The 53,785-nt window shown below is 37.8% G+C and overlaps 5 protein-coding genes, 1 long non-coding RNA gene and 4 pseudogenes across 10 annotated transcripts in view; 3 read left to right on the plus strand and 7 right to left on the minus strand.

Moving 5' to 3' along the window:
- The window catches only part of LOC118488039 (myosin-6-like), a 1,504-nt gene extending 407 nt beyond the window's left edge, over positions 1-1,097 (plus strand). The window contains exons 1-3 of the mRNA XM_035985087.1: positions 1-81; positions 150-440; positions 508-1,097. The exon at positions 1-81 is cut by the window's left edge and continues 407 nt beyond it. Of these exons, the coding sequence (XP_035840980.1) occupies positions 1-81; positions 150-440; positions 508-927 (792 nt within the window). The 3' untranslated portion in view covers positions 928-1,097. The remainder of the gene's footprint in view (positions 82-149; positions 441-507) is intronic.
- Positions 1,098-3,423: 2,326 nt separating this feature from the next.
- LOC110915176 (uncharacterized protein At4g22758) lies at positions 3,424-4,511 on the minus strand. The gene is made up of 2 exons (XM_022159830.2): positions 3,886-4,511; positions 3,424-3,793 (listed from the first exon to the last, which is right to left on the minus strand). The coding sequence occupies exons 1-2, from the start codon at positions 4,121-4,123 to the stop codon at positions 3,606-3,608; spliced, it is 426 nt and encodes a 141-aa protein (XP_022015522.1). The 5' UTR covers positions 4,124-4,511; the 3' UTR covers positions 3,424-3,605.
- Positions 4,512-8,426: 3,915 nt separating this feature from the next.
- Positions 8,427-11,525, plus strand: LOC110915170 (protein C2-DOMAIN ABA-RELATED 8). 3 transcript variants are annotated; one of them, XR_004883363.1, is made up of 4 exons: positions 8,427-8,725; positions 9,759-9,882; positions 10,073-10,172; positions 11,076-11,508. XR_004883363.1 is itself a non-coding variant. In XM_022159826.2 (4 exons), the coding sequence occupies exons 2-4, from the start codon at positions 9,766-9,768 to the stop codon at positions 11,400-11,402; spliced, it is 540 nt and encodes a 179-aa protein (XP_022015518.1). In that variant the 5' UTR covers positions 8,427-9,416; positions 9,759-9,765; the 3' UTR covers positions 11,403-11,525. The 3 variants fall into 3 exon arrangements, 2 of the variants coding, with proteins under 2 accessions (XP_022015518.1, XP_022015520.1); XM_022159826.2 differs by having other exon boundaries at positions 8,427-9,416; positions 10,077-10,172; positions 11,076-11,525; XM_022159828.2 differs by having other exon boundaries at positions 8,430-8,725; positions 10,077-10,172; positions 11,076-11,525.
- On the minus strand, positions 11,408-12,525 carry LOC110915174 (annotated as a pseudogene).
- Positions 12,526-15,166: 2,641 nt separating this feature from the next.
- On the minus strand, positions 15,167-15,913 carry LOC110915171 (annotated as a pseudogene).
- Positions 15,914-21,283: 5,370 nt separating this feature from the next.
- Positions 21,284-24,195, plus strand: LOC110915175. Of its 3 annotated transcripts, none has more exons than XR_002578792.2 (8): positions 21,284-21,662; positions 21,768-21,859; positions 21,963-22,080; positions 22,869-22,933; positions 23,290-23,336; positions 23,468-23,553; positions 23,635-23,736; positions 23,962-24,195. It is a non-coding gene; the product is annotated as an uncharacterized LOC110915175 (long non-coding RNA). The 3 variants fall into 3 exon arrangements; XR_002578791.2 differs by having other exon boundaries at positions 21,286-21,662; positions 21,946-22,080; positions 23,969-24,195; XR_002578789.2 differs by having other exon boundaries at positions 21,288-21,662; positions 21,946-22,080.
- A 2,628-nt stretch (positions 24,196-26,823) lies between these two features.
- On the minus strand, positions 26,824-27,813 carry LOC110915173 (annotated as a pseudogene).
- A 1,922-nt stretch (positions 27,814-29,735) lies between these two features.
- LOC110915169 (MLP-like protein 31) lies at positions 29,736-30,798 on the minus strand. The gene is made up of 2 exons (XM_022159825.2): positions 30,261-30,798; positions 29,736-30,177 (listed from the first exon to the last, which is right to left on the minus strand). The coding sequence occupies exons 1-2, from the start codon at positions 30,445-30,447 to the stop codon at positions 29,906-29,908; spliced, it is 459 nt and encodes a 152-aa protein (XP_022015517.1). The 5' UTR covers positions 30,448-30,798; the 3' UTR covers positions 29,736-29,905.
- A 10,540-nt stretch (positions 30,799-41,338) lies between these two features.
- LOC110915168 lies at positions 41,339-42,126 on the minus strand (annotated as a pseudogene).
- Positions 42,127-50,593: 8,467 nt separating this feature from the next.
- On the minus strand, positions 50,594-51,446 carry LOC110915167 (MLP-like protein 31). The gene is made up of 2 exons (XM_022159824.2): positions 51,213-51,446; positions 50,594-51,091 (listed from the first exon to the last, which is right to left on the minus strand). The coding sequence occupies exons 1-2, from the start codon at positions 51,397-51,399 to the stop codon at positions 50,826-50,828; spliced, it is 453 nt and encodes a 150-aa protein (XP_022015516.1). The 5' UTR covers positions 51,400-51,446; the 3' UTR covers positions 50,594-50,825.
- Positions 51,447-53,785: the final 2,339 nt, after the last annotated feature.

A 53,785-nucleotide genomic window follows, 5' to 3' on the forward strand; every position in this document is an offset into this window, starting at 1 on the left:
GATCTTGAGGCTAAAGTTGCGGACTTGACCTCAAAGGTGGAGGAAGCGCAGGGTGAAAAAGCTGCCAAGCAGCAGATGGAGGTTAGTTCTATTGACTTTCGCTCTTCCCTTTTTTGTTTATGAAATTTCTGGCATTTGCCAATTTTCAGGTTGAGCTGACTGAAGCCAAGGTGCAATTGTCCAACAAGGACAAGGATCTCCGAGCCAAGGACATTGAGATTGCGGAACTCAAACGTCGCTTGAATGAGCAAATCGACAGATGCGAGTCTTTGGAGATTGACCTTGAGGCTGAGAAGGTCAAGGCTGCTGATGCTGAGGAGGCGCGTGCTGTCAGCACTGCTGCGCTTAATGTGGCCCAGACAAACTACTCCGAGGCCCAAGGCATCGTTGATACGCTTGTCTCGGAGGCTGAATGGATGCGCACTCGCGGCGTAGTGCTGGTAAGTGCCTTTGTCTTATGCTTTTTCTTGTTGAGTTTTATTTTTAATGCTTTTGTTTTTTGTGAAGGTTGCCAACTCCATCCTGAATGCGAGCGAGCTAGACCGCGCCGTAGCGGCTCTGACAGATGCGGCGCGTGCGGTGGGTCATCGGGGAGGATACCTGGAGTGTGCCGATCACGTTGAGCAGATGCTTGGGCAGGAATTTGACATAAGTCATTGCTCAGTGACGGAACATGCTGATGCTGCACTGGCAAGTGCTGAAAACTCCTATGACAACCTTTCCTTGCCTATCATGGAGTTGGTTGTTGAATCGTTGAAGAAAGACGACTGGTGCCAGCGTCTTAAGGCAGTCCTCGATCCACCAGTTACCGTCGAGTTGTCCGACGAGGAGCCAGCTGGTGATGATGGCGGTGATGGTGATGATGATGGCAACGATGATGATGGTGAAGATGACGGAGATGATGGTGATGATCGACGCGATGAATAGGATAGTTTGTTGAATAGGTGGTTGATAGGCATTTGTGCCTTTGTAATTTCTTCGGACACTCTATGTACAATGCTGCGCATTTGCGCAAGTTTTAAATGAAATGAAACATTTTGGTTTTTTCCGTTGCAATTATTGCATTGCTATAAAAACTTTATGTTAAATTAGCTCGAATAAATGGAAGCATTTTTTAAGTATTAAGGTATCCACCCGGTCTCGCGCTTTGTTCGCGGAGGACCTTGGAGGTGGTTTGACCAACCCTGAAATGCTGGAGCGTTTTCGCGCTAATCAAAAGTTTAGCATGCATTTGTAACGAAAAAATGTAATAGAAAAACATGTCGTATGTTTTCATTCAAGTCAGAAATGGGCGCTTAGATCTTCATACATAATTGCTAATGGCTTGTAGCCGGCGTAGTGAATTGAAAGATGGCGCAAGGCCGAAATAGATTACATGTAACATTTGCGCAATTGTTGCGCATTCCAAGTTCTTGGTAAGATGTGGCCATCTAGGGTGCGCAATTTGTAGGCCCCTTTGCCCAGGACCTCATGAATCAGATATGGGCCTTCCCATTTAGGTGCCAATTTCCCTGGACGTTCCGCATTTGATGCTTCATTGTCGCGAAAGACGTATTCCCCTGGGTTGAAGGTACAAATGCGAACCCTTGTGTTGTAGTACCTTTCCAACTGGGTTTTGTATTTGGCCTCTCTGATTCTCGCGATTTCGCGTCTTTCTTCTAACAGGTCCAAGTCTAGGCGCCTTTCCGCTTCATTGTCAACTGCGTTGACCGTTGTCATGCGTGGCGAGGGCAGGCCAATCTCCGCCGGAATAACCGCTTCTGAGCCATAGACCAGGCTGAAAGGGGTCTCGCCGGTACTCGTCTTTGGCATGGTCCGATGAGCCCATAAAATGCTTGGGAGCTCATCAACCCATCCGCGCCGCCTTGTTCCTAATCTGGCCTTTATCCCTTCGACGATGCATTTGTTCACACTTTCCACTTGTGGTCGTGGGTTCGAGCCCCACGGTGGGCGCCAATGAAGAAACAGTGATCTAATTAGGGAGTTAATTAGGTTGGTTTATGTTCCTTTCATGGGGGTTAATCTTCTTAAGGATATTTGAGCTCCGACTTGGTGATCTAACCTACAAAACAGAACACCGTTACTCGTTAAGAGGGGAATGTGGGGGTTTCCCTCTTAACCAGGCTCCGGCGTGAGAATAAGCGACTGCTTTGAGAGTAATTAAGTGTAAAGAGTAAGAGCCGAGAGCATAGAATGTTTAACCTGTGGAATGAGGTCTCTGTTTATAGCCGGAGAGGTGTGAGGGGTTATGGGCTGATGGGCCTTGGGCCAGAAGCGGACAACAAAACGGATATGCTCTTTGTCTCACTAGCGTCGACCGCTTAGTGGCTTCTAGATGCTCGTTGGTGCTGGCGCACCTTGATTGGAGCCACGTGTCATTGTTGTCGGCCTTGTTGTCCTTCTGTCATCAGCAGACGAGTGGAGATCGTGGGACAGTTGTCTCCGTCCTCTGATTGGTGCCATGTAGGCGTCCTTGTGTACTTCTCGTCAGGCGATCGTGGCGCACGACTGACCAGAGCCTGCTAGACGCTCATTGGCTCCTTTTACTGCCACTTATACCTTATGTACCACTGTAGGTAGCCGCGCGCTTCCCTACTGAGTGGCTCATTTCTTCCATTGTTTTATGCTAAGTGCTGATATCTGGGTTTGTTGTGTGCATTCCCTCGCGCGGGATAAATCGTAGTGCGATGTAGGTCGCGCGAGGTTGTTGTTAACAAGTTGTTGTGTTAAGGAGTATGGTCTCACGCGCAACCTGATCTGAGGTTTGCGCGACTTTTTGGGACCATACCCCTTCAATATTTCAAGTAATGTGAACGTTCGTTTAAGTAGCATACTGTTTTTTACGGTTCTTTATTGGATTGACATCAATTTTTAGATAGAAACCAACCGTAAACGCAATTTACAACAGTCAAAATTGCTAATTTCGACACACCTTAAACACCATACCACCACCACCGTCGGAGTTTTCTCTACCATAAGGGTGTAAGGAGTGGTTAAACACTTTGGAGTGACAAACCAAAAAAACCGACCAATCAGAGCGTGCCATGTCAATCAATCAAAAGTATTTAAACTTTGATGAAAAGTGGTAAACTATTTAAAAAAAAAAGGAAAAAGTTGTGATTGGTTGAGATAGGAATAGACCTCACCCACAAAACCCTCTTCTCTCAATCACCTTCCCCTCCCCGCACCACAACCTTCGCCGCGTCGGCAAAACCTTGGCGGCGGTGTTTGCTGCTCGGCAAAACGGTTTGCCGAGTTTTGCCGACTACCGCTCCGCACACCCTAACGTTTTAACAAAAATAATTTCAATGGTTTTTGTCATATTGGTTAGTTAAGTGATTTGACAGAGAACAATTAACATTACATAGGACAGTACGAACACTAGTATTAGGAAACAGACAATTGATTTGAAAGCAAAGTAGCAAACAAAACCCTAACCACATACAACATCAAAACTCATCACTGTCTTATAATAACAATCAAGAATACTCCAAAAGTAAACACACTCAAATTCAAGAAATTACAAAAACCAGTTTGATGTACCAATGTACCATTCAACTTAAACTCATATTCAAAAATCATAAAAAAATCAGTTGATGTACCATTCAATGAGATGATACTTTAAGATTGATTGACTGGTTGAACCAAGCCCTCCAGCTTCCAGAACCCTTCCTTGTTACTCCCACAGCCACCGGTTTTCCATCGTCATCATTAACCACCTTCTGCTTCGGTTTCTTGCACAACATGAAATTCCTAACCCCCACCGATCCAATCGTTTCCCAAGTCTTCAAAGCTGTACAAAACCAATTCAATTCAATTCAATCCAATCCAATTCAAATCATACAGCAATCATACACAACATCAACGATTGAAAACAAACCCAACCTTCGGTCCCAGCAACAGGACAATACAAAACAAACTCATTATAATTAGATCCAAGCACAGGAAGCCGGCCTTCCCGAGCGTACAACTTAAGCGCGGTATCGATAACATCCGCCACAACTTCTCCCTCATTCACAACAAACCGAATCGGGCCGGCGCTTCCAACGACAGTAACATTGATCAAAATCCGGTTTCCGGAACCTTTCGAGGCCTGATTCTTCTTATTCTTAGTTAGCAACATGTTCTCAAAACAAACACTTCTTGTTTTTAACAATTTTTAACAAATATCCAAACAAGTAAACAATCAAACGAATGCGAATGATAATAACAAAACTACAACGGGTGTGATTAAAGTAAAAAAGAGATGTGTAATCAAATACGAGTCGGGTTTCACGGGTCGACACCGATGCAGCGGTAGTACCAGCCTTGTTTGCAAGATCCAAAAGAAGAGATCCCCCTGATCAAGGGAAAAGGGGAGATCATCCAACAATGAAATAAGGGTTCCACCATTCACAACTGGAATTACGAAGGGGTGAGATGATATGATAAACCAAGAATAAAGGATTAGAGGGAATTAGGGTTAGGGCTTGCTTGCGTGCGTGTTTGTTGGTTGCAATTTGAGCGTGCGTTTCTTTATATAACGAGTCTAGAAGATGGGAGAATATAGCCGACCCAACGGGCTTTTTCTTGTGCTCAAAGGGTTTATCTTTTTGAACAGTAAAGTAGTTATTTATTTACATTTATTTTCTAGAATTTAATTACTTTGTCTTTTTAACAGAAAATTTGAAACATTGATAGACCATCCGAGTATTATTGTGTATCATATCTATCTCTACTAGACTTAATGGTTATACACCAATTCAAATTCATTAGGAAACCCAATAAATATAAGAAAAAAACCTCAATGTAGGAATCAAACCCAGAATCTATTTGTCCCAAAATCTTATCCCATCCTCAAGATAACACTAGGTTATAAAGCCATGGACAATTTAATTAGTTTGTAAGGGTGGGGGGTATGATGTGCGGGGAGTTAAGCGGGGAGGGGGAGTCACCGAGCAGTGACCACACCGGGGTGAGGAATGGTTTCGGTGAGTGGGTATTCGGTGAGGGAAATGGGGGAATAGTCACCGATGTGGAGAAGAGTGATGGAGGAGAGAGAGAGAGGAGAGAGGAGAGAAGAACCAATAAAAAATATACAACTCAAACCACCTAGAGTGATTAACCATACACCCTAAGGCTATGAGGTGTGGATGGAGCCACATGGGCTTTGTCAAGTCCATCTAAGCTCCACGTCAGCGTCACCTAGGATCCAACTAAGTCATGGAGTCCCCTTTAAATTGCAGGGTGTGGATGGAGCCCCCTATTAACCAAAACTAAAAAAATAAAAATAAAAAAATCTTTGGTTTAGAACATGGTCCCCACCTGAAAACGCCCCTCTTCTCTCGTTAACATGTTGGCGACACCACCATGGCGCCACGGCATAGCGCCGGGGGTGTGGTCGATGGCGAAGGGGGGGGGGGGGTATAGGTGTCCAGTTGGCGAGGGTGGCGCCCCCACACCCTCCAGCTTAATTGAGTGCAAAATGGAGAGTTGACATGACATAATATTATTGATAGAGAATCACTCAATCACCCTAGAGTGATTAACCATACACCCCAGTCTAATAGTCTAGTTTTAATGGTTTTTATTCTCTATTATTACAAAACTACATAATTGAAAATTAAAACCTGATCAAGGATTCAAACCGAATCGTGATGAACGATTTGGGCTTTGTAAATTGTAATAGACCTAATTTAAAATACGGATTAAAATCTAGCAATACCTCTACTTGCTCATTAAAATTAAAATTGTTTCATAACAGAAACTAGGGGTGTGCAACAAACCGAATTAATCAACCTATAACCGAATTAATTAAAATCGAACCAAATAAAAATTGGTGGGTCGGTTAATGGTTTTCTAGAAAACCCAAAGTAACAGGTCGGTTATGGTTATCAATGTTTCCATACCTACCATAACTGAACCAAACCGACATGTAGTAAAATCTTTGTTAGATTTAGGACTTTTCACCATTTTTTTTAAATATTTAATGTTTTTGGTTAAATGTTTTTAAAGTTATGGGTCATTTCATATCGTTTTGTTAGAATGTTTATTTGAAATCATGAAATATATCATATCACTTTGTTTGAATATCCGGTAATAATCAATATTAATATTATAGATTATATGTATTTGTAATACTATGTAATATGCTAATATATGGAAATATGTAATACAATTTATTACATGTTCAAAAAAATTGAGCTATTTTATATAGGCCTAAATTAACAGTTAACTACCCATAACCGACCCATTATAACATTCAAAACTGATTAACAAAAACCACCATAACCGACCAGTTATGGTTTCCCATTAACCGACATCATGGTTATAGTTATGGTTTTGAGCTAAAACCTATCCACGAACATCCATAACCGAAAGTAACATTTTTCATTTTTTTTCCTAGATAAAAGATGGTTCAAATTCACAAAATTCGTTACTGATCTATGCTTATGTTTTTGTCAAAGAAAATATAAAACTTTACCTTTGGTTCAATACAATAACAACATATGTACAATATTATGACAAATAATATTAAACACTAGAGATTTTAAAAGAAAGACCAGGTTGGACTAAAAAAGGAAATGAAAAATGTTATAGTATCCTATTCTTTAAACTAAGCTCTATGAGATAAATAGTTTCTATTGTATACATATTATTTCTTATTTATAACTTCAACTTTATTTAACATTTGTGTATAGGTGGTACTTTTGTCTTTCAATGCTACAATATATGTTTATAGCATTGTAGTGAGTGTTTGTATAGGTGTGTCCTTGTGACAACTTGGTTTATGGATGTTATCCGGTTCTTGAGATTAGTTCAATTGAACCGAAAAGTGAACTAGAAATTGACGGGCGAAGGATGTTGATTGCATGTTGTTAAGGTGATTTTGTATGTGTGTATTTGTAGGTTTGGGAGACACTGGGGTTGTATGCGGGTATTTGCATGAATTGGTGAAGATGAGGTGGGGGGGGGGGGGTGTAGCTTCCTAGATCCGTAATTCTGTTCATGGGTGTTAGGGTTTGCGTTTTAATTTCATTTTTATATTCTATTTTTACTAGCAAACAACCCGACTTGCACCATTTGGGCGATAGCACTCTCAAAGTACGAATTGTACCACACCACTCCCAACTTTCAACTTATTTTCCTTGACCTTAACCCAACTAGCTGACGTCTGATGCCACATCACTAAACAAGTGCCGCATCAGATGCCACACCATCAAAATTAGTGCCACATCAAATTTACATCATAAAAAAGACCACATCAGATGCCACGTCACTACACAAGTGCCACATTAGCAAAAAAAAAACTAACTGGGTTAGGGTTTAGTTAGTTTGGGAGGACCAGAGGAAAATACGTTGAAAGTTGGAAATGGTTTGGTACAATTCCTTAATTGGGAGTGCTATTGGCCAAATATTGAAAGTTAAGGTTACTTAAATCCAATATCTCTATAACTAAAAAATGAAAAATGTAACTTAAGGAAATTTAACAAACCTAATGCATCCCGTCAATCAGCCGTACTCGAAGTCTGAAATCGATCAACTGAAGTCGAAAAACCGATCTTCTAAAACCGAATAGATTTATAAGCCCATAAACTTTCATAGCCCAATTAGTTAAGAAGCCCGTCAATATTCAGCCCACTTAATCAAATTTAGCAGCCACAAATCCCCAATCATAATTCACAATTCACAACCAATGGCCCGATATATAATTTGGTTTTAATGAATATGTTATGTCAATAGTTTATAAGTGTTGATAATATCATTATATGTGGTAAAAAAGTTATGATTTAGAATAATAAAGATTTAAATAGTTATAAAAGCCACAAATATGTTATAGATATAGATTTTGCAAGTACAAACTTCTTGTAATCTAAAATGATGAAACGATGGAAGTCTGGAACCGAGAAATCATACCTTGAAGAAACGAAACCAAACTTGGAAACGCATTGTTGACGATATCTAGCGAGTGTTAAATCGGGTGGGAATACAAAAAAAATGACCTAGGAAAAAATATGTTGTTAATGGGGGTTACCCAATTGTGATTTACCAACATAATAACCAACCCGAGAAATATCATGCTAACTGAATAACTAATTATGCCTAACCCGAGCTTGATATATGCGAACCATTCTACCCGAATCATAAACAGATCGGTTGGTTTATTCGGGTATCGATTGATTTGAACAGGCCTAGCCTATATCTAGGGGTGTTCAAAAAAATCCGAATCCGAAACCGAATCCGAAATATCTGAAAACCCGTATCCGAAATATCCGAAATTTCGGATATCCGAAAATTGGATAATCCGAAATTTCGGATAATCCGAAATTTCGGATTCGGATTCGGATGTGAGTTTTGGAAAATTTCGGATAATCGGATTATCCGATATCCGAACTATGAAATTATGTTATTTTTTTAATATTAAATATATTTAATGATGTATTCTAGAAAAATCTTACATCTTCCTTTTCCACACCATGCCTCCACTTCACCACTTCCCCTCCATTAAACTCTAAAGCTTCAATCATAATCATCACACTCTTATTCAACCCTCTGCATCATAATAAACTCTACAGACCATCGTCTTCTACATTTGGAAGTCGGTGTACAGTTACACGACGCACCAACAACCAAATCTCTACTGAAGACAACCACCAAATCTCCTCACACAGTTGCGTATCTTCCTGATTTAAAGCCCTCTCTCGTTGCCGCTCCTCTTCCCCCACCACATCATCACTGTCGTTGGGTTTGTATCGTCGTCGTCTTACATCCAGATGTCACAAATACATTTGAATTTTTTAATGGATCAGATCTGTAATTAATTTGAATTTGTTGCCATTTTGTTTTTAACATTATTTTATTTCATTTAATTTGATTTCGTTGCCACATATCTGTAACTAATTCGAATTTGTAGCCATTTTGTTTTTAAGATTATTTTATATCATTTGTTTTAATTTAATTTCGTTGGCATTTTGCATAATCAGAGGATAGGAAACCATTTTATAGATTATAGAAAAGATCTAGAAAGCATAAAGCCTGTTTGTGTTTGAATACAGGAAACAATTTTTTTTTGTTTTTCTTAATTCGGATATCCGTTTTATTATCCGAATCTGTATCTGAAATATCGGATATCCGAATTTCGGATATCCGATATTTCGGATACGGATTCGGATATTGAAATTCAGTATCCAAACTTTTCGGATATCCGATTTTCGGATATCCGAAAACCGGATAATCCGATCTTGAACACCCCTACCTATATCACCTTTCATCTGTTTAGATAATCTTTTGACTGCTATAAATCTATAATCCAATAATCTACAAATTTGTAAGGTCGGTGGTGCGAGTTAAATATAAGATTTGATTGACCTATGGATCGAAGGTTCCCTCGAGACCTTGAACCCCTTCTTGTTCCGCCCATGTTTCTATATTTTATGGTAAGATTATTGTTATAGGTTCTTATAATTCACTTCTATATTTATTTTGTAATTACTTGCATAACCTAATTTCTATAAATAGAAAATATGTATTTTCTAAAATACTTTGAAAAAAACATAAATGCAATGTTTATAATCTTATCCATGAGGGAGTAAATGATAGGTCTCAACCTCACATGTAAAAGGGATGGAAGAAGGGTTTGACAAGGTCTCCTTATTTATCTATCAACCATTTTTTGTTGGCCTCTATCTTTTCATTTATGAACGAATAATAAACCAAAATTATCCAACCTTCTAACATTATGATGAAAATAATTAAGATCTTTAAGAACAAATTTGCAGAGATCAAATGGAAGGAGTGATAGGAGTTTTGAAGCTAACAATAAAGAAAGGGACCAATCTCGCGATTTGTGATTGGACCCGGGGCACGAGTGATCCTTATGTAATCGCAACCTTGGATCATCAGGTCGAGTTTGTTATTTTCGTATGTTTTTTTTAATAGTTGAAGGGGTTCTTTATTTAAAAGTTTATGCTATTCTTACACCCCGAAATTTTATTTTTACATCAATTTTCTCTATATCTATATATGTATAGAGAAAGATAAAGGGGGTATAAGATTTATTTTCTCATCTAAAACATTTTTTTTTTGTTTTAAGGCAGAAAACAAAAACCACGGTGGTGAAGGAAAATTCCAATCCTGTGTGGGATTGTGATCTGACAATGATCATTAAGGACCCTAAGGCTCTAATCACACTTGTAAGTAGCCTATTATAAATGGCTCTTATTTTTCCCACATCTCTAAATCTTATTCACACATTTTTTATTTTATTTTATCTCTCTCTATATATATATATATATATGTATGTATAGAGATAGATAGAAGAGAGAGATGCGTGAATATTAACTCACTTATAAATTTGTTATAAAAAAAGTAATATAACGTTGTAACATTTTTTTAAGTCTCTTCTTTTAGTTTTGTGAAGATGCAACCATTATCTTCTTTAAAAAAATAGAACTAATTTACACGTAGATCCTTTAAACTTAGTATTTAATTTACATCGGTATTTACCATAGAAGACTTGAACATTAATCAGATTAGAAGGAATACTTTTACTACACACATTTGAAAGATTTCCATAAAGGTGGATATAACGTTCCTTTTTTTTTTTTTTTTTAAATATCATGTCCAAAGCCATTTAATATGTGACACATGACCCAGTGATTTTTGTTATGACAAATACTTTGCTCGAATCTATTTAATACGTGACAATGACCTAAGTAGGGATAAGCATTTGGTATCGAGTATCGGTATTAAACCGGTACCTTTTTTTTATATTTTTTGGTACCGGTATTTACCGGTAAATATCGATACCCATTTTCATCCCTAAGTATTTTCTCTCAAAACTTTTTTCAAAGAACTAGTCAAGCGTTCCAATATATTTATAGAGTTAAGTTCCGGTACAAATGTGTCTTATCATACAAATTGGAAGTAATATGAAATGAAGGAGGGACGTTTTTTCCCTATCTTGTCAAACACATATTTTAGTCTCAAAATCTAAAAAAAAAATTCATTATAATTTTTTGAATGCTATTATGTACAATTTGGTTTATAATTTCTACCATTGTTATATTAATGAATGAGAACATGTTATGTTTTAGACCGTGCATGATAAGGACACATTCAGTGATGATGATATCATGGGAGTAACACATATAGATTTAAATCCGTACATCGAGTGCATGGAAAAGCGCAGAGATTTTCGCGATCTACAGGCTGGTACTAAACTCGAAACTATTCAACCCGATGAACATAACAACCTAGTTGAAGAGAGCCACATTATATGGAATAAGGATGTGATTATACAAGATATGGTCCTACGATTGAAAAACGCTGAAACCGGTGAAATCGAAGTGCGAATAGAGATCACTCCTATTGAAAATCATCGCTTAATACTCCAAGATGAAGTACCGGTAGAAGATGAGTAAAACCATAGTAAAAAGGTGTTACATCCTTTTTTGTTTTTGTTGTCATGTTTGATGTAAGATTTTATTGCCTAAACAATACCATTACATCTCATAAAGTTCATGAGGGTAAAATATGTTTACAAACCACATATAATCATTAACTTAGGCTAGACGGTTTGGCGGCTTGAGGGGAGGTGAGAGCCTCTCCATGCCCCAACACCGCCACATATAATCATCACCCTTTGGTTCAACATGCCATGTGATTACGAAGCTCTTGTGTAGCTCATCCACAAGATCCCATCCAATTACCTTGTACACAATCATATGGTTTTCCTTGTTCCTCGTTCACTGATTCAATTATATGTTTCGAGAATTTCTTCTTTCCCTCTTTTTTCCATGCATATTCAAAGTTATCATTAATCAATATGTTACACAAGATTTGAGAAAGAAACAAGTCATATGATACATACCATGAGTGAAGTGACCGATCCAGTGACCCCTCGCTCACCCTCATGTAGCTCACGGTCATGAACCTTATCTGGGGATGCTGCAACCACCTCGTGCGATTTGTGCCTGAGGATATCATGGAAGACATCGCCGCTCTTACTAATCTCCACGTTACCAATTAATTTTCCCGATAAAACCATTTCTGTAAACATGGGCGAAGCTTTTAAGGGGCGGGAAGGGGCGGCCGACCCCCCGAACTTTTCGCTTAGTAGTGGAGAGTATGTAGTTTTCGTATAGAAATTTTTCGGTATATACGTTTTCGACCCCCCAGTTTTATAGAAATATTTAGTTCCGATGACTTCCGCCCCCCGGTTCGAAAATCTCAAGCTTCGCCACTGTCTGTAAAGATAGGTGGCGAGTTCGTGGAAGATTTAGGTAGACATAGATTTGTTTATAAAGAAAAATTTGGGGTTATAAAGAAACACACACGCGCATTAGAAAATTATGATTAATTCATTTACTTAATATAACTAGGAAAAATCCTGAAACAAGGCCACAAGGCCCTTATAAATTCATTCTACAACTTTTTTTGGGGAGAAAGCATGCAATTATAGCGTTAGACTCGACCGTCAAAAATATATTGTAAAAAATAAAAAAACAAATCCAAGCACCACCACAACCACCACCCACCACAACATCACCTTAGCCCACCACCACCCTCAACCACCTCATCCACCTCCACAACCAACCTACCACCACCACAGCCGACCCACCAACACCACCACCACCACCCCAGCCAACCCACCAATACCACAACCATCACCCACCACCATCACAACCACCACCCACCATCACAACAGCCACCACCCCCAACCCAAACACCACGACAACCACCACCTCACCACCGTCAACCACCATAATCCACCACCGCAAGCAACAACCACAACCCCAACACGACCTAAAACAATAACCACAACCTCAACACCACCACAAATGGCAAAAAAAAAAAACCATAAACGATTGAAGATTACAAACCTTGAATATTCCAACCGTATAGAGATATACGAGAGCGAGAACTATACGAGATATATGTGCGTGTGTGTGCACTTTTGGATCGTCATCGTGTGGTCCAGAGTTCCTCTCGTGTGGTCCAACCCCTTTTCGTATGTACTTATGGATAGGTAAATTGTTTGTAGCTATAAAAGGCAAGAAAACTTTTTATACGCTGCTCATAGGTTAATGAGAGGCGTATAGAAATACACTTTCTAGCAACTTTTCAGAAAAAGTAAGTATATACGACCCTCATTACCCTATACGCAGCGTATGACCTGAAAAGGTGTCAGAATTCGTATATCTATACGCCTCTCATTGCCCTATGAGCGGCGTATAAACGTTTTTAAAAAAAATTGTAATACGTATGAGAAGTTGTAATAACCCGTATCCATCTTCATCATAGCCGACCCACCACCACCACCACCATAGCCGGCCACCCTCCACCTCCACCTCCAACTCCACCACCACCACCACCACCAAAGCCGACCCACCACGACCACCACAGCCGCCCTTTCACAACCCCCGACCCCCCCTGGGCGAGAGCTGTGGGCAGATACAAGTGGTACCAGTGTTTCTTAAGTTTATTGCAACGAAAAATTTATTAAGACCGAGTGTCGGGAAAAATATCAGAGTTTTCAAAACACCTTAGTTTTCATTTCATAAACTGTGGGATAAAACCCGAATTTACATAAAGGATTTTCACCGGGATAAACCCTTGATTACAAAACACGTTTTATTCAGGTTTATATAGCCACTTATTTAAGCTTGAGTGCCTCATAGCACTTTTTCTTCTCATTACAGTAAATCACCTGAAATGCGTTTTAAAAACATTTGATCAGTGAAAAACACTGGTGAGTTCATTCAATTCGTATAAAAGACATTGTATTGTAATTACAACATTAAGAGTTTTTACATTTGTTTATATCTTACTATTACCCAAAGGTATTTGTCACTAGGCAATTCCTGTGACTATGGTTATATCAATGTTAGTCATTCTCCCAACTAGTGAAACTTATTAAGTAGTGTATACAAAACCCCACATACTGGAATACAAAGACTTAATCATTGTAAATACAACTAGAAAACATTTAGGGTTTTGAAAGCATTTGATAAAAGAGAATGACTCACGTTGTATATTTAGGGTTTTCAGTAATAACCTTCCGGTCTAAGTCTTGGGTTCCTGATTAAGCACACAATGCAATACGTATTAGTGTATTAACCCAATTCAACTATAACGATAATCACGAGATCAAAACCACAACGTAGATGACAGAGTATAGCCTTATTTAGGCAGCACTTAAACATCCGTTGATTTGAGCAAGTCTGAAATGCTCAGTTCACGCCCAATTTATAGCTGAGGAACAACTCGTCGCGTCGCGCGACCGGGTTACACCATCACCGTCGCGTAGCGCGAATGTGTTAGCTAGGGCTTAGGTGTCATGAGTCACCACGTAGGCATGCCACGTGGTGCCATGTGTCAGCTGGTGGTCAAAGAGCTGTTGCGTCACACGACCGCATAATTCTACCACCGTCGCGTAGCGCGAAGTGACCCAACTGGGTTTTCTTTGTTTTAATGATGTTGTTGGTTTAGGATAGTGGGCCACACGTGTTGGTGTCTCTGACAACATTTCAATATTTCATTATAAACCCCTTCATAGTGACAAACCCCCTTCTAGTGGTGTAAACGAGCCGGACCGAGCCCGAGCCCGACTAGGCTCGAGCTCGGCTCGTCATGTTTTTATGAAGCTCGAACTCGAGCTATTTTGAGAACAACCTCAAACAAGCTAAAAGCTCGGCTCGAGATCACTTCAATATCGCTTAAACTAGCCAAAGCTAGGCTTGAGCTCGGCTCGCCAATGTAATCATTATTATTATATACAAAATAGTAAAATTTTGTTTGGGCTCGTTTATGCTCGAGAGCCTAAATGAGCTCTGTATTTCAGGCTCGAGCTCGGGCTCGATAACTAAACGAGCTCGGGCTCATTAAAGCTCAACTTGTTTGAGCTTTTAACCGAGCCTATAACGAGTAGCTCTCGAACCTCTGGGCTTGTTTACACCCCTACCCCCTCCATATCTTCGAACCACTTACTGACTTCTTCTCCAAAATCCAGTTTCAACATTTCATAACGGAACCTGTTAGATTTTATTTGACTTACGAATTGTAGGGTGTTTGTGAATAAAGTAAGACAGGTCCAGCTTCAAGATATATTTTACAAGATATGTATGTAACAATACAATAATATCATCTGGAAAGAAACGACATTGATCATAAATTATTACAAGCCATTTCTACAACATGCACACACAAGCAGGCATATATGCCCCAAATTATTTTTCAAATTACAATCCGAAAAAAAAACACATTATTCAGAACTCAATTCACTCCAATATTTTCGTCTAGGACCATAGTTATGTAGCTTTGTTATGGGCATCCATATCCTTAACAAGACTACAAAGAAGGTCCATAAAAGAGGTCGGATAAGGTACACTTATGTCTCGCTTCTCAAACTCTAAAGTAACTGTCCCCACTTGCCCATCACCTTTGGCTCAACATGAAATGTGATTCTAAAGCTCTTGTATAACTTATCCACAAGCTCCCCTCCAATTACCTTGAATGAAACCGTATGGTTTTCCTTATTCACTGATTCAATTATCTGTTTCGATATTTTCCTCTTTCCATCTTTTCCATGCATAAAAAATATCATTAGTTAATATGTTAGTCAAGATTCGGGTAGAAATAAGTAAGTCATGTGATACGTACCATAAGTGAAGTGCCAAGAGACGACTGATCCAACGACCCCTTTCTCACCCTCATGCAGCTCACAGTTATGAACCTTTTCAGGGGCTATTGCAACCATCTCGTGCGGGTTGTGTCTAATGATATCATGGAAGATATCACCGCTCTTACTGATCTCCACGTAACCGATTAACTTTCCTGACGGAGCCATCTCTTGATTATTCTAACAAAGGCCAAAACAATTTCTTTTATAATATGTGTTTGTGGAAAATATAGGTAGAGATTGAGGGCGATATAGAAAATATTGGCTGTGACCACACACCAACACTCAAATCCTTTTACCATTTTAACTATCAGCTTTCACTTTCCAATTTCGGTAGTAGTACAATAAGCAATTATAACTGGCCCAAGTTTTTTTTTTTTTCAAAAATGGCGAAATCAACCAGAATAATGAAGAAAAGGACCCATAAACAACTTTTTGTTTCTAATTTAGATACTTTTAGTTCACACTCGTTTGCCACGATAAAACATCATCATGTATAGTCGCCTGTTTTCGAGGGGAAAATATAGTTTTAGAGACAACAACGCCACGGTTCCATGCAACATTTTCAGCCTCAAGTGAAAAGAAGCTTGGAGCCAAAAAAAAAAAAAAAAAAAAAAAAAAAAACTTTTATGAGGAAGAAATGAATAATTATACCTTTTTATATATCATTTAGAGTATACACATATAGGGTAGGGATAGTGTACATTAATTCAGAAATATGAGAAGTGTATTATAACACTATATAACACCATATAAACATGAATAACACTATGTAATACCATATAACACCATCTAACACTATGTAACATTATATGACACTATATAACAATATATAACACTATACATCTATCATAGACATGCTATCAGACAAACTATAGTGTTATATTTGTTATATAGTGTTATATAGTGTTACATAGTGTTATATGGTGTTACATAATGTTATACGGTGTTTATATGGTGTTATATAGTGTTATATAATGTTATATAGAGTGTTATAATACACTTCTCACACTTATGGATTAATGTACAGGATCCTCTACCTACACATATATAGTATAATATCATTTAAAGTATACACATATTTTAGTGGCACTGAATCGTCACTTTTTAGTTAGTACCACAACCACAATCCTCAATTCTTCAATTCTAACATTCAAACCTGCTGAAGGGTATTTCTTACGTTTTGGAGACCCTAAGCGAACTATGAAGCGGAGACCCTAATTTCGCCGATAAACTCTACTCCAATCTGGACGCCATGGGTGATTACCCTTACTTTTTCGTCTAGGGATAGCCGATAGCCTAGAAATTGAAAGCAGGTTGCGATGGGAAGTGGGAACGATGATTGCGTCTGTATTTAGGGGTTTTAGGCCGCTAAATATTAATGACTAGGTCGATGGTTGTCGTGTTGTAATAGTGGGAAATCAAGGCGAAATGGGTTTTCAAAACTTGACCTTTTTTTGTTTAACAATATTTATCTGGGGTTTCTTCAATGAAAAACCAGTTTAATTTTAAAATAAACGTATTTATTTGGGCTTAACACATATATATTATATATAAAATATTTCTAAAAACTTAGAGACCCTTATTTTTTGGTGGCCTAGGCTCGTGCCTAAGTTACCAAGCCTATAGACATTACAAGAAAAAACACTTGTTGGGACAAAACCTATAGGGAGGACAAAAGTTGTCCCTATAGAACTACCTATGGGGACGACATTTCGTCCCTGTAGGGTTTACATGCATTTCTAACTAGGTTACCATATAGGGACGACATGTTGCCCCAATAGGCTGAAAATAATTATCTTTTTATTTTTCTTAATTTTATTAAAATAAATTAGAAATCCTAAAAATCTCTTCAATTTGTAGAAACGCCTTTTCGTCCCTACAACGTTAAATACTTTTCTTTTTATTTTCATTGTGGTAATGTTAAAAATATAAGAAATTAAGAAAAAAAATAAAAATAGAGTTCGACCTATAGGGACGACTTTTCATCCCTACAAATTGTATCTACAAATTTTGAAAAGTAAAGAAGTTTTCATTTAGGCGGTAACATTTCCCACCACACGGCCAAAAGTTTCCCACCAATTTTTCAACCCTATAGGGAGGATAAGTCCTCCCTATAAGTCAAATTTATGTATTCCTTTTGTTTTATCCTTATTTAGAACTATTAACTTTATTATTATTATTATTATTATTATTATTAATTAATATTATTATTATTATCATTATTTTTACATATGTAATTTATTATTAATATATATAATTTTATAAATAATATAATAACTTTTATTATTTTTATTAGATAACAAAAAATAAAAATAATGTATACATATTATTAATAATAATATGTATAGCTTAAACACATATACATATACATTTTTACATATAATGTATACATATTATTAAAACATTTTATAAATAATATAATAACTTTTATTATCATTATTATTAATAATAGTAAGAAAATGTTTTCACTAGTACATGTATATGTGTATGTCTATATATATATGTGTATAATTATTGTATAATATAGTATCGCATAGTGTCGTTTCGCATCGTGTCGTGTCATATAATATCGTGTAGTATACTATTGTATGTTATAATGGTATAGTATAGTATAGCATCGTGTCGTATACAGTGTCATAAAGTGTCGTATCTTATATATCACATAGTATCGTATAGCCCTATATTAGGCCCTAGTATAGTGTATCATTGTGTTGTATAGTGTCATATCGTATTGTATCGAATAACCCTATACTAGGCCCTATAGTATCGTATAGTATGGTATCGTATAACACCGTGTCTTATAGTGTCATGTTGGTATCCCCTCAAACAATGATAGAGGGGCGAAGTCCTTACCGGGCGGGGAGGATGAACACCTCCTTAGGCGATTTTGCTAGGAACGATGGGATAGAAAACGTAGCCATGTTGGGGGCACTTGGCCAATGTCTTAAAGGTATGCCTCGTATGCTCTGTCACGGCCCTAGCCCCGGTTTAACCAGGTCCAGAGCCGCGGGACAGGAATCCCGTGGTATTTAATTTAGGCGACAACGGAAGTCTTTTTAATACAGGATCTTTTAATACTCAAATGCTCGTTTACTTTATTACATAAAGTTTAGGGATAAACCCTGTAATTTACAATAAGATGATTTCCCGGGGAAATCTTTATTTCTCAAAACATGTTTCTTTATTTATTTACATTGAGCCACTTCTCTAAGCTTGTAGTGCTTCACGACACTTTTCTTGGATCACAACAGATCACTTGAAACATGTTTGAAAAAGGTTTTGTCAGCGGGGAAATACTGAGTGAATCATTCAGTTTACTAAAATGACCCATTTGTTATAATTCACAGTATTAAGAGATATTACAATGTTTCTGATATCAAACCAACTACCCACAGTATTTGTCACTCGACTCATTTCGGTGACTGTGGTCATATCCCCCATTGGCTGCCCCAATGGTGACGAATATCACTAATTAGGTTCGCCCACCTAAAGTGATAACAATAGTAGTAATGTGCACAATACCCCACATACCGGTTGTAATTTGGTGATTACGTAAACTTAATCACTGTTAATTATAACTTTGGAAAATAATATGGAGTATTGTAAAACAGTTGATAAAAAGAGAATGACTCACATTGCAGATTTAACGAGCAGAGTATAAGCCTACTGATTAGCCTTGATTAACCTAATTTAAATAACAATGCACACAAACGGGGTTAGTAACTAATAAAACAGTTACGACAATTCACGAGATTAAACCCTCACAACGATTAACAAAGGGCAATACTTAAATATTCAGCGGATTCACAACGAATAACAGAGCATAGCCCGAATTCAGACAATACTCAAATATTCAAGTTGAAAAAGTTTCGACATCTTTGAATTGTGCAGGTAACAAGCTATTTATAGCTGAAATTTTCCTTTCACGCGGCCCGCGTAAACCTACCCGTAACTCTTACGCGGCCCGCGTGGCCGCCCAGTCTACGAGTAGGGTTGATTGGTCATACGTAGGTCCCCTCGTTGTTCAACATGTGTCCCCGGCATACTTATCCGGTCAACCTAGTGTTGACGCGGCCCGCGTAAGACCTGACTGGTCTTTTACGCGGCCCGCCTGAGACCCTAAAATTTTGTTTTTCTTGATTTTTGATATGGTCTAGGGTTTCAGGGGTCCGGGTTTATAATTATGGGTATATTTTTTTTAGGAAATTTTGAGAGTCCTTACATGCTCAATATGAAATTTCTTCCTAATGGAGTTAAGAAAGCAAGTGAGCGAGACGTCTATTCCATTCGAAGTTGCATCATCTTTAATTCACGAGTATCTAACCGATTTCCACATAAACAAACAAAGATCTTTCATAGATCTAAACATATTGACAATAAAAAGGATTGAAAGATGGGTTTTCAACTTTCTTTCAACTCTTTTACACTCAACGCACTCCAAACCGATAGAATCAGAGCTTGTGTCGACTTACTACTCATTCTTGTGGTTGTGTTGGTTCACTCAGGGTTGCTAAGGACAATTAGTTACATGGCTCACAGTGGTGAGTGTGTATCGCGAACTGCCTTGGGTAGTTAACCCGCAGTCATTGGTATCGATAGGTTCATGTCGATAACTAACATGCCTCATTTTACACTGTGTACGTGCTGGTTATGCGTAACGATTTCTAACATAAAATCGGGTTTTCGAGTTCGTGTTTCGGATTTTGCACAGTTCCAAAGACTCCACAAGCAGCCGGTAATCCTTTCATATTTCTCCATTTACTTTTTTGCTTTTTGAGATTTAATATTTCAGTTTCGTTGTACTGGGCCATTGGGTTTGTGTACTGGTCAATTGGAAGTTTATTAGGGTTAGTGTACAGGCCAATTGGGTGCCCCTTTTAGTGATGTATTGGGTTTGATTACATGATTCAACAAATTGTAGTATTACAAAATGTCTACGTACTATATTTTACTTGTTTTTGCTGCTCCTTATTTGCTGTTATTTTGCTGGATATTTTTCCATTGCAGAGGGTAATATTTTCACACTAACTGGACCTCACAAGTCAAACTATTAGCCCCATCTACCCTACACTTTATACTATTAATCCCCATCTACCTTGATTGCTGGTAATGGATTAGTGGTTTAGAAAAGTAGTCAAGGTGTTAACTGTTAACTGACCCATATTTTTTTTGTCAATGGATAAACATTTAAGCAACTAGTTAAGTGTTCAAACTTTGTGCTGCTTATTAGGATTTAAACAACTAGTTTAGTTGTGCTCAAAATTTGTTATAAATGATTTGGTTACAGGAAACTTAGGTAGCGTTCGCTTCATGGAATGGAATGGAATTAGGAAGTTTTTCTTTGTAAAATTGATCTTGGTTGGGGGAGGGAGGAATTTGAAATCCCATGAATTTCTTTAATCAATGAAATTTGTGACTATTTCAATATTCCTTAGAAATCCTTCACTCTAATGAAGGAATGGAATGGAATGTTGAAATAGTCACAAATTTCATTGATTAAAGAAATTCATGGGATTTCAAATTCCTCCCTCCCCCAACCAAGATCAATTTTACAAAGAAAAACTTCCTAATTCCATTCCATTCCATTCCATGAAACGAACGCTACCTTAGAGAAACGTGGTACTCTTTTGAAGGCCAATTGAATAAATTTTGTTGTTGTTGAATGAAAGTAAGATCTTTGAACAATTTCATTTATTTGTAGTTATTCATTTGAGGCTTATTTGTTGCCACAATAATTCACATTTATTGCTTAATTTGTTTTTGTGGAGAGACGACTAAAGACGAAGTCAATCTGGCGAGCCTCCGGTGTCTCCTTTAGCACGTGACTTGTACCAATCGAAGGCTTAAAACATGGCGAACCCTATGGCGGTGTTCGATTCTCTAATCGTGCGTCGGTAGTAGTTCTGTCAAGACTAAAGTGTGAAAAGCGTTAGGGCTTTTGGTAAATGGAACAACAGTGATAGTGTGAAAAGCGTTAGGTTCTTCGGATGACTATCAGGTACATTAAAAAACAAAAACTAGAGAATATACAGTATCTGTTTGTTTCAGATGATTTCTTTGGAGCACTTGATGGACTTACATTTTTGTTTGTTAAAAATGAAAGAGAGGGCTGACAAGTAGAACATGGTGTCGGAGACTCACAACCAAGTTGTATGATGGACTTTCCTTATCACTAGGCCTAGGCATCATTTTCAGGTATATATTCTAGACAAACCTCAGCTATAAACAAACAAAGAAAATACATATATATGTGTCTGGACAGTACTGACCAATTGGTTTAGTTGTCACTATTGAGCAGAGTCCGAGGAGCTTAACATCTTGGTGCAGTCAGGCTCTATGTGTTTGGAAATTCAATAATTAAGATGACGTTTGCTAAGTACCTCCCAGCAGTCGATCTTACAGCTAACATGAGAGAGGTAAATCACTGTGTCACAGGCACGTGGGTGGTGCTTAGTTTTGATCTCGGAATTCAATAAGATTGACTCGCTATGTATGGTTAATTATGATCAAACCTTAACAAATAATAGTTAGATCAAAGGTTGTCACTTTTTATTATGTTTATGCTAAAGAAAGTATGATAAGAATGGAGTTTAATTATTAAAAAAAATTTAATTTGAAATGAAAGAGTGATATTTTCTTTAGTCGGCGGGTCCTGGTGGCCAACGTTTGGTTCACATCTTCAATGGAGTACCTCATTTAAGCCTTTCTTAATTAAATGTTTGGTCATTGGTTTTCTATTAACTAAGAAGTCATTACACCAATGATGTTGTAGCCTAGTGGTTGCAATGGAGGTGGGAAGGTTTACCACCTTGTGGGTTCCTGCCCGGGAGTGCTCAGGTTCAAATCCCACTTCAACCGAGCTTTGGTCATGTATAGCCCTGATCGAGATGCTGTTCAAAAAAAAAAAGAAACCTAAGAAGTCATTACTCATTGTTGGTTGGATCTCACTAAGTTTCGTTGGTTGACCCGAACACGACCCGTTCAACCCGATTTTTTTTTTTCTGAAATTAATATATTAAAATTAAAATTTACTTAAAAAACACAAATGTAAATATCATATTTAAATTATAAAATCTCTGTTAATTTCTCTTTTTAAGTTACAGAAAATTATGGTATGGGTTTCTACTGTGACAATTGTTACTTTTGCCTATTTCGATTTGTTAGTCTACTCTTACATTTTGAACTGGTTATTGATTTATTGCAGCTTCTAACGGAGTTGTAATTGTAACCGAAAAGAAGCTCCCATCCATTTTAGTCGATGAGACATCGGTAAGTACGAATTGTATGTTTAAAACTATAGGTGTTAATATTGGCATTCTAACATGCAGCAAAATATTATTTTAATCACTTTGTGCAATGATCATACATAAGCATCTCCTTTTGTTGGCATACTTGTATTTGGATTATGTCTATTATAATGAAGACGAAAACGGACATAAGAAGAAGCATAATTGTTTAGTAGGTTTTGGACCCTCTGATTAAGTAGGCATCTTAAACCATTTGGATAGGTTCCACATATATGTATGTATGCTAAATATCATTAAAGCAGTATCACTTTTTTTATATAGTATAACTAGACATGCAATACAGATACTTGCTTCTGAAATTTGTTTTTTTGGTCTTAGGTGCAAAAGATCCAGATTTTGACTCCTAATATTGGAGTTGTTTACAGGTAAGATTTCAAACACTTGTCAAGTTAAGCATTTTAGTTCAGACGTCGATATAGTTCTTATTTACATTCTCGCGTGCATTTTAGTTCAGACGTCGATATAGTTCTTGTGCAACTTTTTATTATCTTTGCAGCTATTTAAGATGAATTTGTCTTAGAGCTTTCGCTTGCACGTTTGAAGGCTTATGCTGAATTTGTCTTTGGTATGGGTTTATATCAGGTAAGATTGCTTCACACATGTTCTGTAGAAATGACACACCTTGTTTTTATTGACCAGCTATTTATCTATGTTCTGTCATAGGGTGTTCCGTCTACTCTTGCTTTCATAGCCTTCGAACTCCCACCTAATGGAGCTATTGGCACTCGGATTCTGGAGTTCCTATTTCGCTCCAGATCTGATATGGTGAGAAACTATTTTGATGCTCATGTTTTTTTTATATTGATCAGTAGCCGCTAGCAATCCTTTGTGTTTTTGCTGTTGTAAATACATTGGTATATTGTTGTCGCATTGCCATCAATGTAATAGTTGGTCAAGGAAGAAAAGCTTGATAGAACACTTGTATATTGAAATTATCATATGCTGTATTCAGTTTTGTTATGTGTGGTTACTGATTATTGGCTTATAAAGATTGCAGGTGATCAATCGCCAGAAGCATTGATGAGGCTATAACAACTGGCACTACACTCTTGTTGTCATCTTCTACATTTGTTCTACAGGTATATTGCTCATATATGTATTACAATATAAATGAAAGAGCTCATGCATTTCTTTAACGTGTTTGAAAAATTTTGTAATTTGATTTACTGGAATGAAAGTCCCCTTGTAACACTACCGTAATATCTTAATCTTTCTTTTTTTGCTTGTTGTGTCCCGATAGAATTTGCTTAGGAAGTAGCTTAATAAAAGTGCGTTTGGGTCATGACCCATTTAACTAAGAATTAGACCCGAACCCATTTTAAACAACTAAAAGTTAGCATTTAATTGTAGTTTGTTAGTATTGTTGCTATGTTATTTGTGTTTGTAGTTTCGTTTAACACGTTTTAACAAGTTTAAATTTATTTAATTTGTATGATTTTTTGGTTTAAAAACCTGGTAATTTTTTATTTTTATTTTTTATGTACCTATAGGGATGACATATGGTCTCTATAGGTAAAAATGTTTTATTTTTTATTTTTCTTAAACGTACACCTATAGGGACGACATGTCGTTCCTACAGGATTTCCAGGTTTTTTATTTTTTTTTTATTTTAAGTTTTTAGGGACGACATGTTGTCCCAATAAACATATAACAAAAAATAAAAATATATATTTTAAACCTATAGGGACGACATATTGTCCCTACAGGATTTCCAGGTTTTTTTTCTTTTTTTTATTTCAAGTCTTTAGGGACGACATGTTGTCCCATTAAACATATAACAAAAAAGTAAAAAAATATATATTTTAAATCTATAGAGACGACATATCGTCCCTACAGACTTAAAATAGTATTTTTTAAAATAGCACTATTGTTACGACAAGTCGTCCCTAAAAGTTAATCTATAGGGACAACACCTTTGGAGACAACCAAGGAGACCTATTGGGAGGGCCCTGTAGAGACGAAACTGATGGAGACAATATGTCGTCCCTATAAGCTGTTGAGACTTGTAGGGACGACATGTCCTCCCTACAGACTTAAAAAAATTTGTCCCCACATGTCTAATTTCTTGTAGTGAGCCGGCCCAAAAAAAATCTTTAAAAAAGTCTTACGATCTCCTAACAAGACAATGCCTCTATCTTCCTCGATCTTTCCACTTGTAAGCATCTTGCGAATCTCATGATTGTTTTCTTATAAATTTCTCTTTTGTTTTGTACGTGGTGCAATGCTATATTTCCGGTTCTTTTATTTCAATTTTGTTTCTCGATAGATACTTGATGGGTTTTAGACCAGGTATGAGATAAGCTTTTATAATCGAGTATGATATTTAAGTTACCCAAACCTGTCCCAAACTCGCCCCATTACAATTCCCTGTTATAGAGGTTGAGATGAGTTTGCTGGTCGTGTTTATGATCGACCACTCTTATAGGTGGGGTGTCAACTACCCACTAGATATGGGTGGGTGCAACCATCAAACATTCAAGATATCTGATAAGGTATGGCATCTCAGGAACCACAACGTTTTTAAATAAGATACTATTATTGTTGTTATCATTGTGATATTACCCTATATACTTAAAAGTACAAAGTCGGTGGCCTCGCCACCGACCAAACACATTTTAGTCCTCCACGTTGTGCCATGCTCCATGAACTTTCGACCAATTACAATAGTGCCATTTGTTACGAAATTACAATAATGCCCTTAGTTGGGATCACCTGGCTAACGAACGGAAATGGGGATCTAACCGCCTTCTATCATGTTGTTGGTCCTACAAGAATCCGCGACACCTGCCATTGCCAACCACACTCAAAATCATTGAATCAGTACCATAGCTCCACCATCACCACTAGCACAAACCCTAAAATGACGGGATTGTCATTAAACCTTGGAAAGAACAAATTAGTGTAGCCGGAAAAGCGAAAAAGAGGTCGGGACCTTACCTTCAAACCCTTGCCGCTACAGATCGGGTAGATAAAACCACATGCAATGGTAGCTAGGGACTGTGGCGACCTTAAATAGCCGGAAATAGCATGCCCGGTCGCCGATTTAAACCCGGATGCTGTTATCGTCGTCATTGGACCTTCGAACAACCACCTTCGCCGCCGTTTAGGAGTGAAACCCAATAAAAAATGGACACGTGTCCACCATGACTTTCTTATTGCCATTCTTGACCCACATAATTTATGTTATTATCCACTGGTTCACACGTGTCCATTTTTTATTCGGTTTCAATCCAAAGACGCATCTTGTGCTTGAAAGACGCATCCCGCGTATGATGCACCATTCCAGGGACGAGTAAGGTTGCCAAATTTGAAAATAGTTTTAGGATTATTTTTGAAATTCTCCCTTTTTTTTCTCATTTCTTGACTTTAATCACTCCAGTAGGTGTAAAAGTGTTGGGTTTAGTTGCATCAAGTGAACTTTGTTACAATTTTCAATATTCTAATATTGTATTCCACGTAAGTAGTTGCATTAGATATGGATCAAATTATTGGCATTATCTCTTATTTGCGTTGGCTCCACTGGACCACATTTCATTATACAACATTAAAAACACCTTCAATATCCCGTCATGTTGACCATTGGCGAAGCTTGGGGGTCGATTTTTCTCAATTCCGAGGGGGCGAAAATATACATACCTAAAAATTTCTATACGAAGGTACTGTTCATAACACTACACATCGAAAAGTTCAGGGGGGCGGGCGCCCCCTCCCGCCCCAAGGAAGCTGCGCCCATGACCTTGACAATGGCCAGCCCCCTCCCTATATCTTCGGCCACGAAACGCAAACTTGATTAAAATAAAACAAGTGTATAAAATCGATTCACAACGTATTGCAAACAATAAGCAAAACACGTACAAACAACAGTTTATTGCTCATCAGGGGAGCTAGAACAACAATATAATGATCATTACATATTTATATATATCTCATGATCACGCAGATCCATGCATGAAACTAAAAGGAAATATTTAAAAAGCCATTTGTACATCATACACACACAAGCAGCTATATCATGTCTGCCTTAACTTTATTCTTTCAATTGAAAAATTAAAACACACATCATATATGTATAACTCCAATACCCTTCAATTTCACCTTTGATTAGAATTATTGATCATGGTTATGGGCATCCAAATCCTTGATAAGATGGCAAAGGTAATCCATCTCCACAGTTGGATAGGGTACACTTGTATCCACCTTCTCGAACTCAAAGGTCCACGTAGCCACCTGCCCATCACCCTTTGGTTCAACATGAAATGTATTTGTGAAGCTCTTGTATTGCCCATCCACAAGCTCTCCTCCGATTACCTTGAGCACAATCGTGTGGTTTTCCTCGTTCACTGATTCAATTATCTGTTTCGATGTTTTCTTCTTCCCCTCTTAGTTTTTTCATAAAAAAGATCATTAATCTATATGTTACACACAAGATTTGGAAGAAACAAGTAAGTCATGTTATACGTACCATGAGTAGTATAGTGCCAAGTGATGACTGATCCAACGGCCCCTCTCTCACCCTCATGTAGCTCACAGTCATGAACCTTATCAGGGGCAATTGCAACCATGTCGTGTGGTTTGTGCCTAAGGAGATCATGGAAGACATCGCCGCTCTTACTGATCTCTATGTAACCGATTAACTTTCCTGATAGAGCCATTTCTTAATTACACTCACAAACAGTTACCAAGATTGCCAGGTAGGTGATACTGAGTTCTTGGAAAATATGGGCCGACATAGATGGGTTTATATAGAAAATATTAACTAAGACACACGTGCTTAATTCGTAATGCGAAAAAACATCGTAACAAGTGTGCTAGATTCACACTACATATTTTTTTATTGTTTTATATATAAAGCTAAAATTTGGAGATGCAATTTAATATCCATACCCATAAATCATATCAACCACATATATTCTTGCCGAGACTTAAAAATCAAGTATCTATCTCGATCATTGTTAAATTGTGGTTTCTTTTTTCTATTAGTTAATCTTTTTCTAATAGTCAATTGTGAAATATTAATGAAGCATATGGAAAAGTTATGCAAGTTCAGAAAATACCGTTCAAACTACAAAAAAGTCAATTGCAATTTTCTTTTTTCTAGTTAATAAGGAAAGTGTACTCAGCCAATGCAAGTACAATTTATCTCGGGTATAAGTATACATAGTGAACACTAAAAGGTGAATTTTAAGAGTACATTTTTAAGATGTGGGTTTACCGTTCAAAAAAAGCAACAAAATTGCCATCTTCTCTATCTTACCATTCATTTGTCTTCATCATGTGTTTATATTAACCCAATGCAGTTTACACATCTTTCCTATTTCACTTTGTCTCACATCAAGGAAATGATTTAATTCCGTTAACTTTATCTAACCCTGTTTTTAGTGATTTTGGTTTGAAAAAAGAAAAGAATAATTAATTCAATCTTTTAACGTCATGTTAACATATAACTAACTACTTTAACGCCCCTTAACACAAGGAAAGAGTGATGTGCAATGACGGTTAACTTGTCATATCACCGTTAACACCCAATATATGTTAGAGTATACCCTATGGTCTTAGTTTACTTGATCTTCACTCGATTTTGGCTGACTTGATTTCATTTTCTCTCTAAATTTATTTTATATGTTATTCTTAACTTATTGAAAATATTATTTATTTGATTCCAACCAAATTAAACATATAAATTATATAACAAGGCAACTTTGACAAATTATGTCGATGCGTTAGTCTGAGTCTAATAATCGTTATTGTTATAATATTCTAATACTGAGATCCAGCAAGTACATACTTGCATTAAACATTTGTCGAATTATTGGCATCGTATATCAACTACAATTGTCGGCATCACTTAATTGATTTGGTTCCACTGTGACCACATTTTATTATAAACACCTGTCCTCCCATTTCATCACCTTCTAGTGACCATCAAAGCCAGATTCATAACTGACAGCAACGTAGATACGTAAACTTAAATCAAAATTTTATTTTATACAAAATTCATTGAAGTTCTAATCCCTCACATCCTAAGTTAAAGGGTCATTATGTAAATAGTTTAAAGGGTAGTTACAGTGGCGAAGCTTGAATTTTTCGGTCGGAGGGCGAAAACGTATATACCAAAAAATTTCTATAGAAACCGAGTGGGGGGGGGGGGCGGGCGCCCCTCCCCGCCCCTCTTATCCTTCACCCCTGGGTAGTTATGAAGTACGAGGGGGCAAAGGTGGAAAGCTGAAAGATTGTAACCAACTCAAATTAAAGAATACGACTCCTCTAGAGTCGCACTTGTTGATCGATGACATCAAGGGAGAAACAAGGAGACACACCTCTTCATTTGTAATCGCATCCCAAGTTCAAGAGTCACAACCATTCGTAAAGAGACACGTCTCTACAATCGCACCTGTTCGTTTAGTATAAATAGGGTTTGTATGTTTCAATTGTAATCATCAGAATCACTTATACTTTCACATTCAATATAGTTATTCGTTCGATTGTTCGTAGTTTATCATTGTGTTCGTGTCATAAGGGTTCTGACCAACGTTCATAACAAGGTACAAGCACCGGTGTCTTTTTTAATTTAGATCACTAATCGTTTGGTTGCACGTTATAAAAGATCGTGATTCTCTTTAATTTAGATCACGAATCATTTGGTTGCTTGCATGTCAATAACATTATAACAGATTGAAATCAAGATATATCAACAGGTTAATTATAACCATATATTAGGAGAACGATAATAACGATGAATACATATGTCTCAATGTCTCATGATATTACGAAGAATATCCATGCATGATATTATGCGGAATTATATAACAAGCTTTCTACAGCATACAAACACACAAGCATCCATGTCTGCCTTAACTTTATTCTTTCAACAGTAGATTAAAACACACACATTACGCGGAACTCTATATCCCTCCATTTTGATAGTTGGTTCGAACTATTTAGCGTTGTTATGGGCATCCAATTCCTTAACAAGATTGCAAAGGTAGTCCATCATTGAAGTTGGATATGGTACACTTGTGTCTGGCTTCTCAAACTCAAACGTCCATGTAGCCACCTGCCCATCACCCTTTGGTTCAACATGCCATGTGATTACGAAGCTCTTGTATAGCTCATCCACAAGCTCCCCTCCGATTACCTTGAACACAATCATATGGTTTTCCTCGTTCACTGATTCAATTATCTGTTTCGAGAATTTCTTCTTTCCCTCTTTTTTCCGTGCATATTCAAAGTTATCATTAATCAATATGTTGCACAAGATTTGAGAAAGAAACAAGTCATGTGACACGTACCATGAGTGAAGTGCCAAGAGATGACTGATCCAGTGACCCCTCGCTCACCCTCATGAAGCTCACAGTCATGAACCTTATCTGGGGATGCTGCAACCACCTCGTGCGGTTTGTACCTAAGGATATCATGGAAGACATCGCCGCTCTTACTAATCTCCACGTTAGCAATTAACTTTCCTGATAAAGCCATTTCTTACAAAGATAGATGGCGAGTTCGTGGAAGATTTAGGCAGACATATATGGGTTTATAAAGAAAATTTTGGCTACCACACACAGGGGCGGACCTACCCTTCGACCAGGGTGGGCGGCCGGCCCCTTGAAAAAAAAATTAGTGTATATTTTAGGCAAAAACCCTAACCTGCTCACCACTTGAAAATATGGTTGAACACCTCATCCGTAACCCCAACAAATAATTTCTGAGTCTGCCACTAACCACACATGTGTATTAGGAAAATGTGATTAATTCGTTTACTTACTATAACTAGGAAAAATCCTGTAACAAGGGCGCCTTATAGATTCATTCTACAGTTTTTTATTGTTTTTATAGTTGAATATTTTAAATGCTATTTAATATCCATATCCATATATCATACCGACCATATATCTTTGTCTATACTTAAAAATTCCAGTATCCATCTCCATCATCCTTAAATGTCTATTCAACTACAAGTTACTTAGACATGTCTACGTTTCTTTCCTTTTATAGTAGTTACTAGATATTTGACCCTTGACTTTCTAAAACGTATCGGTATAAATTCGAATTCGTCAACATTTACGTCAGGTCACGTGAGTCACTTGATGGTAGAAATTCGTGTTTTATTTTACGCTTTTCCCGGTTTTGTTCGTCAGTTGGTTACTAAACATGGTTTTACGCCCCGCAACACTGGTAGCATGGCCCAAAATGGGAGGTAGGTTTCCCAAACAACTATTAGAGATCTCGTTGCTCATCACGAGACCGTCATGAACCACCGGAGCTCCATCACTAACAACCTTTCTTGATAGATCGGCTTGTGGAACCGAGGGTGGTGGTGGTAGAAAGGATGCTTCTTTTCCTCGTTCACATCGTCCCAGACTATGGTTCTCGATTCGCTTTCTTAATATGCATCCTCATTGTAATTCAAGATCTTGGACTCGTTGACGGAGCAATGTGATCTCTTGTTGTATTTCAAGATCTCGGACTTGTTGTTCGAGCCATTTGATCTTAAGATCTCATGTATCGGGATAGACTCCATCACTGCTTTGCTTTGGTTGGAGGTTTGGCAAATAGGGTGTCGACCTTCACCATGAGTAGTCATTTGATAACTAATAGCTTTGATACCAAATGATACGGGTGAGAGCATAATCAAATGGCAATCAAGAACATGTCAAATAATCAATAGCTTTAATCGAACCAAAAGGTTCAAAGGAAACCTCAAAGGTAGGGGTGTGCATGAAATTGTCGAACACAAATTAATCATCCAAAACCAAATTGTCTAACGAAAGATGGGTTCGGGTCAAGTCAAGACTAGCAAGTCGAACCAAACCTGTTTTTTTTTTTTTTTTCGTGTCAGGTTTCGGGCCGGGTCAAAAATGCACAGGTATTCCATCTCGAGAGATGGATAGGATACGCTTGTATCCACCTTCTCAAACTCAAAGGTCCACGTAGTCACCTTCCCATCACTCTTTGGTTCAACATGGAAAAAAATAGTAAAAATCTACTAAAAGGAACCAACTTCATTGCATAAAAATAGTAAAAATCTATTACAAGGAACCATCTAGAAAAGTTTATGAATCCGTCATTGCATAAAAAAGATCATTAATTAATACATCACCGAACATCAAAAAAAAAAAAAAAAAAAAAAAACAAGTAAATGCATATCATTTGTGCCGGTGTAGTTTCTTATTGTTGAGGATCAAATTCAACGTTTTGATAGATCCCCAAATAAACGATCCACATACTAATAAAAAATATACAATAATAAACATGCTAGAAATAAATACTAGTTACCATGAAAAGGGGACATGGGCTTCAAGGAAGCCCATAAGCCTGAAGGGAGTGGTTACCTATTTGGAATAGGTAAACTCATCATTCACCCAATCAGATAGTGTCACGTCAATTCATCTAAATTGTTTATCTAATGCTCAAAAACGTTGGCGGTGGTTTACCTATGAGGTACTTTAGATAAACTATTTAGAAAAAAAAATGTGTGATTGGTTGAGAATGAATGGACCCAACCACACTCCTATCTCTCTCCCCCTTCCCTCCCTCTCACCGACTCAGTGACCCCTCACCGATTTCACCCCCCATTTCGGTAAACTCCCCTCGGTAAAAAGGTTGGCGGTGGATGGGGGTTCAGTACCGAGTGGGTTTACCGCCCCACTCCACTCACCCTAACTAAAGATTACATAGGGAAGTCTAAGTCTTTCATGTATAATAATATAACACATGATAATTCCCTCAAGTTGAGCTATCTATGAACTAGGGGAGGCAATGAAAACCTGAAACCAGTAGTATTTAGGACGGATATAGGAATTTTTTTTTTGCGAGTATGGGACGGAGATGAGATTTGATAATAAACTCGTGTACCCAACCAAATCACTCGATAATATACACCCGTTTACCTGAATGTATCCCCGAAATAATTTACTTTTTATGTCACACGTGTGTGCATGACATATACATAAATTACATAGTTTTTTTTTCTTTTCTTTTTTATTGGCAACCAATCATTATTTAGTATTCTCACTATCTCTATTTTTTCAAAGATATATTCCTATTACCTTTCAAAGTGCTTGCATCTGGTCTTTATGGTATGCCAAAAACTTTATATTGGTATTGAAGATTATCATTTTATTTGTAATCTTTTGATAAAATCCTGATTGTAATCGATTAATATCTTTCCTACGTGTTTTGGGTTAGGTATACCCAATGCATATTTTAAATAAGTTATTTTCTAGTTATATTGATCAACAAGTAATATTATGGTCTGGAGGGGTAATTTGGATAGGCTTGCGTCCAGAGTCAATCTAAGGAAAAGGAACATGGATATTTTTTCGGTTATGTGTCCTTTTTGCGATGGGTTTGAAGAAACGGTAGACCACCTTTTCACTGCTTGTTCGATGGCAAATCGGGTGTGGGCAGCAATCAGCGCCTGGTGTAACATTCCCCCAATCTTCGCTTTCAAATTCAAAGATCTTTTGGATATTCATAATGCTATCCAGGGTGAAAAGAAAATGAAGAAGATGATCCTGGGACTGGTAATTATTTCTTGTTGGTGTATGTGGAACAGGGCCGGCTCAAAATTTTCTAAATTTTTCTAGACCCAAAGCAGATAGCAAAATTGGGGCCCTTTTTGTAAACAAAAATAATTGCTATGAATCCTATTATTCATATATCATCTTTGTATACGCATAATTATAGATTATAAACCTCAATGTTAACAATCTCAAAGCCAAAATTACCAACATATAATATATTTTTTTTTAGAATTTGAGGCCCTAGGAAAATGGAGGCCTAAAGCTCTTGCTTTATTTCACTCTCCCTTGAGCCGGCCCTGATGTGGAAAGGCAGAAACGAGTTGGTTTTCAGTCAGATCAGGAGAAGTTCGCAAGAGATTGTGATAGAGATTAAGTCGAAAGGTTTTGGGTGGGCTAAAAATAGATCGGGTTGTAAATATATTAGTTGGAAAGAGTGGTGTAAATATTCGATGTATATGTTGTAGTTTTTTCTCCCTTTGCCCGTTTGGGTCGAGGGTTGTTTTGTTTTGGCCCTTTACCTGTTTGAGTTGAGATATGGTTTTATTTTAAAAAATAACAAGGATCTTTGACTTTAGTGTGTAAAAGTGTTAGGTATAGTTGGATAAGGTGATGTTAAAAGGGTGAATTATTGGCATTAATTGTCTCTTATTTGATTTGGCTCCACTAGAACACGTTTCATTATATTATAGAACATTAAAACCTCATTCAATATCCCATCACCATAACAGTGTAAGATTAAATATTGTTATGTTTAATATTTAATCTATAGCCATCTTAATCATTTACATTATAGAGATCAAAATATATTAGAACCTATTATTTAATTAGTTGGTAATTGTTGATGGACCATATTACCCTTAGTAACTAATTAGGTTTCCTCCTGGGTGCTTATATAAGGAGAGTTATGTGGAGGTTTAAGGGTTACTCAGTTTCACAATTCACACCCCATAAGCCATAACATCATCACGAAACCTCCTCTCCTAAACCGATACCCTTTTCGGTTTCTAAGTCACCATCATCAGTCAGCACCCTAAGGAGGAACCGAATCAAGATGACAGGCATGTCGAACTCTCTCACAGGATTCTCCTCTGCACTATCTGCGGTGACAGGTATGATTCATATGTTTTCCTTCATGCTTAAACAGAACTGAACCAACATGTGGTATCAGAGCATATGTTGATTAGTCAGTTCTGTTTTTCGTATCCATAATTCTGGGATTGAAACTTGGAAAACGGAATTTTGAAACCTTTAAAAACATAACAGCCGATTTCGAGTTCATCATGTTGCGACTCGAGATCTCTGATTTTCGATGAAAAGGATTAATTGTTTGTTCACCGAATTAACTGGATCATGTTTTAGCCGAAATCTGTTTAGTAAAATTATTAAAAATTCAGGTTTTGGGTTCCAGAATTTTATTTTTTATGATTAGGGTTCATCATGTTTATGTGAAAATTCGAATATTCTGTTATGTTTTGGAATATGATTTGGATTATTAAGTGTTTTTCCTGATTTTGATCTAATTTTGTCCTCTAAATTTTTTACAAAAACTGTTAAAAGATAAGCAGATTATAATTTCGAAATCTGTTAACAAAATTAGATCAGCTTAAACAGGAAAGGATATCTCTTAATCCCTTAGATTTCGAATTTTCGGTTATGATATCACAATTACAGCTGTTAACGAGGTTGCTACTCGCAACCATGAGGTTGCTACTCGCAACCATGAGGTTGCTACTCGTAACCATGAGGTTGCTACTCGCAACCATAACGTCATTAGTCGCAATCACGAGGTTGCTACTCGCAACCATAACGTCATTAGTCGCAATCACGAGGTTGCTACTCGCAACCATAACGTCATTAGTCGCAATCACGAGGTTGCTACTCGCAACCATAACGTCATTAGTCGCAATCACGAGGTTGCTACTCGCAACCATAACGTCATTAGTCGCAATCACGAGGTTGCTACTCGCAACCATAACGTCATTAGTCGCAATCACGAGGTTGCTACTCGCAACCATAACGTCATTAGTCGCAATCACGAGGTTGCTACTCGCAACCATAACGTCATTAGTCGCAATCACGAGGTTGCTACTCGCAACCATAACGTCATTAGTCGCAATCATGAGGTTGCTACTCGCAACCATAGCGTCATCACTCGCAACCATGAGGTTGCTACTCGCAACCATGAGGTTGCTACTCGCAACCGTAGTTGCGACTCGCAACCATAACGTGATTAGTCGAAACCGTAGTTGCGACTCGCAACCATAACGTGATTAGTCGAGACCGTAGTTGCGACTCGCAACCATAACATCATTAGTCGAAATCGTGGTTGCGACTCGCAATCTCATTATTTTTAAGCTGTTTGAATGTGAACTAAAGAAAAATTTTTGTAACCATAACATCATTAGTTCGATCCGCGCTAACGGGTGGTTTGCTATTAAATAAATGGTTTTGTAATTTACTTAGTTAATTAATCAGAATCAGATAATGTAATGTTTTACAAAACCAGAAATAGCTTAACTTGAATGAGCTTTTGATATATCATTTCTGGCCAAAGCTGACTTGATACATCTACTTATCATTCAAGTATTACGAAAGCTATGCTAAGTGTGCATCATAAGCATGAATGTTTTAATATCTGGCCAAAGCTGATTTAATTCTTTCATAGATGGCATACTTAGCAAGTGCATAACTAAAGTGATTGTTTCAATTTCTGGCCAAAGCTGATTTGTTACAACCACTTTGCACATATGCTTAAATGATTACACTTCTGGCCAAAGCTGTTTTGTTTTCGTTTAAGTAGAATTTTTTTTAGTTAAGTCTATTATTTTGATGTTAGTAATAGACATTATCACAGCTTCGTTATGTAAAATGGTCATTATTTTGCCTGCCTTAGTTTAACGTGCCCATAGATCACATTAGAATTTCTTCCTTAGTATCATAACTTGCTCATCTTATTTCCACTATCAGCACCCAACTGTGGGATTCCACCTTTGACTGGTGATAACTTTGCTGCATGGAAGGATGCTCTCATGCTTACTCTCGGATTGCTTGATTTCGATTATGCTCTAAGAGAGAAAAAACCAGCGGACCTTACCACTCAAAGTACTGCTGCTGAGCAGTTAACTCATGAAAAGTGGACTAGGTGTAACCGCATGTCTCTTATGTTTATGAAGCAATCCATAAGCAATGCAATCAGGGGAGCTATTCCTGATTCTGAAGATGCTAAGACCTACTTGGAACATGTGGAGGCTCAGTTCAAAGGGACGTCTAAGGCGCACGCTAGTACTCTTATTCTTAAGCTGGTGACAACTAAGTATGATGGGAGGAGTGGCATTCGCGAGCACATCATGATGATGAATGACATGGCCAATAAGCTGAAGGGGCTGGAAATGGAAATCAGTGATGGTTTCCTTGTTCATTTCATCATTACTTCGCTTCCTTCATCCTTTGAAGCATTCAAGATCAACTACAACACTCAGAAGGAAAAATGGACGATGAGTGAGCTGGTCGCCATGTGCGTACAGGAGGAGGAGCGTATGAGGATGGATCGCCATACTGATGTTGCCAACTTTACTACCTCCAATCCTAAGAAAAGGAAGCACAATTATCAGAGGAAGGATGCTTCTAAAGTCCATAAGTCTAATCCTAACACTAATGCAAGTGCACCTTCCAGCTCTAAGAACTCCTTAGGCAGTATCCGCTGCAAGTTCTGTAAAAAGACAGGACATATGCAGAAGGAATGTCCTGATTTTAAGGAGTGGCTGGCTAAGAAAGGTAACGATTATTTTATGATACTTGAGTCCTATAATTTAAGTGTTCCTGCTAATTCTTGGTGGTTTGATTCTGGTTCTATGGTTCATGTTACCAATTCTACTCAGGGATTCCTTTCAATCCGGAAGCTGGAAAGAAACCAAAGAACGCTTAAGGTTGGGGATGATCGAGAATTAGAAGTGAAGGCCATTGGAACATTACAATTAGTTATGAAAACTGGTTTATGTATTAAACTTTATGATACCTTATATGTTCCTGAGGTAACTCGGAACCTTGTATCAGGACCAAAGTTAGACATGGACGGTTTTATTGTTTCCCATGGTCATCGCCAACTCTCTATCCATTATGATTCTGTTCTTTATGGTACTGGTGTTCTGGATGGAGGTCTCTATAGATTAGAACTAGATGATGGCTTTTCCAAATCTTTGTTGTCATATAACATTAATGAATCACTCACAAAGATGGAAGAGAAACGAGACTTAGAGACTTCATCCATGTTGTGGCATCAGCGTTTAGGCCACATTTCAAAAGAGCGATTAAATCGTCTCGTAAAGGATGAAGTCTTACCTTCTCTCGATTTCTCTGATTTTGGAACATGTGTCAAATGTCTTAAAGGTAAAATGACATTAGCGAATAAGAAAGGTGCCACTAGGAGTTCTAATTTATTAGAACTCATTCACACTGACATTAGTGGTCCCTACCAAATCGCTGGCATAACAGGACATACTTCATTTATCACTTTTATTGATGATTATTCTCGTTACATGTACTTGTATCTTATTAAGGAGAAATCTGAATCTCTAACAACTTTTAAAGATTATAAGGCTGAAGTTGAAAAGCAATTAGATCGTCAGATTAAAGTTGTGAGATCAGATAGAGGCGGTGAGTATTATGGAAGACATACTGATGTGGGTCAAGCTCCTGGTCCATTTTATGAGTTTTGTAAGGGCCAGGGGATTGTGAACCAATACACCATGCCTGGTACACCTCAGCAGAACGGTGTCACTGAAAGAAGAAACCGTACCCTTATGAACATGGTGCGCAGTATGTTAGCCAACACTAACTTACCATTATTCCTCTGGACTGAAGCGTTAAAAGCAGCTGTTCATATACTCAATAGAGTTCCTTCTAAGTCTGTCCCTAAAACTCCTTATGAACTTTGGACAGGAAGGAAACCGAGTCTTAAATATATGAAAGTATGGGGCTGCATTGCTGAAGCAAAACTTTACAATCCTTTCCTAAGGAAACTTGACCCTAAGACAGTTACCTGTTTCTTTATCGGGTATCCTGAGAACTCTAAGGGTTATCGTTTCTATTGTCCTTCCCATGTCACCCGTATTGTTGAAACCAAGCGTGCCGCGTTCCTGGAGGATTTCAAGGTCAGTGGGAGCAGTACCAACCCTTACGAAGAATTGCAAGAAGTACAAGACGCGGGGGGGAGAGACTCGTCGCTTACCATTACTCCGATTACTCCTCTTGTACCCAATGCAACTATTGTTCCTGAAGCTACTGCACCAACTGCAAATTTACCTCTACAATCAGAACCCATTATACCTCATGACGAAGGCACATCAAACGCTCAAAACCAAGACAACGCTGAACCCGATAATCCACTCAGGAGGTCATCCAGGCAAAGAAGGCCTCCTAACTGGGATGATTATGTTACCTACCTGACTGAAATGGATCCCGGAAAGCTAAATGATCCTATCTCTTACAATGAAGCCATTAGCAGTGATCAGTCTTCTGAATGGAATAAAGCAATGATTGATGAGCTTGATTCCATGAAGAAAAATGACGTTTGGGATTTGGTAGAATTACCCAACGGAGTCAAACCCGTAGGATGCAAATGGGTGTTCAAAACAAAACTGGATCCGAATGGTAACGTTGAACGCTACAAAGCAAGATTGGTTGCAAAGGGCTACACTCAGAAAGAGGGAATTGATTATCAAGAGACGTTTTCACCTGTCTCTCGTAAAGATTCATTAAGGATCGTCATGGCCCTAGTAGCTCATTTCGACTTAGAGCTGCATCAGATGGACGTTAAAACCGCTTTCCTTAACGGAGACTTGGACGAAGATGTTTACATGAAGCAACCTGAAGGCTTTGAGCCTGAAGGTCAGGAGCATCTAGTCTGTAAGCTGAAGAAATCCATTTACGGGTTAAAACAAGCATCACGTCAGTGGTACCTCAAGTTTGATGAAGTCATGAAGAAGCAAGGTTTTATGAAGAATCAAGTGGATCAATGCACCTATCTCAAGATGAGTGGGAGCAACTTTACTATACTTGTCCTTTACGTTGACGACATTCTATTGGCAAGTAATAGTTTAGACATGTTGCATGAGTCGAAGCGGTTACTCTCGCATAACTTCGACATGAAGGATCTCGGAGATGCATCTTATGTCATTGGCATCGAAATTCACCGAGATAGAAACAAAGGGATCTTAGGATTGTCCCAAAGGGCCTACATAGATCGTGTCCTTACACGGTATAACATGCAACAGTGCAAACCCTCCGTCGCTCCAGTAGTTAAGGGAGATGTTTTCGGTTCGTTTCAGTGTCCGACAACAGAGGTTGAGAAGGAGCAAATGAGCCAGATACCTTACGCATCAGTAGTCGGGAGCTTGATGTATGCTCAAGTCTGTACTCGTCCAGATATCGCTTATATTGCTGGAATGCTAGGCCGTTATCAGACTAATCCTGGCCTAGATCATTGGAAAGCAGCTAAGAAGGTACTTCGATATCTGCAAGGGACGAAAGACTATAAGCTGACTTATAGAAGAAGTGATCATCTAGAAGTGGTGGGCTATTCTGATTCTGACTTTGCCAAATGCAAAGATGACAAGAAATCCACTTCGGGCTATATCTTTATGTTAGCAGGCGGCCCTATCTCTTGGAAGAGTCATAAACAACAGTTGACCACAACTTCCACAATGATGGCAGAGTACATTGCTGTTTATAACGCAACCTGTCATGGAATGTTGATTAGAAATCTGGTCACTGGACTCAAAATTGTTAATTCCATTTCTAGACCATTGAAGCTTTACTGTGATAATTCAGCTGCCGTTAGTTTCTCGAACAGTAACAGTTCGACTGGAGCTGGTTTATATCTCGATACGAAATATCTTTTTGTACGTGAACGTGTTGAGGAAAATAATCTTTGTATCGAGTATATTAGTACTAAGGATATGCTTGCGGATCCGATGACTAAAGGTCTCCCTCCTAAGGTTTACGAAGAACATGTTCGGAATATGGGATTATGTAAAGACCTTATTTGAGCATATTGTACTAGCTTATGTTTTATGAAATTTCCTCAAGTTTGATTTTGTATGTCTATTAGAATATGTTCAACCGGTATAATGGCATATAGACAAATAAATAAAAGTTACAAATCAAACAAAGGGCTTACGTGTATTTTGATCATGATGATTAGGTTTTAAATTAAGGCTATAGTATGATTAATGGGGGTCCTGAGTCGCATAATGATTCAACGGCTGTATTTCTCTGCTATAGTACTTGTTTAAGGCTAAAATGAGTGTTAACTCCTGATCAGGCTTAGCTAATACTCATAGTAAATGATTACTCGGCTAAGTGGGAGAATGTAAGATTAAATATTGTTATGTTTAATATTTAATCTATAGCCATCTTAATCATTTACATTATAGAGATCAAAATATATTAGAACCTATTATTTAATTAGTTGGTAATTGTTGATGGACCATATTACCCTTAGTAACTAATTAGGTTTCCTCCTGGGTGCTTATATAAGGAGAGTTATGTGGAGGTTTAAGGGTTACTCAGTTTCACAATTCACACCCCATAAGCCATAACATCATCACGAAACCTCCTCTCCTAAACCGATACCCTTTTCGGTTTCTAAGTCACCATCATCAGTCAGCACCCTAAGGAGGAACCGAATCAAGATGACAGGCATGTCGAACTCTCTCACAGGATTCTCCTCTGCACTATCTGCGGTGACAGGTATGATTCATATGTTTTCCTTCATGCTTAAACAGAACTGAACCAACAAACAGTACTCCAGCTACCAAACCTAAACTCGATTTTGCAAACAAATGTTAAAAACACGTACAAACAACAGTTTATTGTTCATCAGAGGAGCTAGAACAACAATATAATGATCATGACATATATCCCATGATCACGTACTAAAAGGAATTATTTCTACATCGTACACGAGTACTTATTTCAATCGAAAATTACAACACACGTTATATATGTAGAACTTCATTAATTCCCCTTTGATTAGAATTATTTAGCACTGTTATGGGCATCCAAATCCTTGATAAGATTGCAAAGGTAATCCATCTCGATAGTCGGATAGGGTACACTTGTATCCACCTTCTCAAACGCAAAGGTCCAGGTAGCCACTTTCCCATCACCCTTTGGTTCAACATGGAAAGTGTTTGTGAAGCTCTTGTATTGCCCATCCACAAGCTCTCCTCCAATCACCTTGAGCACAATCGTGTGGTTTTCCTCGTTCACTGATTCAATTATTTGTTTCGATGTTTTTCTCTTTCCGTCTTAGTTTTTGCATAAAAATATCAATACGTTATACAAGATTTAGAAGAAACAAGTAACAAGTAATTAGTCATGTTAGACGTACCATGAGTAGTATAGTGCCAAGTGATGACTGATCCAACGGCCCCCCTCTCACCCTCGTGCAGCTCACAGTCATGAACCTTATCAGGAGCAATTGTAACCATCTCATGCGGTTTGTGTCTAAGGAGATCATGGAAGACATCACCGGTCTTGCTGATCTCTACGTAACCGATTAACTTTCCTGATAGAGCCATTTCTTAATTATTCTCACAAACAACTTTTTACCGATGTAGGCTATACTAAGTTCCTGAAAATATAGGCAAACTGAGATGTGTTTATATAGAACAAAATTTGACTATCACGCACGTGCATTAAAACATATAATAATTGATTAATTGGTATTGAGGAAAAAAAAAAGTACTGTAACATGTGCAACATTATAGATTGTCACTACACGTTTTTGTTTTTCTTTTTATGTGTTTATATGGATCAAATCAAGCAGATTACAATGTCGGCTGGATCAATTCTAGCAATTTGGATTGTTATCATTACTTAAATCTTCGAGGTGGATAAGACTTAGGGCCTATTAGGTCTTAGGTTCGATTTTCACAAGTGGTTTTTCGCAGATTTATTGGGTTTCCTCCTGAATTAGTGTATAGACATTATAGCCTAGTGGAGATAGATATGATCGGGTAGTTCCGCTGGTGGCACAATGATACTTCAGTGATCCGTTAGTGATCCAATTTTGTCGGAAAAAAAACTTAAGAAAATTCATTAATAATATTTGAGTGATTTGAGTTTATATCTACAACCAATAGCAACTTTGACGTATTACACCATTAGAAAACAAACCTTCAGAATATTCATGGATCAAACCGAAAACCAAATAGAAAACGAAATTAGATATGAAGATTTTAGGTGATCCAAGAATATCACTGACGTGTGTATTTATTTGACGTAACCTTTAAGTTATCGAAAATACTTTTTTTTATCTGATTCCAGTCAAATTGAAAATGTAAAATAATAAAGCAACTTTAATTAAACATGTCGATATATTTTTTTCTTGTTATTATTACCATCTAACAACCATTACTGTGTCAATTTTCTAATAAGATACACGTGGTTGCATTAAATTTTGATTGCATTATTGGCATCTATCCCATAATCCAACTACTACTGTCGGCATAATTTACGAGGGATTTATATTTATTAAGGATATAGTCCCAACCATTTGGTGGAGTGCGAAGGCGAAGATAAGGGTGATCGGGGCACCCTTCGGTGACCCCATCGGTGACCCAAAATGCCGATTAGGGGGGGGGGGGGGGCTGCCAATACTTAGGTGAGTTAGAGAGAGGGAGTGAAATGGGTGAGGATTCACCGAAGAGTGGGGGAGGAGAGAGGGAGGAGAGAGGATGAGTGGACCAATCAAAACTTTTTTTTTTTTTAATAAAAACCAAGTCACCTAAGAGGGGAGTGCCGCCATCAATTTAGGGTGTTAGGGGAGTTTAAGAGGGGAGTTGACGTGGCACACGAGGATTGGTTTGACGTAAGAGAGGGGACTCACCTATTAGGTGAGCACCCCTTACACCCTAAGAAATAAGCCTTCTTAATCAATAGGAACTCGGTTGGTGCTAAAAGTTCCTATTACGTTGTAGGATTTGGGATAAAGCTTCTAGGAGTTTTGTCACGTTACATCAATGCCACGTCTCCGTCACGTAGAAAGGGGGTTTTATAGCTCCCCACCCTTAAGACTTCACGGAGTGGGGGCGTGGAAAGGGGTGGGCAAGCCCTTCATGCCACCCACATCACCCCACCAACATACTTTATGGGAGTTGCACTTCTCCGATGTGGAGATCTCCATGGGCGTTGCCCTCATCTTCACTCTCACCCACTTGACTTTTTAACCCCTTTACCTCTGCTCCCTTGCCTTTAACAACTCCGTTTATTTTGTGATGTGGAAGGCAAAGCCATCAAAGTCGATGTGACGCCTGCGTTTTTGTGATGTGGAAGACAAAGCCAACAAAGTCGATGTGACGCCTGCGTTATAGGGCTTTGCCTGTCACACCCCCAAAATCCACCTGCGGATAACACCCGCTTCGAGGGCGTGACTGACCAGGATCCAGCCACCAATTATACTGAGCATTTAATTAATAGTAGAAATATTTAAAATCCGAAGTAATTAACAACATTAGAGTTTAGATTCGGTAATTAGTTTAACAAAACAGCGGAAGCATAAACCAAAATAGTTTTAAAGACAGTTCATTGATCAAAACAGTTATCCCAACACACGGGTTTGACGAACACTACACTTCCCCAAGTAGCAGCTCCTGAATCATTGGTTACCTGCAAAGCATGCAGTAAGGAGTCAACAATAATGCTGAGTGAGTTCACTAGTTGTCCAGTTTTAATTACCAAAAACTTGTTTCACCGGTTAATTTATCCGTTTATACATGCCCTGGGGAGCTACCCCAAAAGTTAGCGACTAAACTGTTTTTCCAATACCGAACACTAGGTAACCGTTGCGTATCCGCAGGATGCCCCGATGTCAATGTTCTATCATCATTGACGGATTTCTGAGTCTATTAGTTCACGCCCGTCCCAAACCAGGGCACGGTGTGAGGCTGGTAAACACCTAAATAGCGCTATCAACTAATAACCCGCTCGCCTAACCCGGCGACTAATCGGTATTTGTAGTAGGGACTTGAGTGATAGAGTTTCGTTTAGTGCCGTTAGTTGCAATCCGTATAAACTGTAATTAACCAAAAGGTTTCCCAATACCCGGGAAGGAAAAGTAAGTTTTGTTCCCAATAACTAGGGAAGGTATGTAAATGGTATCCCCTTTTACCAGGGGGTAGGATTGTCCAAAAGGTTTCCCAATATCAGGGAAGGAAAAGTAAGTTTTGTTCCCAATAACTAGGGAAAGTATGTAAATGGTATCCCCTTTTACCAGGGGATAGGGTTGTTGGTCTCGTGTCCCAAACCACCGGGACGCATGCTTTTAAGTTGTGAACTCACCTTGGGTTGCTCGGTAGGTTTAGGTTACTTGTCAATCACGTTGGTCACCACGTCCTAACATGGTTACCGGTATAGGTCAGGTTCGGTATACAAGTATTCACGTAAAACTTACACATAACTAACATGTATCAAGCATATAAGTAAACAGTGGGTTAATGGGCCGGCCTAAATAATTAAGCAGTCAACAGCAACACATAGTTCATTTAACAGATAGCCCAAGTTAACACAGAATGGCCCAATAACCAGAATGGACAGCCCACTCGCAACCAGCTGGTCTCGAGTCGCAACCAGGTGGTCTCGGCTTGTCACGCTGTGGTTACGAGTCGTAACCGTGGTCTCGAGTCATCATGTTTTGGTTGCGAGTCGCAACGGCGTGATTTCGAGTCGCAATCTCGTGGTTTCGAGTAGTCATGCTGTGGTTGCGAGTCGCAACTACGTGGTCTCGAGTTGTCTTGCCTTGGTTGCGAGTCGCAACGACGCGGTTGCGAGTCGTAAGCTGTCCCTTTCACGTACACGTGATGATGCAGATGCAACAGTCCGAAATTGTACCATGTATTCAGACCCAGATTAGGAAACAACCAATAAGGTTTCACTAACACTTTTCCTAAACTGACCAGCAATGAAAATAGATCAAACTTTGCCATTTTTACATCTTCAAGTCATATTCAAACAAGTTCATCTTATGTTCATCATTTTCTAGGGTTTTCATGCCAACATAAACACACATTTATGAACCGAAAATCACATATTTCTAGCAAGATCATCATGCAAGAACAAGAAACACACATGTTTGTAGCCGAAATCTCATATTTAACAACATCATTTTGCAAGGACAATGAAGCATAGATTGGTTAGCCATGAATACTCTTAGACTACCATTTTCTAACCATTTTTAAACATGTTACCACATATTGTCAAGCTTTACAAACCAACCTAAGAATCATGCATCTTGTTTCTAACCAAACATTTCTAGTTCATTTATCACACATAATTTCTACACACAAAATAGAACACTAACCGGTTTGAGAAGAAGAAGCCGTAAACAAGGAAAAGAACCGAGAAGATGGAGTGTCCGAGTTAGTGGTCTTGACCGAGTCCTTGTCCGGGATCCTTGCTTGAACCGAAAATTGAAAGGGATTGGGGTGTGTTGTTGAGGGTTTCTAGTTGAGAGAAAAATAGTAGAAGTGTGTTTGTGTGTTGTGTATGAAATGAGGGAAAGTGGGGAAAGATGGGGTATATATACCAAGGGATGTTTCGGGTTGGGCTTGGGGTTTCGGCCCAAACCGGTTACGGCCCAAAGGCCCACTCGCAACCGCCCGGTTGCGAGTCATGGTCTCGACTCACGTACATTTATATATAATACGTACATTCAACACACATTAAGCAAATAAAGATCACGTTTCCATTTAATAATATTTATATACACAAAATATTACAAGGTGTTCGTTCGGAAAAACCTCGAGTGTCACATTGCCCTCTTGCCCTTCCCACCACTTCTTATAGTTTAACCACCATGAAATTAGATAAAGCCCCATAAAGCCTCTTTCATGATTAATCAATCATTAATTTTAAGGTTATTGGATTTTATTAATCCTTAGTTTAATCTGTTAGCCGATAATAATCACAACTTTAAATATTTCCTCCAACGATCCCAACTTGTAAGAATTTGGCCCTCATTGATCATTTTCTAACATAGGTGCACTAAAATCATTTAAGAAGCCTGGAGGTGCGCTTGAATCATGTTGGTGCATCCGTCTGTCGTCTTCGTCTTGTATCGAGTCTTGTATAGAATGTATTAGATCAGGGCACGAAAATCGAGATAGTGGGATATTAGGGTGATTCCGCTTGAAATGTCACCTGGACAGTTTCAAGCGAAATCACATGGTCCTGATTCCGCTCGAGATGTTTGTCATGATTTCGCTTGAATGTTGTTGTTGTAATTCCGCTTGAACTGAACATATGTTCAAGCGGAAACAGGAGCCTATAAATAGGTCCTCCCAAGCGAAATCAGTTAAGAAGTGATTCCGGTTTGCAACGAAGTGCTGCCGAAGTGTCGAATTGCTGTAAAAGTCATTCAATCAATACAAACGACAGTTTAAAGTATATTACTTGCTGAATTGAACTCAGATTCTTAGTTTCTGCCTCTGAAACTGAGATAAACTCTTCTGATCGACTCGTTTGGGTCTGAAAACGATCCTGCAAATCTATTGAGGAGGCCAAATTCTTATAAGTTTGAAAACGATCATTAGGAGCCAAACTTTTACAAGTTGGGATCGTTAGAGGAATTTTCAAAATTGGGATTATTATCGGCCAACGGGTGAATTTTAGGAGTATTAAAATCCAATAACCCTTAATTTTATTTTTATTTAAATATATTTTAAATTAATAGACATTATAAATTTAAATAAAATTTCATAAGTAAAAAATAATAATTAAGATAAAATATAAAAAAGTACCAATAAACTAGAATTTAAGAAAAACTAGGATTGCGACCCGCCGCAATGCGGCGGGGATACTTTAGTTATAATTAAGTCGATCAAGGACCAACACGTTATGTTAAACCTGTCAAACGGGGAAAAATAGACGACATAAAAACGTTCACCCACACACGCATGCTACGTCGTGTTAACTCGCAAAATTTAGAACGAAATATAAAAACGTTAAACCAAAGACGCACTTTGCGATGTGTTACGTCACAAAATTTAGAACCAAGCATAAAGCAAAAAATTTGCGGAAAACGAAAACTATAAACGATCAAAGTTGGAAATAAAAAGTTATGAGGATAGATTGTAAAAGATAAAAAGTTTTGGGTTAAAAGTAAAAAAAAAAAAACAAATAGTTTTGGGTTAAAAGTAATTTATGAAATACTTTTGGGTGAAAAGTTAAAAAAAATCAATTTTTTCTAGAAAACCCCCAAAGCCAACGTTATGACAACCACATGCATAACCATTTTTCTTTGAAACATCCCAAAGCACACCCCGCGTTGCGGCGGGCGTAAAACGGTGTCAAATAGTACTAATGTCACACAACCGTCATCGACTACCAACACTGACTCGACCTAGGATATGCGTGTTGCAACGAACCTGTCAAACATGGAAAAATAGAGGTAAAAACATTGAACCACAGATGCACATTGCGTCGTATTAACTCGAAAAAATTAGACCTATACGTAAAACGAAAATTTGCGAAAGATAAAAAGTATAAGTGACAAAAGTTGTGAAGTTAAATTGCAAATAATGAAAAGTTTTGGGTTAAAGTTAAAAAAAACAAATTATGTAGGGTTAAAATTCAAAAAAGGTAAAAACCTTGGGTTAAAACTAAAAAATCAAGTTTTTTTTTTTTTTTTGAAATACTCCCAAAACATAAGTTACAACTAATTAGTGCACAAAACACTTGCAAACTTATATATGGAATAATGACTTAATTCCACTTATCACAGCCTCTCAAAATTCTCCAACCCGAAACGTGGCCAAAACTAGTGTGTTAAGACGTTCAAATTCTCCACGGGCAACGCGCCAATGCCAATCGCTTGGTTCAGTTAAACCCCCTCTTCGTCATTCAACGCATCGTTAAAAAGCCTCTCAAACGCTCTACACTTTGTTCGGATAACCAAAAATCTTACCTTGAAGTTATTTGATGAACATTACGTTGGTTTTCACCCACTTGTTGACATCATAGTGTGAGAACAACATTCCAAAACGAGAACAAACTTTGAGGCTGCCCTTGCTTGACGACATGCACCGAACCCGTAGCCAAAGCGATGTCGTCTATCTCAGTTCAACGGTGTGCCATTTGAAATTCGATGAACAAATATATCGAGGGTAGAAGAATATATAGTGAGTTGTGTGAAAGTTTTGGGATGAGTTGTGATTTAAATGTGTATTTAAAAAGGATTTAAAATTAAAAAAAAATACCTTTTAAAGGGATATTAAATTTAAATAACCTCAACTTTCAACAATTGGACGATAGCACTCCAACTTTTGATTTGTATCACATCACTCCCAGCTTTCAACTTATTGGCCGATAGCACTCTAACCCAATTAGTTTTTTGCTAATGTGCCACTTGTCTGATGACGTGGTGTATCTGTCGTGGAATTTTTTACGGCATGACGTCTGATCTAGCTTTTTTGATGGCGTGACATCTGATTTGACTTTTTTAATGACATGGTAGTTGACTTTTGATGTGTTGCCTCAGCGGTAAAAAATAGGAAAGGCCCTACTTTTGATCTGCCGGCGCTTGCGATAGGTTTGGCGAAACCCCCCCTTCTACACTTACAAAAAAAATTCTTAAAAACTCTCAAATAATTATCAAAAATGTTATTTTAAATACAACTTATACGTGCATAGCTTGATCCATCCGATTATTTCCGGTTTATATTTATTAAAGTGCATGTTGTTTCATTGTCAAACACATGCAACATGACCATACTGTCCACTACTACGTTATTTCCCTTTTTTTAGCACCAAGTTCTTCCGTTGCTGGTAATTTCCTTTATTTTGTTTATATATGTGTACGTGATTTGCATGAATGAAGTAGAAAAAAATTGGTTCAAAATGGTATTCTATTTTTATCTTGTACTCTTTGTAGATTAACTCGCTCAATAGTATTGGGAGATTGATCATCTTGAATCGGACGTAACAATAATACATATAGTTTTTTAATTAAAAAAATTAGAAACCATTTAAAAAAATTGTGTGTAGGAAAGACGGAGAGATAGAGACGGTGGTCGGTGAATTATTTCTATTTCTATGTTTGTAGTACTCGGTTATCATATTTTTACTGGTGATCGAATTTATTAAATCTGCTTATAAGACATTGTATTTAACTTATTATAAATACTATTTATTTGATTACAATTAATATAAAAAAAACTGTTAGTTTAACGTATAATAATTAATTAATGTTACAATTTTCCAACATTCAAAATCCATGTAGGTAGTTGCATTAGATATTGGTTGAATTATTGCCATCCCATCCCAACTACAAGTGTTAGAACGATTTACTTTTTTTAACGGCAAAAGGATTACTGACGAACCACTGGAGTATTATCGTGCTACTAACGGAACCACCCGATCATATCCATCTTCACGAGCCATAATATGCCTATACACCAATTCAGGAGGAAGCTTATAGGCGACACCAGATTCTCATTAAAGTATAGATCGGAGATTGATCGAGAAGAACCACTGAAGTTCATCAAACACCAGCTAGCTTATAGCTTGTAACTTTTAGAGTAAATTGCCATTTTAGTCCCTGATTTTTGTCTAAATTGTCATTTTAGTCCAAATAGTTTTTTTTCTCCTCTGGGTCCCTAACTTTTCTTTTTTCTTGCCATTTTAATCATATTGCCTAACTTAGTCTAAAAACCATGTTATAATCAGGGGTATTTTTGGCATTAAATTATTATGAGGTTTATAAATTATGTTGTAAACTACCCCTGGTTATCACTACACAACAGTTATGCCAAAAATACCCCTGGTTATAACCAGGTTTTTAGACTAAGTTAAGCAATGTGATCAAAATGGCAAGAAAATGGAAAAGTCAAGGACCCAAAGGAGAAAAAAAAACTATTTGGATTAAATGACAATTTAGACCAAACATCAGGGTCTAAAATGACAATTTACTCTAACTTTTAATTTGAAATAGTTGGGTTGTTTACACTAGCCTAAGGACAAAACAAGATTCAAGATATATATGTATAAGTGTACAAAAACATCAAATAATATCATCTAGGGGGAACAACAATAATGATCGATACATACACATCTCATGATCACAAAGATCCCTGCATGACAGTACTTAAACGAAATATATTACAAATACAAGCAAGCCATCTTTCAGTGTACACACATATTGAGGCATATAACATATCTACCTCTAACTTTATTCTTTAAACTACCATCTTCATTTTATTCTTTTAATAGGAAAAACACACATTACGCAGAACATTCAATTCCCATCATTTTCATCTTTGATGTTCGGAACTATTAAGCTTTGTCATGGGCATCCAAATCCTTAACAAGCTTGCAAAGGAAATCCATCATTGAAGTTGGATAGGGTACACTTGTGTCCGGCTTCTCAAACTCAAAGGTCCATGTAGCCACCTTCCCATCACCCTTTGGTTCAACATGCAAAGTGATTCTAAAGCTCTTGTATATCTCCGCAAGCTCCCCTCCGATTACATTGAACACAATCATGTGGTTTTCCTCGTTGGCGTACTCAATTATCTGCTTCGATATTTTCCTCTTTCCCCCTTTTTGCATATGGAAATGCAAAAAAAAAAAAAAAAAAAAAAAAAAAAAAAAAAAAAATCATTAATCTATATGTTACATGCACAAGATTGAAAAGAAACAAGTAAGTTATGTGATATGCACCTTCAGTGTAGTGCCAAGTGATGACTGATCCAACAGCCCCTCTATCACCCTCATGCAACTCACAGTCATGAGCCCTGTCAGGAGCTATTGCAAACATCTTGTGCGGGTTGTGCCTAAAGAGATCGTGGAAGAAATCACCGTTTTTACTGATCTCAACGTAACCGGTTAACTTTCCTGATAGAGCCATATCTTGCTTTTTATCACACAGGCTAGCAAACAACTATTTGCAAGATATGGTTGGTGAATTTGTGGAAAATATAAGCAGATATCGTTGGCTTTATATAGAAAATTTTGGCTGCCAAACAGCACATTAGATAATAAAATAATATATGATTGCTTAGTTTACTTACTATATTCAGGAAAAGTTGTCTGCTTCATATCTTTTGTTTTGAACGGCAAGAAACGGCGTGTCAACCACCGTGACACCGGGTGCTGTGGCCAAGATCGACTACTCGATCGCCGCCAACCCCTTGGCTCTCCCAGATGCGTGGAAACCCGACCTCCACCCGCTCGAATGCACGATAGTGGAATAATCGGTAAGACCTCGCCTCCCATCCAAAACGAACCGGCACCACCCGTATTCGCCCTTCACCTGGATGCCGTAGAAAATAACGGGGAGAGTGAAAATCGAACCTGGGTCACAAGGAACACCAATTCTTTCCCCAACCACTCCACTACTACCTGATGTAGTGAGTAGTACGATAATGAAGATCAAACACGTTGATTCTGTGAATGCCCGTGTCGTTCTTCCCCAACCCCAAAATTCAACCCAAAGGGCTCGGAATTTGAAGTGAAAAACTGTTTTTCTCAAAATTCAATTCTGATATTTCATTTCACTAGGGCAATACATAAATAGAGACAGAAATTCGAAACGGGCCTAAAAAAGACAACGGGCCAAACACAAGCCCAAAAACAAAATGCCCAAAATACTTGAAAAAACATAAAAATGGAAAAAACTAATAGAAATAAGCGTTTTTTCGGCACGGACGATGACCCAAACCGCCGTAGGCTGTTTGCAGCAAGTTAGAGCTCGTTCTCCCGTTCGTTTTGACTGGTCACACGCCCCAAACGGACCTCCGTAGCCCAAGTTAGAGCCATTTCAGTGAAGCCCCTTTTGTGACGCGATCTTGGGCCTCCAAGTACCGGATGGCCCACTCTTCTACGCTTGGGCCCGCATCACTACCTCATTGACGTCTGTTTCATATCTTATTTGCAAAAAAAGTTGAACAAAAACAAAATCTCACTTGATCAATAAAAAAAGAACAAGTTGTCCATATGTATACATCAACATCCCATTCATGAAGATTTTGATTAGAAACCCTTTTATACGTAAAATATATGACTTCTTTTAACATGCAAGGGATTATAACAAAAATTTCAAAGATTTTGATATTAAGACAATAAGTAACGAGCATATAGGGACGTGAAGAGGTATGATAATGCCCTCAACACCGTCTAATGTATGGTCATGAATCATGAGGTATCATGGAAATCATATAGCAGTTAAGATACCATCTACCATTTTTTTATACGAGTAACAACTACATTTAAATACCATATATTAATCTTACACTTTAAAGGATTTGAACTCATACTCCTTTGATAAGGGGCAACAATAGGGTGTGTCTATTGGCACACTAATCTGCCTATTGGCACACCAAACCCTAGTAAAATCAGGGTTTACCTACGCAGCGTAGAGACCTCTACGCTGCGTAGGTACACCATGGATCTCAGTGCCTGATCAGCAATCATTGCACAGAAAACAAGGGTTTATATACGCTGCGTATATAAACCATCTGAACTTTTGGGGTTATTTTGGGGGGTTTGAAGCATTAGTTTTTTCACAAGGTTTATATACGCTGTGTATAGGTCTATACTCAGCATATATAAACTACAAGGGTTAAACAAATATAATTTACCACAAGTACGGGGTTAAAAATAAAAACAACCCTTTATATACGCTGAGTATAGACCTATACGCAGCGTATATAAAGGTCAGAAAATGTCCTTTATACCCTTGTGTTGAGGCTATACGAAGCCAAATACAAGGGTAGTTGTGTCATTTTTATCTCATACGCTACGTAGGGATCTATACGGAGCGTATATAAAGCTCAATTTTTAAATTTTTTTTTTGTTTATTCCTTTGTTTATATATAAAAAAAATTAATACGTGTGATATCGTATCGTAGCTGTGTGGTTTAGGTCCTGTATTGACCTCGTATAAGCCTATAAGTTTAATATTGTATCGTATAGGTGTAGTATAGGTCAAGTATTGACCTCGTATAAACCTATAAGTGTGATATCGTATCGTATAGCGTAGTATAGGTCCCGTATTGACCTTGTATAAGTGCGATATCGTATCGTATAGGTGTAGTATAGGTCACGTATTGACCTCGTATAAGCCTATAAGTGTGATATCGTATCGTATAGCGTAGTATATGTCCCGTATTGACCTCGTATAGGCCTATAAGTGTGATATCGTATCGTATAGGTGTAGTATAGGTCACGTATTGACCTCGTATAAGCCTATAAGTGTGATATCGTATCGTATAGCGTAGAATAGGTCACGTATT

The sequence above is a fragment of the Helianthus annuus genome, chromosome 16 (genome assembly GCF_002127325.2).
Source record: "Helianthus annuus cultivar XRQ/B chromosome 16, HanXRQr2.0-SUNRISE, whole genome shotgun sequence".
Lineage (NCBI taxonomy): Eukaryota > Viridiplantae > Streptophyta > Magnoliopsida > Asterales > Asteraceae > Helianthus > Helianthus annuus.

Coding starts and splice junctions, on each gene's coding strand:
- LOC110915176 (XM_022159830.2), bottom strand. CDS start 4,123: ATGTTGCTAACTAAGAATAAGAAGAATCAGGCCTCGAAAGGTTCCGGA. Junction 3,794..3,885: donor TCCTGTTGCTGGGACCGAAG/GTTGGGTTTGTT, acceptor GGTTTTGTACAG/CTTTGAAGACTTGGGAAACG.
- LOC110915170 (XM_022159826.2), top strand. CDS start 9,766: ATGGAAGGAGTGATAGGAGTTTTGAAGCTAACAATAAAGAAAGGGACC. Junction 9,883..10,076: donor TCGCAACCTTGGATCATCAG/GTCGAGTTTGTT, acceptor GTTTTAAGGCAG/AAAACAAAAACCACGGTGGT. Junction 10,173..11,075: donor CTAAGGCTCTAATCACACTT/GTAAGTAGCCTA, acceptor GTTATGTTTTAG/ACCGTGCATGATAAGGACAC.
- LOC110915169 (XM_022159825.2), bottom strand. CDS start 30,447: ATGGCTTTATCAGGAAAGTTAATTGCTAACGTGGAGATTAGTAAGAGC. Junction 30,178..30,260: donor CTCTTGGCACTTCACTCATG/GTACGTGTCACA, acceptor CACGGAAAAAAG/AGGGAAAGAAGAAATTCTCG.
- LOC110915167 (XM_022159824.2), bottom strand. CDS start 51,399: ATGGCTCTATCAGGAAAGTTAACCGGTTACGTTGAGATCAGTAAAAAC. Junction 51,092..51,212: donor CACTTGGCACTACACTGAAG/GTGCATATCACA, acceptor ATATGCAAAAAG/GGGGAAAGAGGAAAATATCG.